General features: G+C 39.4%; 1 protein-coding gene across 1 annotated transcript; it reads right to left on the bottom strand.

Moving 5' to 3' along the window:
* Positions 1-4807: 4807 nt before the first annotated feature.
* On the bottom strand, positions 4808-49038 carry LOC127411735 (muscular LMNA-interacting protein-like). The gene is made up of 7 exons (XM_051647458.1): positions 48937-49038; positions 16862-16987; positions 9472-9600; positions 6402-8117; positions 5515-5588; positions 4947-5027; positions 4808-4874 (listed from the first exon to the last, which is right to left on the bottom strand). The coding sequence occupies exons 1-6, from the start codon at positions 48970-48972 to the stop codon at positions 5021-5023; spliced, it is 2088 nt and encodes a 695-aa protein (XP_051503418.1). The 5' UTR covers positions 48973-49038; the 3' UTR covers positions 4808-4874; positions 4947-5020.
* Positions 49039-72089: the final 23051 nt, after the last annotated feature.

Below are 72089 nucleotides of genomic sequence, written 5' to 3' on the forward strand. Positions count from 1 at the left end.
CCGGGGCCGGGCCGGAGGGGCGGGCTGCGGCGGAGCTGGTGCAGTCAACGCAGGGGGACGCCCTCGGCGATGAGTAGATGGGGGGATCTTGAGCCACGCCGGGGCAGGACAAGCCGGCTAGCATCCATCTACTGCTCTACCATCGAGAACTGCTGGGCAAAGTCCTCGACAGTGTCGCCGAATAGGCCCGCCTGGAAAATGGGGGCAGCAAGGAATCGTGTCCTGTCGGCCTCACCCATCTCGACCAGGTTGAGCCAAAGGTGGCACTCCTGGATCACTAGTGTGGCCATCGTCCGCCCGGGAGACCGTGCCGTGACCTCCGTCGCTCGGAGAGCGAGGTCGGTCGCCGAGCGCAGTTCCTGCATCAACCCCGGGGCGGAACTACCCTCGTGCAGTTCCTTTAGCGCCTTGGCGGACATGCAGGAGAGCCATGGCGTGCAGGGCGGAGGCGGCTTGTCCAGCAGCGCCGTAGGCTTTGACCGTCAGAGACGACGTAAACCTACAGGCCTTGGACGGGGGCTTTGGGCACCCACGCCAGGTGGCGGCGCTCTGCGGGCATAGGTGCACCACGAGCGCCTTTATCCACCGGGGGATTGCCGAATAACCCTTGGCCGCCCCACCATCGAGGGTAGTGAGAGCGGGGAAGCTGAAAAGATCGGGACCGGGCAGTAAAAGGTGCCTCCCGCGATCTTGTCAGCTCTTCATGCACTTCCGGGAAGAAAGGAACGGGGCGGGGCGTGGCTTTGAGCGGCGCCGCGAGCCCAGGAACCAATCAGAGCCGCGAGGGTTCAGGGAAGAGCGGTGAAATCCACTCTAACCGACGCTCGCGGCTGTCCGGGAAAGCATGTCGTCATCTCCGCGTCAGCCTGTGACTGGGCGATCGACCCCGAAGGGAGGAGCCCAGCCGAGGCTTCCGACTGGACGAGCCCGCTCTCCGATGCTGCGCTCGAGAGCTCATCACTTTCGCGGGCTCCGAATAAGAGGTCGAACTCGCCGTGAGACGAGCCGGCGGACTCACCCGGAAGCCCGATCGGGGCAGACGAGCGTGCTGGGGAATGGGAGTTCCGCGGGGGGATACCCGGCGGAGGCGGTCCCATTGGGGTCCCCAAATCGCCCCCAGTGCTAGCCGCGCTGGCCTCAAACCCGTGGGTAAAAGGACCGAGGCGGGAGCCTCTGGGGTGGCTCGCTTCTTTACGAAGGCGAGCCGCGACCGCAACGTTGCCATGGACACATTCTCGCAATGAGAATGTGACCATCCACGAACGCTGTCTCCGCGTGAGCAGTGCCCAGACACGAAAGACAGTGATCGTGACCGTTAGAAGGCGAGAGATAACGAGCACAACCAGGAATAACACACAATCGGAAAAGCATCTTTAAAAAGACGCGTCTTTAAAAAGACGTTCCGTGTGTGCGCTCTTTTAGAGAAATATATACTCTTTTAGAGGGGAAAAATGCTCTTTCAGAAAATATACTCTCTAGTTTTTCTGCCGAAGCGCCCAGGGGCGTTCTCTGCAGTGCACCAGTGCAGAGGAGGGAGAAGCCGCTGAAATGCGCCGTCAGATCCAGCAGGTGAATGAACAGTAGTATTCAGCTCAATGAGCATGACCGTTCGGCTCCGAAGAGAAAATCTGAATGAGTGGTATGCAAATACCACTCGCCAATTTTCATTGGCCTTTTATCAAAGACCAGAGGTGTCTCGGGCTCCCAAGAGTGACCCCTAGTGTCACTACATCGACACCAACGTCGAGTGAGTGACAGATAGGGAACATTTAGTAAAATTTTGGAAGAATTAAAGACGATGAAGAAGAACTTCTATCGGAGCTTTTAGAATTTAGCCAAAAGAATGTCTCTTAGAAGACAATTTGGAACAGCCTATAATGCCTTTAAATACTGCCTAAATAGGGAGCTTATTTCACTACCATGGATGATGTCTATATATGTCTACATGCAAATAGACAAACAAGACCTTTTTTAAGGCACAGGTTAAAAAACTTCACATTCAAAAAAATAATCTGACCTTAACGCCTCTAATTTTAGAGGAGTTATATTGTATATATATATATATATATATATATATATATATATATATATATATATATATATATATATATACACACACGCACATGTTGTATTAAGTTGTGAGATGTTTCATTAAAAATTGAATGCTTACCAGGGTTTTTTCAGAAGGTACACAGGGTTGAAAGTGAAAGTTTTCCTAGAAGAGAAAGGGGTTGCTTTAGCCATGACATCTAAAATAAAGTGTCAGTAATTAAATGCATATATAAATTAACATTTTGTAGAACTAACATTGCATTAAACATAATATAGGTTTTTTGTTAAGGGGGACAAAAGACCACTCAAGACATGAATGAGCAAGCTTTAAAAGACGTGCATGTATAATAGCCTCTTAATCATGAAAGGATTAATCAGGCCTTCAATCCCCCACTTTAATTACATTTACCATTATTTCAGGTGATTCCATATAATTCAGCTATAGACTCCTCTATGTGCAGTCTGAAATATTTTCAGAATGCTGTATTTAAGTGTCTCTGATATTTCATAAAATGTTCCTATTGCCTAAATCACTAGAATAGCGAGAAGAAGCTGCTTCTTCAAATCCTGTGATTTGTGTATGACAAGAAAATATGCTACAATTGCCCAAACGTGAGAAAATATGGGAGAAAATAATTTCAACCAAGCTCTGAGAATGTAAACATGGTCTGAATTACCAGTATTATAAATTGAATTCTTCAGTGAAGGTCAGAAAACCATAATTCAACTGCAACTTCACTCGAGTTATTGAGCCAATCTAAGCAGAAACCTTATCTCTAACCTCACTGTAAAACATTGTAACAAACTGAAAACAGTTGCTTAAAAGTCACTGCAAAAATGGCTGTGAAAAGTGAAGTTAATTTTGAGAAAAGCTCTACCGTCATTTGCAATGCAATAGCATTAAAACATCTGTATGTGTGGATTAATTGTCCAAATATTGTGTAGGGCTTAACCATACTGCATATTCATAGGCATAACAAAGTAGCATTAAATATAGCAGTTTGGATAATGGGACTGGATCTGAAAAATGACATATACTTTTACCCTGAAGATAACTGTTGAGTTTCTTCAGCATTGAGATGGCTCTTCATTAAGATTACTTTGAATATTTTCATAGCAAATGCTCAATGAGATTTGACCATGAATGATCCCTCATATTCACCTTCTCAGTGCAAAAGTCTCAGATTAATATGAACAGAGACAAAAATCAGTGAACATTAGCAAAATTTCACATATTTTGTTTCCCGTTCCAATAGTTTCAAAATGGTGAGGATATCTGTGACTTTAGAAGTTCAGAAAAAAAAGGATTAGAATGAGTTAAGAAATATGAACCCAGCAGCCTTAAAAGTGTAAGAGATTTCAAAGCAACCCACAAAGCTAATGTAATCAAAATGGCTCTTAGATGTAGCGATTGCAGGCAGGGTTTGAACAGCAGGGGCTATATGCCCTGTGGTTCCTGACTTAGATTCATCACTGTTAGCTTGAGTAGATGATTGAATTCTTCAGATCACATATGTACTAACAGAGTATTTATTTATTTTCATTTTTTTTATCAGGAAATTGTAGAGCTGACCAAAAATAAATAAATAAATAAATAAATAAATAAATGTTATTGTAGTATTATTTACAATATACTGTAGTCGTGGCCTTTTATATGATTCAGGCCTTGAAAAGTTTTATTCTTGGGTGGATTGATAACAGACTACACTGATTGGAAAATACATACAAATAATGCATTTTTCATTTCTAGACCAACAATATAATTTATATCTTGATTAAAAATTATGCAGTTGTGAATAATCAGTGTAAACGCAGTTGTTAATTACATACCCTTGGTGACTCTGCTCCCAAAGACTTCACAGTGGCTTTGTGAACATGATGTGAATGATGCTGGGGAAAAAAGAAATATTTGAAAATGTCAACATTTTTATTTTCAATCATCATAACAATTTGTACATAAATGAAAAATAATGCACAGTTGTCCCAAAAAGTATTTGGACACTAAAGCCACTCTTAAAAATGCATTACTGTAAATAAAGTATCAAAGAAGTGGAATCTGCAAACAAATGATGCTAGAACTAACTAGAGCCATTTTATGCAATAACGTTTTGGCAACTGGTGTCATGGTGATTTTTACTGGATGCCAGTAAAGTCATGCTGCTATCGGAATTATCCTACTGCCCACTTCTGAAGTCGTAATTACTAATATGTCACATTAAATATGTTACAATGTTTCCCAATCTTAATAGGAAACACTGAGGACACCAGGTTTTGGTAAATTTTGGTCAAATACATACTGTTTTCTCTGTGTAAAAATGTACAGTATGCATCAAATGGTTACTTATATACTGTACGTAAATGTTTATGACCAAAACAGCAAGTAAAAAAAAGGTAGCTGCATAAACAGAGAGAATGTGGAGTTGGGGTGGAGCAGGGATGCCGGAAGAATTGTCGCAGCAGTGAGGTAAGCAGCAGTTTATACTGCATATGCTTACTCTGGAGTAGTGATTGGTCGGATTAAATGAGCAAGCTCCTCCCAAACTTTGTTTGTAAACTCCATTTTGTGAAATGTTTTGCTTTAAAACTTTTCTTGCACTATCTGTCCTTTAAAAAAGGCCACTTGTTTTGATTTTTTGTTATGTAATGCAATGACAGTTTTAAGTTTGGCTGAAGTATCCTAAAACTTTTAGGGGCCACTGGGGTTCTGCTTTGAGCAGAGCGTTACAGTAGCAGCTCACTCGTTTGATCGGGTCTGCTAGGACTTCATCGATGGTGGCGTACAATTCTGCAGACTGCTGACGAAGCTGCGCCGGTGAGCACATCTGCACAGAGAGACAACCAATTTACATCAAGCATTTTCATTTTAAACATCAGATGCTGTGCTCTTATTCCACCTCTGAATGTGGGTCCTCCCATGCGTAGTTGTCCGTGAGGTGAAGCGATGCTTCTTTCTTGTTGACCTCATCATCTATGGCCTTCAGCAAGAAGAAAAGTACAGATGGAGAATGAAGCTTAAATCTTTTAATGATATACCCAATGAAGGCATGACCGTAACAATTGAATATTAAGGGTTTGTTGGAAAGAGCTGCTAAATCCTGAAAGTGTTAGCCTGTTTGAATCTTAGCCTTATTTTCTCACAATGGAGTGACCCTCTCCAAAATGTTTAACCTCTACTAATGACTAATGAGGCTCACAATGTGGATGACTCATTCTGCTTGCCCTGTTGAGGTTCCTTTTGCAAAGTAACCAGTTATGAACAATTCCATTCTGCTATCAATTATTCAATTTTACCCCATCCATTAGCATCCGTGACCCTCTTTAGTGTCTATAGAATTGCATGAAATCTATAAAATATTAGTGATATAATGGCTGACATTGATCGAGTGAATGAAATCCATTTATTAATTGCATGTTAAATAATCATTAAAATTTTCATTAAAGAACTTAGATAAAGCAGCTTACCTGCTGTTCCTGGAGTAGCGTATATTTGTAGGAATAGCAGCAAGGGCCTTGTAGGTGGATTTTATCTTGTATGTCTATATTAGGAAAGAATGGTTGAAAAGTCAATTAATTATAGTAAAAAAAAAAAAGAAAAGCAGAATTAACTCAGTCTACAGCTGTTCCATGCAGTAGGGGGTGGGTGGTATGAGTAATTGTTAATTACGTTAACAGTATATACTGTATAAAGATATAGTTATTTTTGCTGGATGTTCAACAAAAAATTGTTTATATACTTAAATAGCCATGTGGTAATGTATTTCGTGGATAATCTAGTTAATTAAATACTTTACAAACTAAATATAATCTTATTTGATTATTTTCACTTTTTAATTTAAATTGATCTGCACATACCAAAAAATAAAACTATTTATAACAAATGAATGACAAGTTTGGCATTATAGTGCAAAAAACAGCTTCACATTATGAAGCACTTTAGATATACTTGATTTGGATTTGATTGTAAATTTAGGGTGAGCCGCATTCGAAGACATTGTAAGATAGCCAACATTGAATTCTATATTAATGTGTTAATTTGTGACTGCCCACTGAAAGCCATGCAATTATATCTACTACTCTATAAATAGCATAGCAAAATCTGTATATTGCATGGTATATACGTCATAACGCACAGCACTACCATGCACATATTAACTAAACCAAGATTACAAACCTACATGGAACATGCAAAATGCCAAAATTTCCCTCAAAGATCTACTGCTTTTGCATGAGTATGATGTTTCCCAGTTATGTGGGAGGCCAAGGTAAGGAATGCATGACAATAATAGAATGAAATCCATTTCTCTCATGCAAGTAGTATGCAGAAATTGACGAAAAGGCATGTACTGTACCTTTCTGTTTTTACTGTCCCTGTCTGCACAGTCTGGTGTGCTGCCCCAGAGGGAAAGAGAGGGTGATGAACAGAGGGAGTATGAGGATGATGGGGAGAGCTGACGGCTCGGGGCCGCCGGGGAGGGGGAAAGAGTGCAGCGCTCTGGGGTGGAGGACCGGGAGTTTGGGTAGGCTGAGGGACAAGCAGGAGAGGCTGGAGGTGTGAAGGACAGACAGGTGAGACCCACAGGTTTGGGAGAGGGAGAAAGTGTAAAAGCCGGGGATGACAGGTGCACTCTTTCGACATCGCTTTTGTTGCCATTTTGGAGGAAAGTACCTGATTTTTTCTCTGTGTGGCTTAAAACTGGTGATGTGGAGTTATCACATGATTCTAAAGTGCATTTTAGAGTAGGAAAAGAGGATTTACATGAATTCTGTGCAGGTTTTGGTATCAGTGAGGTTAAATAGTCAGAAGACTTTCCTGTATGTTTCAGAGATTGCTCAGCAGAGAGATCAAATGACTTCTGACCCTGTTTTGGCTCTAAGGAATCAATTTCCGATTTTGGTTCATCATGAAGCTTTAAGATTGCAAAAGACTTGTTTGGATCCATAGAAGCCTTGTGATCACCTGACACTGATGTATTCTCAGGGCTGCAACAGGACATAGAGCTTGATTTAGGAGACAAGGACCTTATGCTGGAGAAGTAGGTACACGAAAGTGGGATAGGAACTGTTGGCAAATGATTGTCCTTGTGACCTGATTTTGACAGGTGAGCAGGGGCAGCTTTGAATGTTGGTAAGCTTGGTGAAGTCAAAGGGCTGTGTTTTGTAGGTAAGACAATACTACTACTGGTGACATGTAGCCAAGAGTCAAGTCTTTTATGTGGTTTCAGCAGGATTTCATCAGGTGCCTTGGCTAATAATGACATTGACAAAGAACTGAGGTCTGGTTTCAGAGGTTGTGGCTTTGAATTCTGGCAAGACTCACTAGAGGGTATATATATGGGGGAACATGACTTTGCTTTGGACACATTCATGGGTGCAATGTCAGAGGCAGCTGAACATGCTAAAAAGGATGACCTGTTAACTGGACTGATGGGCCAGCAGGGGGTGTAGGGTCTCTGTAAAGCAGAAGACAGGACTGGTAGATGGCCATTCCTGAGAATGGCCGTTAACAGGGAAAGCTGGGTTGGTGGAGGCCTGTGTCGAGCAATGGGAGACAGGGGACACGGTGAAGTCGACTGACTGCCACAGCAGGGTGTTCCACAAGCAGACGACATCAAACTGGAGCCCGGAGCTAAGGCGTGCCTCTTGATTCTCACCACTGAGGGCATAAAGGCTCCTGATGTTACGGAAGAACACGGGGAGATTGTGCGACTAAGGGACACAGGAGAACCATCGGTTGACAACATGTGGAGTGCTGGCCAGCTCCTCTCCCTGTCCCAGTCCTCAGAGAGAATAGACTCTTTAGAGGATGCTGGGGAGGTGAGAAAATCCATCGAGCTGGCAGGGCTCAGGACTTCCTCTCTCTGGGATATGCTATTTAAAAACTGACCTGAGCTGACCTCAGAACCAGCTGAAGTGTTGTTTAAGCGTAGATGAGGAATGCTAGGGTGTTTTTTATCAATGGTTTCCATGGTGGCAAGGTTAGGCTTGGGGGTTATGCTACCAAATTCCGTGTGAGGCCCAGGTAGGGTGGTGGGTTGGTCAAGGGCTAAGTTGTCAGTTGGCTGAGTCTAAGAAAGCAAGAAAATGAAAGAACCATAAACATACCTTATTGGATTAACAAATGAGCTACATATACTGAATGGTGGCAAACTTGACAGTAATGATGGGAGAGACAACCTGTAAGACCACCTAGGGTTTGTCTAAAAAAGCCTGTTCACTTTTATAGTCTAACTCAATGCTTGAAGTTGGAAGAAAACCTTGCTGTCTGAGTTTCATGGGAGCAGGACACCATACTGGCACCTTAGAACAGCTATCGGTAAGCAAGAATAACTTCTAGTTCTGTGATGTCATTTGCACATCATTGCCGGTACACTGTTCCAGTATGCACCTGCCCACTTCAAGCACTGGTCTAACTCGTTATTGTAAGAGTACCAACACACTAGAGTTTACACTGTGTCAGAGAACATTATAAATCCATTGATTTCAATAGGGCAGGTGCATGGCACGCATGTAAATGAAAGGCTTCTCAAGAATTTGGTGGGTCAATTTGTATTTTTTAGAAATCCAATTCACTGTTTTAACTTGATTTGTGCACTTGATTTTACGAACCCATTCACTTATTTAGTCCAATTATTTTCTGTAAGGGAACCTACAGACTAGAGGTTAGGTTATGCAATTGATTTAAATTGGAATGGGTGTAGAGGAAAAATGCAAGGGTTTGTGAAAGTGATGCTTCATTATGTGACCAACAGCTAGGAAATTTTTACTTTTGCTGCACCACACTCTGACACAGGCATTCGTTGACCAATGAGAAGTTGGGGAGGTGGGTTCTGTTGTATTTTCAGAAACTGAATTTGCTCTATTCCTGCTTGATTCAAAACTGACCTGGTTCTTTCCACTCCCTCAAAACATATCTTAAAGGTGAAACAAATGGAACTGTTTGATGCTGGCATGAGCTTGGGTCATTGCCTGAGCAATTGCAGATGAGGAAACATTTTTAAACTTGTCTGAAAACAGTCAATATGTTTGCATGTCTGTTTGGAGCTTCGTGTAGTGCAGAAATTATGAACAATAACTATTCCTATCCATCAAATGCTCCATTAGAGCTTCCTCGTATAGTGTGTTAGCACCCTAATATGTTTTATTAATGGAGGACAACAACTACCTTTGAAAGGAAATTGCTGTGGGCAATCAACAAACTCATCATCATGATGTCTGCCTTTAGAGCAAGTTAAAAGATATGAAGAAGTCAACTTGAATAATTAAATGAGAGCTGAGTTATGATTTCTTTAGCTTGTACTCTACAAACAATCATATTATATCTATTTTATGTAATTCTGAAACTTCTGAAGAAAGTTTAGCAACATATTAACAGACAATATTTGGCTAGGAATTTGCGCTTGTACTGACCAAAACACTCACCTCACTTTGACTGGTGTTCTTGAACATTTCTCCAAGCTTGCCCTCCTCGGGATCTTGGATGTAAATAACCTCAGCCTTGTAAACTCCCTCATCGGCCATGATCTCTTCAGAGTCCTCTGGCTCTTGTGTCTAACATTGAAACAGGAAATGTTACTAAGCGACACCAAATCTAAAATGACAGCTGTCATAAAGCGGGCCTCAGCCACAGATGGCTATTTCCAGCTACTGGGCATCTTGAGAATACAATAGAATGAGTTAATTCATTTATATGTGCGTGTGCATCCCGTTCCAGCCTGCACATCTTTTTACCAGAAGACCATGTCCCTCATGTATCACTCACATGCAAGAACACATGACCCACCCAGATTGTGTAAGCCCTTCAGCAAATGCCTTTTGCATGCAAGAAACGTATGTCATTTCCTCTGCCAAGGGACTCTGAAAAGAACAACATCACAATCACTGAAATCTCAATCCCTCTGAATGTTTTGTGTAGTATTTGACATTTAAAGTAATAGTTCACCTGAAAATAACAATTCTGTCACTTTCAACTCACCCTTTAAAAGTTTAAAACCCATTCCCAAAACCAAAAGTTTACAGTGACCACAGCTGTCAAGTTGCAAAAAACATCATGGCAACACCATAAAAGTAGTCCATATGACTCATCTGCTATATTCTGAAGCTATATGACAGCTTTGTGTGATGAACAGACAGAACATTTAAGTTGTTATTTGCTAAAAATAATCTCTGTACCTGCAGCTCTCAAGTCTCATTCTCCATTTTACATATTCGAAGTGGTGTCATGTTCGGTTGCAACACAAGTTAGAACCAATGAAACCAAAATAGAGATATAAAAAAATTAGCTTTTTACTGGTTGTAATTCAGTTGTTTTTTTTTGTTTTTGTTTTTTTTTGTGATTCACATTTTTATTAATTTTTCAAAACAAAGAAAAACAAAACATATATACAATAATTCAACATTAACTCCCACTACTTCCCCTCCCCAATCAAGAACCTCACCCGACCCCAAACGAACATCCCAGTGGTCTTACATAATTACACACATATACAGAGAATAAAATAATAATAATAATATATATATATATATATATATATATATATATATATATATATATATATATGCATACACATAAACCTATAATAAACATACAACTCTAAACTATCCCTCTCTCTCCACAGACCTCAAATATATACCCCATTTCCCAATAAAAGAATCCCATATCCCCAGCCTTCTACATGTTACCTCTTCGAAGGCTGCCACCCTTCCCATCTCTTCGCACCACTCCCGAATTGAGGGTGCTCCCACCGACTTCCAACCCCTTAAAACAATCTGCCTGCCTGTCATCGCACTGGTGAGGACCCAATTGTTTATGTATTTGTCACCTGCGTTGATGACTGCCCCATCACCCAAAACACAGAGTCTGGGGCAAAACGAAATCCGAATGCCCAACATGTCACACAAATTCCTGAATCTCAGCGCATCACCAAAAAACATGGGCCATGTCTCCATCCTCTGATTGGCATCGCCAGCAGGTGGGTGTGTCTTTAAGACCAAGCCTAAACAATTTAGAGGGGGTCCAATAGAACCGATGTAAAATCTTGAATTGTATATGGTGCACCCTTGCATCACTCGATGCAGTTTTTATGTTTTTTTAAATCCTAACCCATTCTCTCTCCTCCAATTCCAGGTTTAAATCTTTCTTCCATAATCTCCTGAGAGTGGTTGAGACTCCGTTCCCCAGACTCTAAATTAATAAGGAGTAATACACTGATGCCTCATGGCCCTTTCCAAAAGCAGAAATCACCTCTCCTAGAGTATCTGCTGCTTTAGGGGGGTGTATGCTATTCCCAAAAATAGTACAGAGCAAATGGCGTAACTGAAGATACCTAAAAAACTGAGATCTGGGGATCCCAAAATATTGAACCAGATTTTCAAAGGATCTCATCACACCGCTCTCGTAAAGATCACCGAGTGAATTAACCCCCCTCGCAATCCACTCTGACCAACAAAAAGGGGACTTATTAATGCATAGTTTGGGGTTTAGCCATAGACTCGAGGCAACATTTAGATAAATATCTGAATTAAACACTCTGGACACTTTTGTCCATACTGAGTGCAAATCGCGAAATAACGGGGTGTGATTTAACTTCTCTATTTAGTTTGATGGAAAGGCTTTGCAATGGCAAAATAGGGGCAAGAAGTTCTTGTTCAGTGCAGAACCAGGGAGGGGCTCTTTCAGGTGGAAGCGACCAATGAGCCAAATGTCTGAGACCGAATGCATAATAATAAAACAAAATCTTTGGTAGGCCTAGCCTACCTTTGTCAATCAGCCTATGTAATTTATTGAAATGTAGTCTGGGGCGCTTACCACTCCAAATGAAAGACTTCGCTATGCTATCAAATTGCTTGAAATAAGAGAGGGGAACATCTACCGGGAGAGACTATAGCAAGTAGTTGAATTTTGGAATACAGTTCATTTTAATAACATTAACCTTCCCAATCATCGATAAATGTAATGAAGCCCACCTGTCTACATCGCTCGAAAACCGTTTTATTAAAGGGTCAAAATTAACTCTGGCTAAATCAGACAAATTTGTTGGGAATAAAATGCCCAAATACTTAATGCCCTGTTTGGGCCACTGGAAGGCGCCTGGCTGGAAGGCCATTACTGGACAGTACGCTGTCAGAGCCAAAGCTTCGAATTTAGACCAGTTGACTTTGTATCCTGAGAACTTGGAAAAGGAATGAATAATTCTGTGGAGGTAAGGCATAGATCTAGTGGGGTCAGACAAATAATAAAACATCATCTGCATAAAGCAGAAGCTTATGCGCCACACCACCCGCCATCACCCCTGGAAAATCATCCTCCTTTCTTATTGCTAATGGTTCCAGGGCAAGACTGAACAATAATGGTAAAAAAATAGGTGCCCCTATCCAGAGTAAAATAATCTGAAATTAATCCATTTGTTTGTACCGCTGCTACAGGGTGTCTATAAAGTAACTTGATCCAACCAATAAACATACTCCTGAAGCCATACATTTCGAAAATCTTAAAAAGATAATCCCATTCTACCATATCAAATGCCTTTTCAGGGTCAAGTGAGATGGCAGCGACCGGAGTCTGATCATTCGCCACTGACCACATGATATTGATGAAATGCCTAATATTATCAGAAGAGCTACGACCCTGAATAAACCCCACCTGATCTATATGTATAAGAGATGTAAATAACTTTACTTAATCAGTTAGCCAAAATTTTAGCCAAAATTTTTACATCTAGCTGGATCAGGGATATTGGACGGTAATTTTTACACTCACTTGGATCTTTGTCCTTTTTAAGAATCAGACTGATCTGGGCTTGTGTCATGGTTGGTGGAAGCTTTCCATTCTTTAATGATTCAGTATAAACTTCTAACAAAAGTGGAGCCAGTTCTGTAGCATAAGATCTAAAAAATTCAGCAGCAAAACCATCTGGCCCTGGAGCCTTGCCTGTAGGTAAGGACTTAATTACCTCGTCAAGCTCCTCCAAGGTTATCTCAGAATCAAGAGAGTTATTTTGCTCATTCATCAGTTTAGGGAGTTCTAATGGTTCCACAAAGTTTCTAATATCTTCATCAGTAGACAAAGACGTGGAACTATAGAGATCAAGATAGAATTCTTTAAAGGCATTATTAATATCAATGGCTGAGGTAAATATTTCACCACCAGCAGATTTCACTGAGGGAATGGTAGAAAAAGACTCTCTCTGCTTTATATATCTAGCCAAAAGCTTCCCTGCTTTGTCCCCTGACTCAAAGTATGACTGTCTTGCCCTAAACAACCAAAACTCCACTTTCCGCAACAAAATAGTATTATATCTGTATTTCAATCGGGTCAATTCTCTGAGACCATCAGACGACATTCGGCGCTTCAGCTCTGCCTCGGCACTTTTAATATATTCTTCCAACTCCACAAGTTCTCGTGCTATGGATTTTTTGATGAATGAGGCATACTGTATGATCCGACCCATAAGTACCGCCTTAAGTGCCTCCCAAGCCACGCCTACAGAAGATACTGAGGACCAGTTGGTCTCCATATAAACATTGATTTCAGTCTTTAACATTTGTTGGAAATCAGGATTTTGCAAAAGGAATACATTAAAGCGCCAACTATATGATTTCTTTTTCTCTGTATGTGGCAACATCTCTAAGTTCACCAGGGTGTGATCTGAGACTAAGATATTTCCAATTGAGCAATCAACAACAGATGAAATGAGGGACTTAGATATAAAAATAAAAAAAATCTATTCTAGAGTAAATCTTTTGAACTGATGAAAAAAATTTATAATCCCTACCAGATGGGTTCAAAAGTCACCAGATTTCTACAAGACCAAGATTTTTACAGATCTTGTGAAGTGTCAGTGTTGCTCTAGGTGGTTTACACACTTTTGCTTCACTATGATCAAGGACTGAGTCCATCAAAAGATTAAAGTCTCCTCCCAATATTATGTCATGAGAGATGCCAGCAGCTTGCAACCTGATCATCAATGTTAGGTGCTAAAATCAACCTTTGCCCCTGAATTTCTCCTAAAACAACAATGACTCTTCCTAATTTATCTTTAGTCTGTTAGAGACATTTGAATTGTAGATGTTTATTTATCAATATAATAACTCCCCTGCTCTTACTTGAGCCAGCACTAAAGAAAACATGTCCACCCCATATCTTACCAAATTTTTCAGCTTCCTGCAGGGAAAGATGCGTTTCTTGAAGATAGACTATATCATATTTCTTACGCTTAAGAAGATAAATAACATTCCTTCATTGTATAGGGTGCCCCAACCCATTCACATTCCATGTGGAGAGAGACAACTTATTCATATTAAAATATGACATATTGATATAATAAAATATAAAAAATGAGTGTGTCAAAAACAAGTATACACAGACCACATTCCCCATTAGTGAAACAATCAAACCCCGAACTTCCCCCCAAACAAAACAAACAGAAAAAAGAAAAACGTGCGCATTAACCCCACGCACAACAGCACCAACCGGCGACAATCCCTCTAACCTCAAAGAGTCTATGTACGTATGTGAGAACCCCCGCGACAATTTTGCCATCGGATTATTCAAGTCCGGTGCTTCTGCACAAATTTTGTGAGGCACAATTACATAACAGAAAATACTTTGTAAAACAAAACCCAGCCAACAGGCAGAATAACAGAAAAAACATGAAGATTCATTCACAGAACTGTCTCGAAGGTGTGTTCCTCCACAAAATAACTCCAGCTGATATAAAGCTGTTCAGTTTCCTTGGACAGACAAATGATTGTTCAGTGAGCCAGCTGTTAAGAGTTCAGCAGATGAGGTAATCATTCTACTAGGAGGCATAAGCACAAAGAACAAACAGATTTAACCACAACTGTCCCAAAGTAGTGTAATTCCACAAAACAAGCTCCAGCCGCTAGGCAGAGCCAGCACGAAAAACAAAACTGGCATCCTGGTTCCTCGGATGATCAAGAGCCAAACTAACTCAGAGGCCGTGAAAAACAAACAAACAAAAAAACACCATAGCTTACTCAGCCCGTCAACTTTATAAAAGATGTCCTTTATGTGAGCATGTAGATATTTTGCAGTCATCCAAAGTGTCCATTCTCGGGCCGGGAACTTCAGTGTAAAAAAAATCTTCCGTCAATGCAAAAGTTTCTTGGAGTCATGCCATAAAACAAACTCCAGCCGCTAGGCGGAGCCAACGCAAAAAGAAACAAAAATGGCACCCAGCTTCCTCGGATAATAGAGTACCTGAACCGCAAGTCAGTCCACTAATATAAGAAACATCAAATGGCTTACTCCAATGTATTTATAAAGGAGAGTGCCTGTTTTGGACAAGTAAATTGAAAAAAAAATTTTTTTTACATTCCTTGAACCGATCACGTTTCTCTCTCATCGAATTCGCAAAGTCCGGGAACAAGAAAATATTATGGTTCTTCCAAGAAAACTTCCCTTTACTCCTTGCCTGGTGCAATATGAGATCTTTATCGGATGTGTTTTTTGCAAATTTGGCCAGAATGGATCGAGGCCTATCTCCCTCAGCAGTTCTGCGAGCTGGGACTCTGTGAGCTCGCTCGATTTCCAGTTTATGGCCTGTTATGTCGAGCAGACTCGGGAAAAGCTCATCCAGGAATTTCACCATATCTCTGCCCTCTTCATGCTCAGGAATGTTATTCGTATTCGTATGTTATTCCTTCAGCTCATATTTTCGAAATATTCCAGTTTTTCCAAAATTAATTCCAAATCTGCTTTGGACGTGGGCGGATTAGCAGATAATTCCCTTTCTGATGACTCAAGATAATCGATTCGTTTTTCAACTTCTGTCACTCTTGTAAACAACAATCGATCGACGTATTACGGCGAGATCCTCCAAGTCAGCAAGAAACTTCGTCAACATCACCAACATGTTGGACAACTGACACTGAATATCTTCTCCTGACACGCCATCCAAATCGAGTCCCCGGCTCACAGTCCCGTCAGAGGCCTTAGCTTGAACACGTAAGTGTCTTTTAATGTCTCCAGAGTCTGAGGATTTTGACATCTTTGCCACGTTTACCTCAAAGAGCAAGTATGTATCTGGGTGTATCGAATCTCACCAGATCACAACATGAAAATAATTAAAAAACTAGCAAAGTGCGCAGAGCTCGTGTCTCACACGTCTGCCTCTTGCATGGCATCACCTGTAATTCAGTTGTTGATATCAGGAATGGCTATTTGCACTTAGTTACAATGTAATTATTGATATAAAAGATTATAGTTATGTGAAACTGGAATTTTACATAGTAAGAAACGAATTATAGATATCTGTAATTGCATTTGAATAGGATTGAATGACAGCCCATTTTGAAATTGTACTTTTGAAAATGCAGTTGCAGACATTAGTAATTACTGTGTGTTTTTTTACTAGTTGAAATTCCATTTTTTATATAAAAAATTAATGTTTTTACTAGTGCAAATGTATTTACTAATATCAAGAAATAGCACATGATTAAATGTCGAAAGGGCTTGCAATAGACGTGGCCTTTTTTAATCTGAATGCAAATGCGAATGAGCTTCGGCAGAAAGGGTTTTTTCACTACATAACAGCTGTTCCTAACACTCAGCTATCATATGGCTTTACAAAACTTGAAATATAGTGCATGAGTCGTATGGACTACTTTTATGGTGCTTTTTTTTTGTCCTTATTGGAGCTCCACAACTATGGCCATAAACATCTATTGTATGGACAACAGCTGTGTAAAATAATTGGTGAGTAAATAATGACAGAATTTGTTATTTAACTTTAATATCTGGTTGCAAGTCCTTTTCCTTCTTACTGTGTGATGTATGGCTAGTCCTCACCTTGTTTAGCGTGCTTGTCTGAAGTGCCTTTTTCAAGGTTGCTGTAACCCTGTACTCTATAGGCAATCTTTTCAGAAGCGGTACAAAGCTGAAAGACTTGAGCTTGGTTGCAAAGACAGTGGTGACCTGTAAAATAGTTATTAAAGTGGTTTCAGTACACACAAAGTAGCAGTGTGGCTCGAGCACATGCATATGAAAACAACAAAGAGCCATCAAGCTGAATCAAAATGAGTGCTGTATCCAAATGATCAGTAATGTGTCATAGAGATGTAGTCTGATTGGACCATTGAATGAAACGAAAATATTATGAAAACGGCAGAGTCTTCAGTCTGAGACACAAATCAAGGGCTGTAATTATAAAATCATGCTACAGCCTTTCATAATACTTCATTTTGCAATCATGCTTTCCTTTTATACAGCAGAAGTGGTTTAGCATATAGTCAACAGAGAACTGCCTCTGGATGAAATATGTGCTCATCTTGATAATAGGCCAAAATTTAAAACTTGTTCTCCATCCTAAAAATGATGACACAAAAGTTTGATGCATCATTTTAGACAACATGTAAAAGAGTAAAGATTGCCTTGTACAGCACATTTGCACATCAGACATCCCCAAACCAGACTACAGTTTTGTACTACAATTTTCTTAGTAAGAAAGACAATTACTGTTTAATACAGAAATAAACTGTAAGCAATCTTATAAATGATGGCAGAATAGAGTGACTTAGAACATTTTACCTTCTGCTGACTTTCGCACTGCCATAGACCAGAAATGAATTGAAAATAATATTGTATGCTTTAAGGCTGTTGTATATTCATTGGAATGCAGTAGAAACAGAGGCTCCATTCATGTGTATAAATGTAGGAGGTGGGACTGCCCTTTCCATCTTTCATTTAAAATCTCACAATTAACGATTGTTGCCTTGCTCTCTTGACAGAGAACTGTAATGTTTCTGATCATGTGTAGGCTGTAGCAGATGTTCAAACTAGTCTATTTAAGCAAATCTTGTATGCAAAAATATACATAACTCTTGACATTTGTTGTAAAAAAGAACATGGTGGTGCTTCATGCAAAACTTGCTGTCACGATGCTAGGTTGTTCTGGTTGGTTGTTGCTTTGCAATTGCTACTAGGGTGCTTTGGGTGTTTCTTTGGCATTGCTCTGCATGTTTGTTTTTTTGTTTTTTGTTTTTTTACTTTGCTGTGTGGTTGCTAAGGTATTGTGAGTGGTTACCAGGGTATTGCTAAGCATTTGTTTTTTTATTTTATTTATTTTTTTATGATTCTTTGTGGTTGTTGGGGTGTTCTGGCTGGTTGGTATGGCATTTTTGTACAGATGCTAAGGTATTCTGAGGGTTTTTTAGTGTGTGGTCATGCATTTGCTAGTTGTGGTTAGTTGGCCTTGTGTTGCTAGGTGGTTGCTGAAGTAAAAAAAGCCTACCATAAAGCCGCTTTGATATTCTAGTCTCTAGATGTGGTTCGGGTCATAGATATACATATACGTAGAGGCTGCATTAGCAGCTGTTCCTATGGACATATTGGAAATGTCGAGAGTCATCCTTAAACACATAAAACTGAATTGACAGATTTTCAATTTAAACAAGATTAAAAATTAAACTGTATTGGTAAAATGCTCTTGATGTTGATCATCAGAGTACTGCCTGATGTTTTAAGCTTCACATAGTGGAACTAGTGATCATAAACACAATGGGATGGACAAGTCATAACCATAAATTAATCTAGCTCCAAAAACATCCATAATACATTTGTTTATCCAAATCATATTTTTGTTATTAAATCATAGAGCACTAACATACACATATTAAGTTCTATCCATATACAGTATATTACATTTATAAACCATAATATTAACAAAACATAACTAAATTATTAAGTTTTTCTCAATCGATTTGACACATTTCTCCAAAGTAATGTAAATGCTCTCAAAACAATTAACAGCCAACTAAACATGCTCTTGCCTTGGCCAAACAATAAAGTTTACTGCATAATGAAGCACTGTATTCTTTTCTGGTAATGCACTTATTAAAAATAAATACTAACATTACAGATAAAGTGTGTTCTCTGTTGAAGAACCCCCCCCCCCCCCCCAAACACACACACACACACACACACACACAAACACACAACAAATGTTTGCTGTTGTACAGTACTGCAATCACTGAACTTTATTGTACAGTACTGCAATCGCTGAACTTTATTGATCATGCGTCTCATTTACATTTGGCCAGAGAATTTAATCTACATCACAGAACATATTCTCATGAGCCATGCATCGTGGGAAAAAACAGCGTAAATGTTGAATCCATGCTTGACAAGCTTCTGCCTCAACATCTCCACAGGCCTCTTCCACTGCTTGAAGAAGACTTACTTAGTTGTAAGAGTTGTGTCATATACTTTCTAGCTCCAAGAGGAGAAGAACTCCTCAACTGGATGTAAGAAAGGGGAATATGGTGGAAGGAACACCATCATGAAAGTGGGTGATGCTCAAACCACTCACGCACCAGCGCCAAATGGTGGAATTGGAAATGTCCAAAACAACTACCAAATTCGCTCCATTTGCTCCTGGTTAACCTGCGGAAAGAAGGTTTCATTGAGGGAGTTTAAACATTTTTGGATCCTTTCTATGTTGTATGGCCCCAGGACAGCATTATGTGCCACAACACACTATGTCCAGTGGAAACTGCGGCACACATGGTGATGTTGCCTCCCCATCGTCCAGGGACATTGACTGTAGCACGATGGCCAATCACATTCCTCCCTCTTCTCCTTTTTATTTGTTAAGATTGAAGCCAGCTTCATCAATATACAGGTACTCATAATGTGTTGCACTGCTATCCAACTCCAAAATCCTCTAGAGTAAAAGAACACAAGGTACAAGAAGTTACTGTTTTTTGCTGTATTGCAGTAAAGGCATTGATTACAAAGTTGCTAACTATTGCGGAACAGTCTGAGTTCCCACTTTGATGTAGCACTAGGCATAGAGAGGCCAAATTATTTTCCACGTACAGTAGAATGGTATATAGATACATAACATCCAGGAAAACAATAACTTAGTATTGTAAAGTACAGTAATTGCGTGGCTTACACTTACTTGAACAAACTGGAATCGCAACACTTTCACTCAGATAGAGTTCCTCTCAAAGGGCACTTTGTATATCTGCTTCATCCGGATGGCATTTCGCCTTACAATATGTTCAATTGTGGCAACTATTATGGAATAGTTGATTGTCCTGTAGTATTCTTTATATAGTATATAGCACTGTAGAAGACCGTCTTAATTGTGAGGACACTTGGAAGGCAGCCTCGTTTCGCAGCCTTCGTTTGCCATATTATGGAGGAAGCGATCCTCATGGCCATCCTTCGTGGCCTTCAGTCACCCATAATCCTTTGCATATGTCCCAAATTCTAAATGAGTCGTGTGACCGCAGAGGAGGAAACCTTTATGACGCAGCTTACTTTTTTCTCTCTGTTCAAGTTTTTATTCGCATTTGCAGCAATGACAACATGTAGAAAAATAAAAATGCAAGCAGTTTAGACAATACAACACATTAGAAGATACAAGCACAAAAAAATAAATAAATAAAATTAATAAAAGGGCAGTTACATGAATTTGAAAAGTTTTAAAAGTTTTATAGTTTTTACAAGTCTATGGTTCCGTTTTTTATTTGAAAGGGTTTAAATATAAATTCTAAGATCAGTGTTGTAAAATGTATATATAAAGGCTTTTTTGAATGACTCTAGCTTTGTGAATAAAATATTTTGCTAAAACAATTAAGGGATTAAGGACATATTTCTTGTTTTCTGAAATATATGGGTTTTCTAAACAAAGTAAAATATCACATGATTCTAAGCTTATGGTTCGCCATGCTGTCTTACTAGACCGTCTCATTCTAGCACTGAATGCTGATGAGGAGTCAAGACTACAGCCTCCGAAGGACTTTTCTGGGAAGGACACAGCCTTACTCAGCTGCAGCCTTCAATTTGAGAAGCATCCTAAGACTGTCCCACAACTACAAATGTGCCTTATAAACAACTATAGTATAGTGCAATACCCATAAATATAGAACTAGAAATGTTTACTGTAGTTACTACCGGTATTTCTTCTGAAATGTTCAGATAACTGATGCCACTGTGGATCTGTTAATGTTGGGCTGAACTCTCTGTCCAGCTTCTCTCAAGAAGAGACCATGATTTATTACAGGGTCAGTTAGGGTTGCTCTCATTTAATTTGAAACCCATCTGTACCCTATCCTTCTACCTCTCCTCCCTCCTCTTCCACCCTGCTGTCCCTGTCCTTTTTGCTCATGTCTTCTTACAATTTATTCTCTTGTTCTTTCCACTATACCAATGCCCTCCACTCTACCCATCTCTTCTCCCTCTCCTCCTCCCCCTTCTACTCTTCATACACCCTCTCCTCTTCTTGCACCCTCAACTCCACTTGCTCCTTCTCCTCTTCCTACACCCTCTCCTCTGTTTACTTTCTCAACTCTGCTTTCTCCTTCTCTTCATACTCCCTCTCCTCTTCTTACACCCTCAAGTCTACTTGCTCCTTCTCCTCCTCCTTCACCTTCTCCTTTTCCTACACCCTCTCCTCTTCCTACACCTTCTCCTCTTCTTCACCCTAAACTCTGCTTGCTCCTCCTCTTCCTACACCCCTTTCCTCCTATAACTTCTCCTCTTCCTACACCTTCTCCTCTTCCTAAACCCTCTCTTCTTCTTACACCCTCAACTCTGATTGCTCTTTCTCCTCTTCCTACACCCTCTCCTCTTCTTACACCCTCAATTCTGCATGCTCCTTCTCTTCCTGTACCCTCTCCTCTTCTTACACCCTCAACTCTGCTTGCTCATTCTCCTCTTCCTACACCCTCTCCTCTTCTTACACCCTCAATTCTGCTTGCTCCTTCTCTTCCTATACCCTCTCCTCTTTCTACACCAGGGGTGTCAAACTCGGTTCCTGGAGGGCCACAGTCCAGCAGAGTTTAGCTCCAACCCTAATTAAACACACCTGAAGCAGCTAATCAAGGTCTTCAGGAGTGCTTGACGATTACAAGGAGGTATTTTGGAGCAGGGCTGGAACTAAACTCTGCAGGGCTGTGGCCCTCCAGGAACTGAGTTTGACACCCCTGTCCTATACACTCTCCTCTTCTTACACCCTCAACTCTACTTGCTCCTTCTCCTCTTCCTACACCCTCTCCTCTTCTTACACCCTCAACTCTGCTTTCTCATTCTCTTCCTCCTACATCCTCTCCTCTTCATACACCTTCTCCTTTTCCTAAACCCTCTCCTCTTCTTACACCTTCAACTCTACTTGCTCCTCCTCCTCCTACACCCTCTCCTCTTCTTACAACTTCTCCTTTTCCTACACCTTCTTCTCTTCTTACACCCTCTCCTCTTCTTAAGCCATCAAATCTGCTTGCTTCTTCTCCTCTTCTTACACCATCAACTCTGCTTGCTCCTTCTCATCCTACACCCTAACCTCCTCTCCCCTCATCTCTTTCTACCTCTTTCACTCTTCCTCTCCCTCTCATTACTATCCTTCCTCTACCCTCTCACCACCTCTCCCTCTTTCATATTTTCCTTTTCCCCTTCTCATCCTTGCTCTTGTTCTTATTCTTTTTCTTGTTTTTTTCCCTTTTATAGTTATTGTAATTGTGAAAAATGTGTAAACAATTAGGAAAATTGCATTTCCTGTGTTGTAAATATTACTATTCCAGCAGATATCAATTTGGGGATAATTGAGAACATACCATGTGCAATTGGGAATATGAAAAATAACAGAGTTTTGTTTGTTGTGTTTGGAAAATGGTACATAAATGTTTTTTTATTTGTGTAAAAACAATAGAAAGAGCTGCAATTGCTTTTTACTCATATATTATCATTTTGATTGGTTGTATTAATTATTGTGAAAACATTGGAGAATTTTGTACACAGTGTTTTGAGAAAATTATGCATGTAATTTGTAATTTGTATGAAATGTATGAAAACTTACAATCTGTTTAGGACAATTAGAAAGTGTTCAGATGGCTATGCTGATTGTTTTGAGAGCATTGACCTGAGTTTGGAGAAATGTTTAAAATAGATCGAGAAAAACTGTAATTAAAATGAGATAATAAATAATTGCAGTGATATTTATAGTCTATAATTTGCATGTACATCTACAGTACATTAAATAACATGAGCTTATATTATACAGATATTAAATAATGACATGAAGTATTCATAATTTACATTAAGTTAGCCAGTCTTTGATTTCTGAGAAATACAACCACAGATATCAAAATTCCTGTCACAGTCTGTCTCCCTCATGTTTCCCTAGGACTCTTATTTTGAAGTTTTCTCCCGGACTACATCTCCCATAGTGCACTGCCCTCACTTCCATCTGTTCCTCATCATCCTGTTTTATATCCTTATCATCTTCTTCATTAAAGCCTGCAAATTGATCCATCGCCTCTCGCCTCTTCATCATCATCTCTACTACCATACAATACGTGACAGAAGAACTGACCTACAAAGATGGATATACCTGCAGTGAGAATCCTCCTCCTCGAACAAGGGGACGGTCCAGTTGAGGATCACGTGCATGAGTTTCTCCTGCTGGCAAATTTGGTGCACTATGGAGACCACTCTCTTGTGGTTTTCTTCAGGGCTGGTCTCATTAGTGCACTAAAGGAGCTAATCCTCACTGGACGCTGCTCGAATTCGTGGAGGTGACTCTGCAACTTAGCGGCTCACCTTACACTGTGGGTGTGGAGGATGAGGATTTTGTATCTCCTCCCACAGTGGATGCCCCCCAGTCTTCCATGGCTCCTCCCTCCAAGCCTTCCACAGTTAATGAGCCAGCACCCACACCTGCCACGGTTAACGAGCCACTGCCCATGCCTGCCACAGTTAACGAGCCAGAGCCTATGCCTGTAGCCTCGACCGTCCCAGAGCCAGTGCCTTTAGCCTTGACTGTCCCAGAGCCAGCTCTCACGGAGCTTATTGTCCTTGAATTGATTCCCGCCCTGATTCCCACCCTGACTACCCTTCATCCTCCGCTGGTTCCATCTAGCCCCTCTACTCTGCTGGTTCTGTCCAGCATCTTGGACTCACTGGTTCCATCCAGCATCCTAGCCCTTCCTCCTCCGCTGGTTCCATCCAGCACCCTAGCCCTTTATCCTCCGCTGGCTCCACCCAGAACATCGGCTCCTCCTCCTTCCTCTGATCAGACAGTTCCCCTCATGACCTTCGCCCTCTATGAAACCACGGTCTAGAGGAACTTCAAAGCCTCTGACTCCGCCTAGACCCTCCGAGCCCTGGACTCCACCTTAGCCCTCCGATCCCTCATCATCACCTCGGCCCTACGTCCCCTCATCTCCACCATGGTCTGTCAGCCTATCAGCGTCACCGAGGTCCCTCGACCCTCGGTCACCTGGCTCCTTCTTCGGCTCTACCAGGGACCTCCTTCCCTCCAGCTCTGCCTTAGTCCTCAGTCCCACCAGCTCTGCCTCAGTCCTCCGATCCCCCAGCTCCGCCTCGGTCCTCCGAACCTTAGGCTCCACTCTGGCCCTTCGAGCCGTCAGCTACTCTCCGGGCACCATGTTCCCTGGCTCTGCCTCTCAAGTCTCTCACGGCTCCGCCTTCCATGGCTCTGCCCCTCGAGCCTCTCATGTCTCCACCTCCCTTGGCTCCGCCTCTCGAGCCTTCCATGACTCCGCCTTCGCTGGCCCACCTCCCTTGTCTCCGCCCATCAAGCCTTCCATGACTCCGCCTTCCCTGGCACTGCGTCCCTTGGCTCCACCCCTCGAGCCCACCACGGCTCCGCCTCCCATGGCTCTGCCCCTCGAGCCTTCCATGGCTCTGCCTCCCATGACTCAGCCTCCCAGGCCTCCTGACCCTGTCCCTGCTCTGTGGCCGCCTCCCAGGCCCCTGGATCCTTTCCTTGCTCTGAGACCACCTCCCAGGCCTCTGGATCCCATCCCAGCCCTGAGGCCGCCTCCCAGGCCTCCGGATCCCATACCTGAGTCTGCCCCCCAGGCCTCCCGATCCAATCCCAGCCCTGAGGCCACCCCCAGACCTCCTGACTCCATCCCTGTCCTATGGTCACCTGTTTCCTCCTGCCCTGCTCTACCCTTAGGTGCCAGGAGTTGCCTTTTAAAGGGGGGGGAGGGGGTAATGTCACAGTCTGTCTCCCTCATGTTTCCCTACGACTTTTCTCCCAGACAACATCTTCCATAGTGCACTGCCCTCTTCACTTCCATCTGTTCCTCATCATCCTCACCTGTCTTCCATTTCCTCATTAGATCCTTTTGTGTATAAATACCCTCCAATTTTGTTCATTCATTTTCAGTTCTTGTCCGTGTAACACTTATGTTAGTGTGTAGTTCAGAGACTATTTGATTTTTTGTTTTCTCTATGTTGTTTGATATCCTCATCATCTTCTTCATTAAAGCCTACAAATTGATCCATCGCCTCTCGTCATCATCATCATCTCTACTACCATACAATACGTGACAATTCCTGTGATTTTTTCTTCTAAAACAGCATTTTTAATGTGTGTGTGTGTGTGTGTATATATAATATATTTAATTAATTATTGCTTAGCAAACTACAAATAATTTTTCTACAAATTAATATATTGTGACAAACATATTGAAGATTAGCACCCAGGCAGTCAAATGATTATATGATGAACTGTTTCCAGACTAAAGCAGAATATGCAGCGCTCTAAAGGCTTCTCCTCTATTGACTTAAAGTACATTCAACTTGTTGATCATTCCAAGATGGTGGCATGGTTGACACGTCCCAACCAGCTTAGTTTGTATATTTATGGTTCAGGTCACTCCTTCAATGTAAGTCTATGGGCTTTTATTTATATTTTATTTTCTGTCGACGAAAATCGCACTTCTGACCGCTTAGAAAAATAATAGCACACCACTCCTCAACAAGCCACACGATCTAAGGTATTATTCATGTTCATAGCACAAATGTACTAAAAAGTTCATATCCCTAACAACAAGTATGAGTAATAATAATGGTGATACATAACTTAGCAAACACCACAAGAAATGCACTGCCTGGTGTTTTCTTTTTCTTTTCACATTCTACACTACCCCACTTGAAAATAATTCTTCTAGAGTTTTTGGTATGGAGTGTAAACATTGTATAGTAGGTATAATCTGCAATTTGAAAATATTTTCTATTTAATGTATGGCTTCAGATGTACTGAATAGATGGCCAAATTATTCAAAATTAAATCATTTAATAAATATAAATATTACGCATTGTATTGCAATAACTATGTAAAACCATAGTAATAATATAGGAAAAACAATTAATATTATGGTTAAAATATGGTTACTGCTGTAAACCATGGTACATTTTGTGGTTATAGTTTTACTACAAATATTATAGTTGAATTACAGTTACCGTGGTAAAACCATGGTAAATGCTGTGGTTTCTATGGTTTTACTACTAATAAAAAATTTCAACTATGGTTACTATAGATTTAATATCATTTTTGTAAGGGATGGATAAAGGTATTTGCGAGGGAACCCAGTATAATTGTGGGGAAATGCAAAACTATTGTGAGGGAATGCAAACTATTCCAAGGGAATGCAAAACTTTTTGTGAGGGAAGGCAAACTGTTGCAAGGGAATGGAAAATGTATCTTGAGGAAACGCAAGCTATTGTGAGGGAATGCAAAATGTTTTCTGAGGAAACAAACTATTGTAAGGAACGCAAAACATGTTCTGAGGGAATGCAAACTATTGCTAAGATATGCAAAGCATATTGTGAGGGAACAAACTACTGTATTTTGAGGGAAAGCAAAACTATTGCGAGGGAACACACATATAACGTGTTTATTTAGTACGATTAATTACATTGAAAAAACTAAATTGACACAACTAATCATGCCTCGGACCCTAATAAGGAATATTCCTACCACTGAAGCAATTCAAGCTTGAAGTACCACCTTCATATTTTTGCTAGTCTCTGTCAGCAAGGGGCAGTAAGCGCAACTCAAGCTGTACAGGCAACAAACCACACTTACTGACAGCAAACAGCACAAGCTAAGAACACGTTCTTGCATTCAAACAAAGCTAGATGTAGCACAGCTCCAAATGCAGGAGTCTTGAAACGTGTTTTTCTACATTTCAAACTACATTTAACTTGACACAGCATCCTAAAAATACGGTGTTAATGACACAATGCAATCAAAGTGGGATTCTTCAAAAGCTTCCAATGCATAACAAAGACGTATCCTTAGCCCTTATAATAAGTCTACCTTGGACAGATTGATAAATTCAATTGCAAAGTGGATGGCTGTAGACTGTTGGCCAATGAGGCTTATGTTCAATGATATGGAAATAGACAAAAGATTGCTTTCTAAAGGCACTTTTTCTATTGTTTAATCAGTGCTCTACTCATCTATCATAATTATGTAATGCATTTCAATTATATGAATTATTATCTTTATTATATACAGTATATTATATTTCTAATTATTTGAATATAATTATTTAGATTAATTTAATCATTATACACTGATGAGCCAAAACATTTTGACCACTCACAGGTGAAGCAAATAACGTTGATCATCTCCTAACAAGGCCCCATGTCAAGGTCTGGGTAGATTAGATGGCAAGCAGACAATCAGTTCTCATAGTCAACATTTTGAAAGCAGGAGAAATGGGCAGGAGTAAAGGTCTGAGCGACTTTGACAAGGGCCAAGTTGTTATGGCTAGATGACTGGGTCAGAGCATCTCTGAAATGGCAAGGCTTGTGAAGTGCTCACGGTCAGCAGTAGTGAGTACCTACTAACAGTGGTCAGAGGAGGGACAAACCACAAACTGGCAACAGGGTGTTTGGCGACCAAGGCTAATTGATGGGCGAGGGCAACAAAGGCTATCCCATCTGATCTGAACAAGCAGAAGGTCTACTGTGTCACAAGTCACAGAAACCCCAGACACCCCTGTCCACTGTCGAAAGTGCCTACAATGGGCACATGAGCGTCGGAACTGGACCTTGGAGCAGTGGAAGAAGGTTGTCTGGTCCGATGAGTTCTGTTTTCTTTTACATCACATGAACGGCCATGTATGTGTGTGCCGTTTACCTGCAGAAGTGATGTTCTGCTGGGAAATCCTGGGTCCAGCCATTCATGTGGACGTCAATTTGACATGTGCCACCTACCTAAACATTGTTGCAGACCAGGTACACCCCTTCATGGCAATGGTATTTCCTGATGGCAGTGGCCCCTTTCAGCAGGATAATGTGCCCTGTCACACTGAACACATTGTTCAGGAATAGTTTGAAGAACATGATGAAGGATTCAAAGTGTTGCCCTGGCCTACAAATTCCCCAGATCTCAATCCGATTGAGCATATGTGGGATGTGCTGGACCAACAAGTCCGATCCACAGCAGCTCCACCTCGTGACTTATAGGACTTGAAGTATCTGCTGATAATGTTTTGGTGCCAGATACCACAGGACACCTTCAGAGGTCTAGTAGAATCCATGCCTTGGCGGGTCTGTGATGTTTTGGTGGCACGCGGAGGACCAACAGCATATTAGGAATGTTAGGTCATAATATCAGATCATAATGTTTTGGCTCATCAGTTTATATTGAATTAATTTTATGCAAATATTGATGTCTGTGATTGGTTGTTATTAATTGAAATAATTGGCAAATAATTTTATTCATTGTAATTACAAATTTGAATCGCTTAACATCCCTATCTAAAACCCTACACCCACAATGTACAAATAAATCTAATATGATTGGCTGATGAATCTGTCAATCTGACACTACATTCTTATTTGTTTGCAATTTTGAGAGATTTACTGGAAATTCTGATCTGAAGGCACTGACGCAGGGTTCACACATCCTCCGTGAGCGTGGTGTTCATGTTGGACGTTCACATTGGCTGCGTCTCTTCTGCGAGAAACAGCAGCGCCTCTGCGCAGGAAATAAAATTATCTATGGGGTCCTATGCCAATTTTCTTTTCTTTAATAAGGTCGTAATAAGCTGAGGTTATTGCTGTTCAAGGACAACAGTGGGCAGTCATGTGCACTTCATCTTTATCAGCACACTTGGTTGTGATTGGTTAATGTTGTGTCTAAACTGTACACCTATATACGCAGAATGGCAAAAGGTCCAGCAGTTTATTAATTCTTTATTTTATGCATGCAGACATATAAATTGTATTGTATTATATGTTCGGTTTGAATAATTTTGATTTGCTTTTGTGTCTTTTCTATAATCTCCTGATTATTTAGAGTTGTACTGCACCCAAAGCCGGTGTGAGCCGCGTGGCAAAATAGGCTAAATGCCGAAACTATCCACTCACTGCCGTGTATGGGACGCTTCTGGGCATGTCACCTTGTGACTCACACTTGCAGTGTAAATGGTGTCATCTGTTAATATGGTCGCCAAAACGAAAATACGCTGCTCATGCCCCGCTCACGGAGGATGTGTGAACCTGGTGTGAGGGGTGTAGCTTAGACTCACACTTTTAAACATCAAGGAAGAAAATCTAACCTTTTGCCACTATTTGATTGTATACTGACGAAGTCTGCAAATGGACAGAATCAGGAGTGGGAAGCAATGAAAAGCACATAAAGAGAAAAAAAATTTGTATTATAAGACCTGTTACACAAGCAAAGAAGACTTTGCAGGCCCTGAGAGTTCACCACTGAAGGCAGACACCTATGTGGTGGACAGGTTTTGGAACAGAGTTTGTGCTCTATTCTTTTCCAAGTTTTTATTTAACCATGACAGCAAGTCCACAGCCATATGTGAGATATTTAACTAAAGTGATTTCACTCAAGGGCCTGTTGCACTTCAGCAAGCATTTGAAGGTCACACATCCCCAGCACTGCCCCATTCTTAATAAACGCCACCACACCGAAGCACATTTTTTATTTTTTTTATCCCCTTTTCTCCCAATTTGGAATGCCTAATTCCCACAACTTAGTAGGTCCTTGTGGTGGCACGGTTACTCACCTCAATCCGGGTGGTGGAGGAAAAGTCTCAGTTGTTCTGAGACCGTCAGTCCACGCATCTTATCGCGTGGCTCTTCATGCATGACACCGCGGAGACTCCCAGCACGTGGAGGCTCATGCTACACTCCACGATCCACACACAACTTACCATGCGCCCCATTGAGAGCGAGAACCATTAATCGCGACCACGAGAATGTTACCCCATGTGATTCAACCCTCCTTAGCAACCGGGCCAATTTGGTTGCTTAGGAGACATGGCTGGAGTCACTCAACACACCCTGGTTTCAAACTTACGACTCTAGGAGTGGTAGTCAGCATCAATACTCGCTGAGCTCACTGAAGCACATTTAATTGGGCAAATACTCTCAATATTTCTGAAGAGTTTGCCAGTTCTGTCACCATTAATTTCTGCATGATTAAATAAAGAATTATTTTCATTTCCCTAATTATCGTTTTTCCTGTGAGTCAGTCACTTGTAAAACAGGTTATCTGGGTTTGTCTAAAACAAGGAAAAGATGCACAGTCACGGAGAAGTCTTCCCATCCCAAACAAGCTATTAATTATCATTTAGAATGCAAGGTGCATCACACACATCGAGCAAATCCGGATAATCAAATTAACTTGAAATTCAATTTAGCATTTAATTTTTGCAATACTGTTGGAAGGAGGGTGTTTGATTACGCAATGATGCACAGATCATTGCCTGTCAGTCTTTCACATATTTTAAGTTAATAGGTGGCTGTATCTTTACAATAAAGGCTCACTAATTAAGCTTAGCAGGAGATTTTCAACCCTCTAGCCATGAATTAGTCAGAGTGGATAAACTGAAAAACAGGAATTAACATGATGTAATAAAGCAGGTAAAAAAAATTGTAGGTCATCTCAAATGCTTGATTGTTAACACAAACAGAAAGGCATCTTTACAAAGTTCCTGTGCCTTATTGATAATAAATGTTGCACCAGGGATGCAATTCTCAAGGTTTGCCATATTATTTGACCATTTTTCTGACATTTTGACTGACATTTGCCCATAGTAGTGGTGATTCGGAGGAAATTAGACAACTATCCATTTAAAAGGCCTCTTTTCTTCTGAATGTTACATCAATACACGTTCAGCCTCACGTGGGGTTCGTATTTTAGCTTTGACATTCAAGTGTTCCCTTTGTCACGACACGAATGCAGGATAAAAATAGACTTTAAAGATCACCCGTGACCTTCTTGTCAAAGGGTTTTGTGGCCCAAAATTTGAAAGAAACTACCACCAAAAGTATGATAGACTGAGTGTAGAGCATAGTTTGTCTTGTTTGAAATTTGTGTTGCGAATTCACTGAATGTCACTCTAATAGGATGTGACTGACAGACTAGCATAGCAATAAAGCAGAGGGCAATATAAACAACATCTTTTGATGATTGATATATGTCATTTTAAATATAACCGGTCATCTGCGGTTTATTATAGATGTTATAGGGCATTGTGGTTTATCCAGGATAAAGTGCTAAATCGCCAGGCATGAAGAGTTTGAAAAGAAAATACAAGGTCGAAATGTGATGTCTGTAGATCCATTACAGTAAATTATTTACAGAACTGTATTATATGGAAATTATGTTGAAGATTACACTAAATGGTAGGTGATATAATAATCTGAGAAGTGTATCAAATGTTATTATAGTATTCATTCAGGGTATTCAGAATATGGGTAAGGGCCGGCCGCATTTGGCGCATGACCAATAAAAATGGAAACCCCATGAACAGAAAATCCATCAAGAAAATAAATGAGAAAAAATAAAGCAAAGCAAAGAAATATGCAGAGCCTGAATTTTATTGTAAGATTGCAGACAAATTTATATTTAGGGAATTTGTACACTAATTTAAGAGCTATAACATGTAGGTGACAATTAATTTTGTAAATTAATCCACACAGAAGAATAAATCCAATCATAATTTTGTCTTTGAAAATCAGTGCTTTCATATTCTTCTCACTTTCTATTATGTGCAGCATCAGCAGCTCATTGGACGTCTCTTGATTTCAGTGTGAACATGCAGTGCACGTAGACAACTTCCGCTTCAAGCATGATGTACACTGTCACGTTATTTAAACAATCAGATCAGAGGAAACTAGCCAATGAAAACCTCATTTGATTGGTTACAAGAAGCAGGTAGACCCGCTTTCCCCTCGCACTCTTGTGAGTGAAAAAGTCATGCTGAAACTGTGAGCGCAACAAAAGGAAGATGGAACATTGTGTATCAGATTATTTCTGGAAAATATTTTCACCACAAACACAGTCATTTACCCTTTTGCAAAAGTAAATTTTTACACAGACAGACTGATTCTACGTGGTAGATTTTTTGTTAAAGAAAGAAAAAGCACAGGTCACGTGATGCCATGCGAGAAGCAGACGTGTGAGCGAATAGTTCTGTGCACTTTGCTTGATCTTGAAAATAGAAATCGAAGGAACAATATAAGAATTGTTGGAATTCCTGAGCATGAAGAGGGCAGAGATATGGTGAAATTCCTGGACGAGCTCTTCCTGAGTCTGCTCGACATAACAGGCCATAAACTGGAAATTGAGCGAGCTCACAGAGTCCCAGCTAGCAGATCTGCTGAGGGAGACAGGCCCTGATCAATCCTGGCCAAATTTCTGAGATCATCCGATAAAGATCTTGTGTTGCACCAGGCGAGGAGTAAAGGAAAGCTTTCTTGGAAGAATCACAATATTTTCTTGTTCCCGGACTTTGCGAATTCGACAAGAGAGAAACGCGATCAGTTCAAGGAATGTAAGAAACACTTACATCAACGGAAGATCGCTTTTGCACTGATGTTTCCAGGCAAACTGAGAACAGACACCAAAGACGGCCACAAAGTATTTTTATGCCCCCAAAAAGCACTGTCCTTTATAGAAACTATGGGTGAGTAAACCATTGCATGTTACCTATGCGAGTGGACTGACTCGCTGTACATAACTCGACTGTTTAAGGAAGCTGGGCGCCATTTTTGTTTCTTCTGCGTTGGCTCCGCCTAGCGGCTGGAGTTTGTATTGTGAAATGACTGGAACTTTTGCATTGACAGAAGATCGCTTTTACACTGAAGTTCCAGGCCAGATTGAGAATGAACACTACAGATGACCACAAAATATCCACATGCCCACACAAAGGATGTCTTTTATAAAGCTGACGGACTGAGTAAGTCATGATGTATTTTTTTTTTTATGCGGCCTCCGAGTGAATTTGACTCTTGATCATCCGAGGAACCGGGATGTCTATTTTGTTTCTTTTTGTGCTGGTTCCGCCTAGTGGCTGGAGCTTGTTTTGTGGAATAACACTACTTTGGGAAAGTTATGGATGAATCTGTTCATTCTTTGTACTTATGCCTCCTGTTGGCTGGAGTTTGTTTTTTGTGGAGTATTTTCGTGGGACATTGGAATGATAACATCATCTGCTGCACTCATAACAGCCGGCTCACTGAACAATTGTTTGTCTGTCCGAGGAAACTGAACAGCTTTATATCAGCTGGAGTTTGTTTTGTGGAGGAACACACCTTCAAAACAGTTCTGTGAATTAATCTACTTTGTTTTTTCTTTGTTCTGAAAACTTTCTCTTTGTTCTGCATGTTGGCTGGGGTCTGTTTTACAAAGTATTTTCTGTTATGTACTTTTGCCTCACAAAATCTGTATAGAAGCACTGGACTTGAGCAATCCGTTGGCAAAGTTGTCGCGGGGGTTCTCGTATGCGTACATGGACCTTTTGAGTTTAGAGGGATTAACCAGGCGCAATCGTGCGTGGGGTTAATGCGCACGTTTTTCTTGTTTCTGTTTTTATTGTTCTGGGGAAAGTTCGGGGTTTGACTGTTGCATTGATGTTGAAATGTGGTCTTTGTAATCTTGTTTTGGACACACAATTTATTTTTTCTATTACAGTTGTGCTCAAAAGTTTGCATACCCTGGCAGAAATTGTGAAATTTTGTCACTGATTTTGAAAATATGACTGATCATGCAAAAAAAACTTTTATTTTAAATAAAAGTCTTTTATTTAAGTATAGTGACCATATGAAGCCATTTATTATCACATAGTTGTTTGGCTCCTTTTTATATCATAATGATAACAGAAATCACCCAAATGGCCCTGATCAAAAGTTTGCATACCCTTGAATGTTTGGCCTTGTTACAGACACACAAGGTGACACACACAGGTTTAAATGGCAATTAAAGATTAATTTCCCACACCTGTGGCTTTTTAAATTGCAGTTAGTGTCTGTGTATAAATAGTCAATGTTTGTTAGCTCTCATGTGGATGCACTTAGCAGGCTAGACACTGAGCCATTGGGAGCAGAAAAGAAATGTCAAAAGACCTGCGTAACAAGGTAATGGAATTTTATAAAGATGGAAAAGGATATAAAAAGATATCCAAAGCCTTGAAAATGCCAGTCAGTACTGTTCAATCACTTATTAAGAAGTGGAAAATTCGGGGATCTCTTGATACCAAGCCAAGGTCAGGTAGACCAAGAAAGATTTCAGCCACAACTGCCAGAAGAATTATTCGGGATACAAAGAAAAACCCACAAGTAACCTCAGGAGAAATACAGGCTGTTCTGGAAAAAGACGGTGTGGTTGTTTCAAGGAGCACAATACAACAATACTTGAACAAAAATGAGCTACATAGTCGAGTTGCCAGAAAGAAGTCTTTACTGTGCCAATGCCACAAAATAGCCCAACAACACCTTGACACGCCTCACAGCTTCTGGCACACTGTAATTTGGAGTGACAAGACCAAAATAGAGCTTTATGGTCACAACCATAAGCACTATGTTTGGAGAGGGGTCAACAAGTCCTATAGTGAAAAGAATACCATCCCCACTGTGAAGCATGGTGGTGGCTCACTGATGTTTTGGGGGTGTGTGAGCTCTAAAGGCACGGGGAATCTTGTGAAAATTGATGGCAAGATGAATGCAGCATGTTATCAGAAAATACTGGCAGACAATTTGCATTCTTCTGCACAAAAGCTGCGCATGGGACGTTCTTGGACTTTCCAGCACGACAATGACCCTAAGCACAAGGCCAAGTTGACCCTCCAGTGGTTACAGCAGAAAAAGGTGAAGGTTCTGGAGTGGCCATCACAGTCTCCTGACCTTAATATCATTGAGCCACTCTGGGGAGATCTCAAATGTGCGGTTCATGCAAGACGACCAAAGCCTTTGCATGATCTGGAGGCATTTTGCCAAGACGAATGGGCAGCTATACCACCTGCAAGAATTTGGGGCCTCATAGACAACTATTACAAAAGACTGCACGCTGTCATTGATGCTAAAAAGGGCAATACACAGTATTAAGAACTAAGGGTATACAGACTTTTGAACAGGGGTCATTTCATTTTTTTCTTTGTTGCCATGTTTTGTTTTATGATTGTGCCATTCTGTTATAACCTACAGTTGAATATGAATCCCATAAGAAATAAAAGAAATGTGTTTTGCCTGCTCACTCATGTTTTCTTTAAAAATGGTATATATATTACCAATTCTCCAAGGGTATACAAACTTTTGAGCACAACTGTATATCAGATGTCAATTGTTAATATGAGTGGGATATCTTTCTCCATGTGGAATGTGAATGGGTTGGGGGACCCCATAAAAGGAAGGAGGGTTATTTATTTTCTTAAACATAAGAAATATGATATAGTGTTTCTTCAAGAAACACATATTTCCCCACAGGAAGCTGAAAAATTTGGAAAGATATGGGGTGGGCATGTTTTCTTTAGTGCTGGCTCAAGTAAGAGTAGGGGGGTCATTATATTGATAAATAAACATCTGCAATTTAAATGCCTCAAACAGATTAAAGATAAATCAGGAAGGGTCATTGTTGTTCTAGCAGAAATTCAGGGGCAAAGGTTGATTTTGGCTAATATTTATGCTAATAATATTGGGAGGAGACTTTAATCTATTGATGGACTCAGTCCTTAATCATAGTGAAGCAAAAGTGTGTAAGCCCCCTAGAGCAACGGTGACACTTCACAGGATGTGTAAAAATCTTGATCTTGCAGATGTTTGATGACTTTTGAACCCATCTGGTAGAGACTATACATTTTTTTCATCAGTCCATAAGATTTATTCTAGATTACATTTTTCTAGAAGTCCCTCATTTCATCTGTTGTCAACTGCTCAATTGGAAACTTTTTAGTCTCAGATCACACCCTGGTGAGTTTAGAGGTGTTGCCACATACGGAGGAAAATAAATCATACAGCTGGCGCTTTAATGTATCCCTTTTGCAAAATCCTGATTTCCAACAAATGTTAAAGACTGAAATCAATGTCTATATGGATACCAACTGGTCCTCAGTATCCTCTGTGGGCGTGGCTTGGGAGGCACTTAAGGCGGTTCTTAGGGGTCGGCTCATACAGTATGCCTCATTCACCAAAAAATCCAAAGCACGAGAACTAGTGGAGATGGAAAGGAATATTAAAAGTGTTGAGGCAGAGCTGAAATGCAGAATGTCGTCTAATAGCCTCGGAGAATTGACCCATTTGAAATACAGATATAATACTATTTTGTCACAGAAAGTGGAGTTTTGGTTATTCAGGGCAAGACAGACATATTTTTTAGTCAGGAGACAAAGCAGGGAAGCTTTTGGCTAGATATATAAAGCAGTTAGAGTTTTTTCTACCTTTCTTTCGGGTGCAGGTGAAATTTTTACCTCAGCCATTGATATTAATAATGCCTTTAAAGAATTCTATTTCTATAGTTACATGTCTTCGTCTACTGATAATGATATTAGGAATTTTGTGGAACCATTAGAACTCCCTAAATTGACGACTGAGCAAAAAAACTCTCTTGATTCTGAGATAACCTTGGAGGAACTTGATGTGGTAATTAAGGCCTTACCTACAGGCAAGGCTTCGGGGTCAGATGGCTTTGCTGCTGAAGTTTTTAGATCTTATGCTACAGAATTGGCTCCACTTTTGTTAGAAGTTTATTTGGAATCATTAAGAATGGAAAGCTTCCACCAACCATGATGCAAGCCCGGATCAGTCTGGTTCTTAAAAAGGACAAAGATCCATGCGAGTGTAAGAGTTACCGTCCAATTTCCCTGATCCAGCTAGATGTAAAAAGTTGGCTAACCGATTATGTAAATTTATGACATCTCTTATACATATAGATCAGGTGGGGTTTATTCGGGGGTCGTAGCTCTTCTGATAACATTAGACGTTTCATCAATATCATGTAGTCAGTGGTGAATGATCAGACTCTGGTCGCTGCCATCTCACTTGATGCCGAGTCAAAAGGCATTTGATATGGTAGAATGGGATTATCTTTTTAAGATTTTGGAATTAATGTGTTCAGAAGTACGTTTATTGGTTGGATCAAGTTACTTTATAGACACCCGGTAGCGGCGGTACAAACAAATTGATTAATTTCAGATTATTTTACTCTGAATAGGGGCACACGGCAACGTTGCCCTCTTTCCCCATTATTGTTCTGTCTTGCCCTGGAACCATTAGCAGCCGCGATAAGAAAGGAGGATCATTTTCCAGGGGTGATGGCGGGAGGCATGGCGCATAAGCTTCTGCTTTATGCAGATGATATTTTATTATTTGTCTCTGACCCTACTAAATCTATGCCTTGCCTCCACAGAATTATTAATTCCTTTTCCAAATTCTCAGGATACAAAGTCAACTGGTCTAAATCCGAAGCTTTGACTCTAACAGCGTAATGTCCAGTAACGGGCATTAAGTATTTGGGTATTTTATTCCCAACAAATTTGTCTGATTTAGTTAGTTAATTTTGACCCTTTAATAAAAAGGATTTCGAGCGACGTAGACAGGTGGGCTTCATTACTTTTATCGATGATTGGGAAGGTTAATGTTATTAAAATGAACTGTATTCCAAAATTTAACTACCTGCTACAGTCTTTCCTGGTAGATGTCCCCCTCTCTTATTTCAAGCAATTTGAGAGCATAGCGAAGTCTTTTATTTGGAGTGGCAAACGCCCCAGATTACATTTTAGTAAGCTACATAGGCCGATTGACAAAGGAGGGCTAGGCCTACACAAGATTTTGTTTTATTATTATGCATTCATTACATTACATTACATTTATGCATTTGGCAGACGCTTTTATCCAAAGCGACTTACAGTGCACTTATTACAGGGACAATCCCCCTAGAGCAACCTGGAGTTAAGTGCCTTGCTCAAGGACACAATGGTGGTACCAGTTATGTGCTTTAGCCTACTACGCCACCACCTCTCGGTCTCAGACATTTGGCTCATTGGTCGCTTCCACCTGAAAGAGCCCCTCCCTGGTTCTGCACTGAACAAGAAGTTATTGCCCCTATTTTGCCATTGCAAAGCCTTTCTGCCAATCTAACCAGAGAAGTTAAATCACACCCCGTTAGTTGATATTTGCACTCAATATGGACAAAAGTGTCCAGAGTGTTTAATTCAGATATTTATCTAAATGTTTCCTCAAGCCAATGGCTAAACCCCAAACTATGCATTAAGTCCCTTTTTTGTTGGTCAGAGTGGATTGTGATGGGGGTTAATACACTCGGTGATCTTTATGAGAGTGGTGTGATGAGATCCTTTGAAAATTTGGTTCAATATTTTGGGATCCCCAGATCTCAGTTTTTTTAGGTATCTTCAGCTATGCCACTTGCTCTGTACTATTTTTGGGAATAGCATACACCCCCCTAAAGCAGCAGATACTCTGGGAGAGGTGATTTCTGCTTTTGGAAAAGGTCATGAGGCATCACTGTATTACTCCCTGCTAATTCAGAGTCTGGGGGACGGAGTCTCAACCACTCTCAAGAGATTATGGGAGAAAGGTTTAAACTTAGAATTGGAGGAGGGAGAATTGGCTAGGATTTTAAAAAACATAAAAACTGCATCTAGAGATGCAAGGGTGCGCCTTATTCAATTCAAGATTTTACATCGGTTCTATTGGACCCCCTCTAAATTGTATAGGCTTGGTCTTAAAGACACACCCACCTGCTGGCGATGCCAATCAGCGGACGGAGATATAACCCATGTCTTTTGGGGGTGTGTTGAAATTCAAAAGTTTTGGTTAAAGGTGCAGAGTCTCGTGTGCGATGTGTTAGGCATTCAGGTATCATTCTGCCCCAGACTCTGTATCTTGGGTGATGGGGCGGTCATTGACATTGAAAATAGACACATAAAGAGTTGGGTCTTAACTAGTGTCATGATCACCAGGCAGATCATTTTGAGGGGCTGGAGATCGGCTGGAGCGCCCTCTTTTCAGGAGTGGTGCTCAGAGATGGGAAGGGTGGCGGCCTTTGAGGAAGTAACATTCAGAGGAACGGGGAGGTATAAAGTGTTCATGGAGAAATGGGGCGGGTATTTGTCATTTGTGGATATGTGATTATTGTTGTTGTGTTTATCTGTTTATTTATTTATTTTTTGTGCATGTGTGTGTCTATGTGATTTGGGACCACTGTTATGTTGTTGGGATTAGGGTGAGATTGGGATGGGTAATAATTGGGGTTAAGTTTGATTCTATGTATATATGTTTTGTCTTATGAGTTACATATATGTGAATCAATAAAAATTGTTGATCGGAAAACAAGATATATTTGATAAATAAAAAAATCTAAGAGACTGTAAAAAAGAAAATTAAAAAAAAACACTGCGTGAATCCTCTCTAGGTACCTCGTGTCACTATTACAAACCCAGTAACAGTGTTTTTATTGTTATTTTTTGGATCATTTCAATAAAATTCCACGTAAAACACACATTAATCCCATAGACTCTCATTGTAAAAAAGCAAACGCTTGGCAGAGAAATGGTGGCGGGGCAACAATTGCTAAGACAGGATTGGTCAGAAACACTTTTAAGGTGGGGCTTTTTAAGGCACGGACAACTTTTATAATTCTTTTGTCTTAAAAGTCAGTCACTATCAACTGCCATTTTGTGAATGGGGCATCCTTTAAAATTTGTATTATTCCACCTTTTGTGTTCATCAAAGAAAGTCATTTGTTTTTTGTTTTGTTTTGGGGTGGGGGGGGTTGTCAGTGACATGAGGGTAAGTAAATAAATGATGACAAAGTTTTCATTTTTGGGTTAACTCTTCCTTAAAAGTAAATTTCATTAGAAAGTATCTGCGAAGAAGAACATCTAAATGTGACTGAAAAGAAGGGCTAAATATATATATTTTTTTACATATATATTTTATTTATAGTTTTACATGAGGAATATGTGCACGCAGATTTTTACACATCCACTGCCACTTGTGTTTTTCTTATTTAAATTATTTGGCTAATTTGATGAGATATGAGTACAGCACTCTCAGCTCCACGTAAAAGAATATTTCACCAAAAAATGAGAAATCTCTCATCACTTACTATATGCCATTTTATATTTTTATTTATTTATTTATTTATTTTTATTACGCAGAGCTCAAAAAAAAGACATTTTGAAGGAGATATGTGGTTTTGTCCATACAATGCAAGTCAATTGGATCTAAAATTTTCATGTTTCAAAAAGGACATAAAGGCAGCATAAAAGTAATCCATACAACTCCGGTGGTCTTTTGAAGCGATACAATCAGATTTGGGAGAGAAACAGACCAAAATGTAGGCAGCAAATGAAGGAGAATATAGTTCAATTGGGAGGGAATCCCAATAAATATTCATGACTCATCTTGCACACTACAAATTTATATACAATTAAATGCTCTCTAGAATGAGAATGACCCTCCCGCTAAAACAACCTGCCACCAAGGAGGTATATAATTACCGTTATCCATTAGTATTCCCATTCTTCTCAATGGCAGTTACCCACATGGCAAGTACATCCTTGGAAATTTCCAAAACAAGCTTACAACTGTTTCTGAATGACTTGATACAGAAGCTGTTTTATCAGTAAGTGAAGACAGTGCCTAAACAGTCAGTGTCATATTGGCCCTTTTAGAAGCATGAAAAATTAAGCTTTAATTCATATTTTAAATAAATTATACACAGAAGCGAGCAATGGACTTGGATCTGAGCAATGGTTTAAACTCTCAACTGCTGCAAAAACACATGTTATATAGAAAATTATATCAAAAATCTTGACACAACATGAGTAGAACTACTGTACATGGACTACATGCTATAATTGACACTTTTCAGAATTAGCTAGTTGGAGCAGCTGTAACTGTAATTTCGACTATTGTGCAGCCCTACTTTTAACAGCCCTCCAAAAAATTGGACACTGGTAAAGACATCTACTATAATGCAATGATGTTTTGGCCACTTTTACATAGGCTGTAAATAGATAATCATGCTTTGTGCTGCATAATGATGCTGTATCTACCGGTAGGGGCTAATTTAAAAGCTAACCAGCCAAACTGTGACCTCCTGGACAGAACCAGACTGGGGCCCAGACTCAAATCTCACAGACACACCTCAAAAGAGCTTTTTGCACCCTTGTAGTGTATCCACAGTGACAGAGAAACCCACAAACAAACAGAAGCAGTCAAAGGCCACAGCAGGCATTTCCTACTCTCTCTAGCCTGCAGTATAATGTGGATCATACCATTCCTTGCAGCTCATATTTCCAGCTCCACAGCCAAGCAAGGGGTGTGTTTGTCCCAGGCTGTTCCTGGCATAATCTTTAATCTAGAACACAAGACTTGGATCCTCCTTGATTTGTAATTTAACAAAGGTTGCAGACCCATGATCCAATGAACATTGAGCAGCTTTCAATGGTTCAAGGAATAGTTAACCTCAAAATGAAAATTCTGTCATTTTTAATTGCCCTCAAATTGTTCCAAACCTGTATGATTTAAAGTTTTCCGTTGACCAAAAAAAGCTGAATTTTTAAAGACTATCCTGGCCACTTTTTCCCATATAATGAATGAAAACTGAGGCTATCAAGCTCCAAAATGATGAAAAAAGCCTTATGAAAGTCTCATAAAAGTAGTCCATATGACTTCTGAAGCCATATGTTAGCTTTGTGCGAGGAACTCACTGAAATTTAAAGGAGCTGTAAGTGATTTTAACTGTTTTAGAATTTCCACATGCTGAGCCATTGGATTAGCAATGCCCCCTCTTTCCAAAACCCGCACTCCAAAGATACCATATGAGCTTTATTGAGACCAACATCAAACAGAAACAGTTGTCAAAAACAACAGCAGCAAAATAGTGCCCTCAACTGACAATTGGAATGAGCAACATGGCATAAAAATGGCATTAAAAGAATATTCCAGGTTCAATACAAGTTAAGCTCAATCGACAGCATTTGTGGCATAATATTGATTACCACAAAAATTTTGTTTTTACTTGCCTCTCCTTTTCCTTAAAAAAAGAAAAAATCGAGGCTACAGTGAAACAGTTATAATGGAAGTGAATGGGGCCAAAATATTAAAATACTCAAAAGTATAGCCACAAGCCATAAACAATATGCATGTTAACATATATTTAGTGTTATAAAATCGCATACTAAGCTTTTCTGTGTAAAATTATAGCCAATTTTACAACTTCATTACCATGATGTAATGTCAACAAACCCTAAAACGACTGTAAAAATGACGATTTAAACAACTTTACAGCTCAAATAATACAGTACATGTGTTTTAACAGAAGTATTAATGTAAGTGTTTTATAAAATTATAAGCTTCACATTTCTGACTTTAAATCTTTCAAAAATTGGTTCCATTCACTTCCATTGAAAGTGCCTCACTGTAACTTCGATTTTTGCTTCTTTTTTTTTTAAAGAAAAGGACAGAGTTGAAATTCTTTTTTGTGATAATCAACATTATGACACAAATGCTGTGGATTGAGCCTAACTTGTATTGAACCTGGAATATTCCTTTAAGCCTCAATAATTTGCTGCAACCTCAATACCGTGAGAAGGTGCAAAATGATTGACAGGCAGAAAGCGTCAGAGACCGAGGCTCACGGACACATTTTGGTTTGCTGTTTACAGAGTCTATTGCTGTCACAGAGACATGTGAGATATGACTCACAACACTTATTTTATTAATATCTTTCAGAGAATAGTAGGACCATTTTTTGCATACCTTTCCATTAAAAATTGCTTACAGCACTAAGGCATTTTTTTTTTTTTTTTTTTTTACTGAAAATCATCTTGCCTCATTTATGAGAGAAGTCTCAATGTCTAATTCATGAAAAAATTGCTCTTTTGAGTTGGATCTTCACAAAAGTGATGTCAAAAGAATGGTGCTTCTCAGAGTGGTGTCCCAACTTAACTAGTCCTAGTCACTCTAAAGTCCTCTGCAAAACCCTATACTCATTCCAAGCATATAGCAAATAATTAAGCCTGATGACCATTAAACCAAACTGAACTTTATGTGCATAGGTTTCTAATGTTGGCAAATCCTTAAACAATGCTTCACATATGTCCACTGTACATTAAAGTAAATTTTTATAGGTTACTAATGTTGAATAAGTGTTATTAAGCATTTATATGTGAGATAAAATGTAATCCTTTTTATGCTTGTTGTTATAACCACATATCAATTATTTATAGTGCATTTTTAAATGAATTATTAGTGATTAATGAACCCCTTTATAAACCCTTAACAAAGGGAATATTCATATGAGGTGTTACTGGATATAGTGAGTTTGGAGCCCCAGTCCTCATTTACTTAAATTAAATGGAAAAGAGCAGCCAGGATGTTCTTCAAAAATTGAACTTTTGTGTTTCACGGAGTCATATGGGTCATAACATGAAAGTGAGTAAATATATTTTCATTCACTCTTCATTTCAACTATTTTCTTTTAATTTGCACAGGTTTCTTTTGATAAATAAATAAATAAATGATTAATTAGTTAAAAATAGTTCATATTCTCAGCTCAGAAATCTCACTTTTTCTTGTTTTCATAGAATAATTGCCAAAGGGAAGAAAACATGCTGTGCGCTTAGTGGTCCTCTTGACGCAGAGGCTTTCAAAACTGATTTACTTCATAAAGCTTAGATTTGGCTGCACCTACAATATGGCTTTTGGTTATATTTTGATAGTAAACACTTACTTATGCACAGTGCAGTTTCCAAAACAAACTCATTTGGCAGCTGAGTTTGAAACACAGCTGACGCCTCAGTCAAAGTTGTTTGTAGCTAAACTGACAGACAGCTGTACGCTATGATGATTACAGTTTGTCTTGGATAGAACGATAACCTAATGTATTAACAAGAAATCCTGAAGGCTTAAAAAAAATAAACATCTAAGTGTCCTGCTGGGGGACAAAAAAAACACACACACACAGCTTAAACCAGCCTAAGCTATTAATTGCCTGAATACTCCACACCAATAGGCACATATTAAACCTCCAACAGATAAAATTTCCCCATCTCAGGTATCAAAGTCCTTTTATTATTTCCTTTTTCTTTTCTTTTTTTTTTTTTTTCCTGATTCAGACACCTTTTGTTCTAAATATGGTTATAGAATATTACATAATGCCTACCTCAGTGCCCCCCAAAAATTAAATTTTGACTGATGAGACATAAATAAATAGAGGATTATGAAACTATTTGGTGTGTCTATATTTTATTAGCAGATTTTGGTTGACAGTTTTGGAGCTGTCACTGCAGTAGAGCTGCACAGCTGTCATCTGCTTTACGCTGTATATCATATAAAGGGCGAATTCCGAACAGCATTTTCGGGCTCTTCAAGGGCATTTCAGGAAGGGGATGCCACTCGAAAGGGTCCTTCAAAACTAACTTGAGAAAATCAATCTTTTTACAAAGGGCCCTTTTAAAGACTGGTAGGGAAGGGTACATTGATCTATAGTAATTCCATGTTCCCTTCAGAGTACCCACATCAAGGGTTCTGTCACTCAGAGTGAGTAGGGCATAGGGATGATCATTTTTGATTGGAATATGCCCAAATAATCTGCTTTCTGCCTCATTCTATGAATGGAATTCATGTGATATCAGTATAAGCAGCTGTAAGGTTTATGCAGTAGAAAATGTTTCATTTGTAATGTTCATTATGCATTTATGGTGCTAATGCTAATGGCTAATGCTAAACATGGCCAGAATCACATGACAAGGTCTTGGAAAATGTTTCATAATACTAAAAGTTATAAAGTGACATTGAACTTTAGCAGACTTCTAGCTTTAGCTCCATTGTGTTTCAATGTATCAACAAGGTCAATGTCATGTATTATTTTATATAAAAATGTTATGGAAATAAACTGCCGATCAATTGACCAAAAATGTGTCTTTTACTAACTTTTTTTTTTTCATAACCTTTATTAATTCTGAATTTTGGACAACAAACTTCCAAGTGTCCACTTTCAAAAGAGACCACAATTGCATGTAATAAAAGAAGTGATGAACTCCAGCCATTTTAAGCCATTGAACAAATTTGAATGTGTCTAATATGCAGTTTAACACTGTCCTGGGGAAATGTAAGTGTCTGACCAGCAATTATGATGCTATTATGTTTTGATTAAGGTGTGGTTGACAAGGTGAACAAATATACCAGGTTTTACCAGGTCATTTTATTCACTGACCCCTGGTCACCCTTTCCATAAGTGGCCCGCGAGCAAGGTAATTTGAGTATCCCTGCACTATAGTAAAAGTGTTTTGTTGTCATAAGATAGGACTAAGGATCAGAGCGAAAAGTGTTTATACTGTAAACTGATGTGAATCTGCAGTGTAACTCGGGAAGTCTCTGTTGTTGTAGTGCCTCTAGTGTTCATTTCGCAAGGAAACTGCTGTGATACGTACAAGGAGCAATGTAAGAATAACTTTATAGGTATAGTAATATGATTCTATGGGACCAGGTTGCTGTCGCCACATGATTGAAGTTCATTATAAAATGTATAGTTCTGACTAAAGTCTGTGAATGAACTGTAATCGCAACATTCTATGTAATGTTAAAATACATAAAATACAATGCACATATTGTGTAACTATGTTGTTCTGCAAAATTCTTACAATATTCACATTTGCTGCAACTGAGGTTGAGGTACAGGTAGTGTTAGGGTTTAGATAAGGGTTTAGGGTAAAGGTAAAGGTTGGGGTAGTGTAAGGGGTTAAGATTAACTTTGTAACTACAGATGAAATTAAATGCAGATACTTTAAATGTAAGTACAATGCAACAACATATAATAAGTACATTATAACAAATGATTAAGTACATAGTAGTTCAAAACACCTAATGAAAAGTGGGTACTCTAGTATAATGGAATGGAAATGTGTGTGCATGCAATATAATGTCTAACTATTAGCTGTTCTTCTAATTTAACTTGTTTTGTTTTCCAGAATTGTTTCTCTGTTCTTTCAAAGAAAGATAACTTGTTTTGTTTTCAGCCTCTCCCAGTTTGCATCTGCAGATAACCATCAATTTATCTCAATCTATCCTGTCTGAATTCCTCCTTGGAATAATCCAAATCAGCAGCAGAGTCCTTCTCTAATGTCAGATTTAAAATGTTATTGTCTTGCAAACTCCCCACCTTGTAACATTTTCATGTTTTCTCTAGAGACTTTGCTCTGTGATTCAATGGTTCTGCAATTTTGAGGAACTTGCTAAGAAAATAACAAAATGCTTATGGCACCAGAATGAAGCCACATGTTTTGAACACTATTTAATTAAGTTTGCATAAATACTGGCATGTCAACAGCGGTTTTGAATCTCCACATGTGGGTGTGTCACTGCTTTTTTGGATAATTATACCCCAGCCTACATCAGCACCCTCTCACTGCAGCTCAGCTCGCCTCTGCCCACATCTCAAACAGCCCAAAGGCTGTCAAGGGCCTGTGGGTTTTGCCATATGATAAGAGAGCGCATCAAAGCCGGGAAACACTAGCAGGGAGCTTAGACAGGCAGATGTGTACTTCCCCTACAATTCTGCTGCCTTAACCTTTTTATCTGCACAAGATGGTGAACCACTTTGCCTTGAGAAATTACATACGCCAATGGTTCTGAACTGATATGGTTGTGGACAGCAGGAAAAAACAGCCTGATCTCATAAAAATTAGGTGACTGTGGTGACAATATTGCAAAATGTCATTACGTGGTTCATTTTTCCGATAGCCGCAGTCCAAGGTGTAATGTCCATTTAGGGGTGTTAAAAGCGAGTTAAATTTTCTCCTAAACAGATGAGGTTTTTAGGTTAATACTCTGTTGAGTTTTAAATCAACAAAACCCATGTCCCTACTCTAAACCTTAAACTTAAAATCGACAAACCTCCCTACCCTAAACCTTGAACCTAAACCTAACGGATAGTGTTATAAAAGCAAATGTGAGGTGAAAAACAGATGAGATTTTAAAGATGAATGCACTGTCCAGTTTAAAATCAATAAAGTCGACCTCCCTACACTAAACCTTAAACCTAACCGATAGTGTCATAAAAGCAAATGTGAGATGAAAAACACAATTTCTGAAGCAACAGTTTCATTTTGTGGTGCTTCTACAGTTTGTCACTTTTGGCTCACATGTCGACTTGTGTGTTCTTCAGTACTCGACCCCATCCTAGAACAAGCTTGTAAATATAGCTGGTTATCTAATGTATCCAATATCATATGTATCACCTCACAATCATGCACTATAGTTTAAGTGTTTAGATGTTATAATAGAGCAATTAAGTGTTTATGAACTGATAATCTGCCATTTTACTCGTGATTTGTGTGAAAGTGAATAAAAGCCAATGTTGCTGTAGCACCTTTCATTTCACCAGGAAACTGCTGTGATACATACAACGAGGTACGTAAAAATAATTTTGCAAACATTATAGTAACATGATTCTGTGAGACCTGGTTGGAAGAAAAAAAACAAAACAATGCCAAATACAAATAATAAAATACAACTAGCCACATATTAAGATCAAGTACAGTATGTAACCAAGTATTACAATTTGAGATGGAAAATGTAAATGTTTAAAGAATCAGGCATTGAAAAATCCATATTGATTGACAACTGTTCTCAATACTGGGAGATATAAATATAAATGTCAGTGGTGGTTACGGCCTTGGTTAGGACAGCAAAATACATGGGCGTGTCGACTTTTAAAAGGGAGAGGAAAACTATATTCCATATTTCTGTATTCCCATATCTTTTGTTGTTGATATCAAAGGCTGTACGTCTAATCAAACTCTTAAGGATTTTGGCACAAATTCATCTGTCACTTGATAGAAGACACTTGATGTCCAATGTAAAATATTAACTGAAGCAGTTATCTGATAAAACTGAAAAGTTGCTAAATCAACAATGAAAAGTAAAGCATCTTGAACAATGCTCCATAAATAAAGTTTAGCTAATGAAACCATAAGGCACAGCCAACACGAGGTGTTGGGTAGATAACACTTACTTAACACTCTTGGTCTTGGGAGCCATGTTAATAAGACTGGATCAGATATTAATGATTTAAACAGTCAAACAATATTGTGTTAAATCGCTTTATTTAAAATAAATGCCACATTGTTTGATATTTTATCAAATGGATTGACACGTATACATTTTTTAATTGTGGTTTTACTGTCCAAATACTTTTAAGGGGCACTCCATATTGAGCTCCAATATTTATCTGTGGCATAATTTTGATATTTTTAAATATTTTCTGCATACATGCACATATCTGTGACATACTGTATTTTATACAGTATCACTAAAAACCATACATAATGCAAATTTAATATATGCCATATATCAAAATCATAATAATCATAAATCCTAAAATCATATTGGTGGGTTATTTGATTTGATTTATTAGTGTGTTAGTAATGAGAAATGAGTTATGACTTATGAAGTGATTTGCTAGAAATTAATTTCACATATTCACATATAGTTCAGTGACTCATGATTGTCGTGCCATATTTTAATTCCTGCCAAACACCTGTTGCCTTTCTAATCATGAACTATCATGCAGCAAATTATTGTAAGTTATTAGCAATGACCTGTTGCTACCCCAAACATCTTAACTCTATGCTGGAATTGGAAGTAAAAGGTTAATTCAACATTTTATCTTTAAATATATAAGATACATTTAAGTCAAGTTAGGCACTGTCAATCCTGAAGGACACTGAGAAAAAAGCCACTCAATAATTAACTGCTGCTACATCCACTTGCTTTTTACTTTTAGAGCACAAAACACAGGCCTTTTTGCTCATGTGGCCACTTACCTTTCCAAAGGTCCTGTGTGGTTGTTCCAAGGCCATATGTGTGTTTGTTTGTACAGAGGCTTCTGTGCTGGTATTCCTTTCCCCTCTGTGTTTAACTTCACATGGTTGAGAGTGTAGTTATGATAACTCTAGAGTGCTGTACGCTTCCAGTTATAGAGCTGAAAAAGCCACAAATAGACTGCAGACAGCAGGGAGCCCCTACAGGCTTTAATGGCAACAATCACCACTAGATCGTCATCCAACTTCTGGAATTATCACAGACTGGATCACTGAAAATGTTGAAAAAGCAAAAGTGTGAATGTGTAATTGGAGTAACTGTATTGTTTTGTCACAGAGTTTTTATTGTTTGCATTCTGCAGTTTGTATCCAAACATTTACACAACATTTGCATATGGCATTTTTTTTTTATTTATTTATTTTTTTTATTTATTTTATACTTTTTGGATTAACACTAATTACACTATGTAACACAATTTTTGTTCCTGGGTAGTAAGTGTTATTTCCTAATTGCTTATGCCTCAGAAGTATAGAAAATGGCTATTATTCCCCACAAACTTTGCTTTTGTAACCAGGACAGTGATATTTTGAAATGTACCTATTTCCAATGAGAAAACGGGCAAATTTGTGTCTTTTCGTTCACATAAAGTCAGAAAAAAACCAACATATGAATCCAAATTAACATGTATTTATACTAAAGTAATACAAAAATGTCTACAAAAGATTTAGAAGTGAGTAGTTTTTCGAGATTTATGATTATACTGTAAATCACTTTCACGAATCAGCCCCCAAATGTAGTCTCCCATCATGTTCTCGTTATACTGGCCTTGGTAGCGGCGTTCAAAGTCCAGTATATTCTGATGGAAGCGCTCGCCTTGCTCCTCCAAGTACACTCCCATGTTCTCCTTGAATTTATCAAGATGAGCATCAAGGATATGGACTTTGAGGGACATCCTACAGCTCATTGTGCCGTAGTTCTTCACCAGAGTCTCAACCAGCTCCACGTAGTTTTTGGCCTTGTGATTGCCCAGGAAGCCCTGAACCACTGCTCCAAGCCACATACTAGTGAGCTTCTTGGGGAATTCATTGCACTCCAGGATCTTCTTTATCTGTGGTCCTACGAAGACACTGGCTTTGACCTTTGCCTCAGACAGCTTAGGGAAGAAGTCTTGAAGGTACTTGAAGGCTGCCGACTCCTTATCTAGAGCTCTGACATATTGTTTCATAAGGCCCAATTTGATGTGCAGTGGTGGCATCAGCACCTTCTGGAGGTCCACCAGTGGCTCCCACTTGATGTTGTTCCTCCCCACAGAGAACTCGGTCCGCTGTGGCCAGTCCCACATGTGGTAGTGCGCATTGGTGTCCCTGCTGTCCCAAAGGCAAAGATAGCAAGGAAACTTGGTAAAACCACCTTGGAGACCCATCAGGAATGCCACCATTTTGAAGTCTCCTATGACCTCCCAGCCATACTCATCATACTTCAAGGTGTCCAGCATGGTCTTGATGCTGTTGTAATCCTCTTTGAGGTGCACCGAGTGAGCCAGGGGAAGAGACGGGTACTTGTTGGCTTTGAGGCTCCTGGATGAGCCTTTTGGACTCAAGATGGCACTGAGTATGGCTGCTGTGTTGCGAGCTCCGAAACAACATTGTAGTTTTTTGTTTGTTTTGTTTACAATTCTTATGTTTTTTGTCTTGGATGTTGTCTGCCTTATTGACTATGACAGACAAACACTTTTGGACATTGGTTCTGCAATTACACACCATAAACCGGACTTCAAATTCCTCAATGCCGACCCGCTGTTTACAAATACACCAGCGGAGCCCTTTGTCTGGGCTGCCCGGCCGCGAAAACGCAGAAGAAAAAAGGGAAATCTCATCGGCGTTCTCATCAGAGTAAGACGTTGCACAAATCAACCCTGCTACCCAGTATTCTACTGGCAAATGTTCAGTCTCTGGACAAGAAGCTCTGTGAGCTGAAAGCGTGGATCTCTTTCCAACGAGAGACGAGGGACTGCTGCATTATCTGCCTTACAGAAACTTGGATGTCTTTTGAGATTCCAGACTCTTCCAGGAATTTACATTCTATCAAGTTTTTCTGCTTTCCTGATCTGGAATTTCTCATGCTTCTGTGTCGACCATTCTGGCTACCGAGGGAATTCACAGCGGTCATTATCACAGCTGTGTACATCCCCCCACAAGCCGACACAGACCGGGCACTCAAGGAACTGTATGAGATTATAAGCAAGCAGGAAACCGCGCCCTGAGGCCGCATTCATTGTGACCGGGGACTTTAACAAAGCCAATTTTAAATCAATTGCACCAAAATAACACCAACACATCAGTTTTAACACATGAGGGGACCAGGTTTTGGACCATTGCTACTCTCCCTTCCTGGATGGCTACAAATCCCCCCCCTGCCCAACATTTGGCAAATCGGACCACTCTTCCAGTCTGCTTCTGCCCGCTTACAGGTAGAAACTGAAACAGGAAGCACCCACCCTCAGAATGATCCAGTGTTGGTCAGACCAATCAGACTCTATGCTACAAGACTGTTTTGATCACGCGGACTGAGAGATGTTCCGGTCCGCCTCTGATGACAACACTGAGGTTTACGCTGATAGCATAACGTGTTTCATCAGAAAGTGCGTAGAGGATGTTGTTCCGTCCAAAACAATACGGATCTACCCGAACCAGAAACCTTGGATTAATAGTGATGTTCGCACGGCACTTAATGCGCAGACCTCCGCTTTTAATTCTGGGAACACGGAGGAGCATAAACAAGCCAGTTATGCCCTCCGAAAAAAATCAGAGCAGCAAAACACCAGTAAAGGAACAAGATTGAAGGACAGTTTAACACCACCAACTCTAGAAGCATGTGGCAGGGAATTAATATCATCACAGACTTTAAAGGGAATGAACACCGCTGCCTCTCTCCCGGATGAACTAAATACTTTTTATGCACAGTTGGAGGGAAATAACACAGCCCTCGCAGAGAGAGCTCTCGTGGCCGAACCTACAGAGGTTAGTTCACTCTCTGTCTCTGTAGCGGATGTAACCCGATCCTTCCAATGGGTGAATATCCGTAAAGCCGCGGGTCCAGACGGCATTCCGGGCCACTTCATCAGAGCATGCGCGAACCAACTGGCTGGTGTTTTTACGGACATTTTCAACCTTTCCTTCTCTTTGTCCGCAGTCCCCACATGCTTTAAAATGTCCAAGATTGTGCCTGTACCAAAGCAATCCAAAATCACTTGCTGAAATGATTGGCGTCCTGTTGCTCTGACCCCCATCATCAGCAAATGCTTTGAGAGACTAATCAGAGATTACATCTGCTCTGTGCTGCCTCCATCACTGGACCCATTGCAGTTTGCTTACCACAACAACCGCTCCACTGATGATGCCATTGCATCTACAATACACACTGCTCTCTCCCACCTGGAAAAAAGGAACACTTATGTGAGAATGCTGTTTGTAGACTACAGCTCATCATTCAGCACCATAGTGCCCTCCAAGCTTGATAAGAAACTCCGGGCTCTGGGCTTAAACAGCTCGCTGTGCAGCTGGATCCTGGACTTCCTGTCAAGCAGACGCCAGGTGGTTAGAATGGGCAGTAACATCTCCTCATCACTGACCCTCAACACTGGAGCCCAGCAGGGCTGTGTTCTTAGCCCACTCCCGTATCCCCTGTACACACATGACTGTGTGGCAACACATAGCTCCAATGCCATCATTAAGTTTGCTGATGATACGACGGTGGTAGGTCTGATCACTGACAATGATGAAACAGCCTACAGAGAGGAGGTGCACACTCTGACACGCTGGTGTCAGGAGCACAACCTCTCTCTCAACGTCAGTAAGACAAAGGAGCTTGTGGTGGACTTCAGGAGAAGAGAAAGAGAACACAGCCCCATCACCATCAATGGAGCACCAGTGGAGAGAGTCAGCAGCTTCAAGTTCCTGGGTGTCCACATCACTGAGGAACTCACATGGTCCGTCCACACTGAGGCCGTTGTGAAGAAGGCTCATCAGCGCCTCTTCTTCCTGAGACAGCTGAGGAAGTTTGGAATGAACCACCACATCCTCACACGGTTCTATACCAGCACTGTAGAGAGCATCCTGACTGGCTGCATCTCCACCTGGTACGGCAATAGCACCGCCCACAACCACAAAGCCCTGCAAACGGTGGTGCGAACTGCCAGACACATCATTGGAGGTGAGCTTCCCTCCCTCCAGGACATATACACCAGGCGGTGCGTGAAAAAAGCTCAGAGGATCATCAGAGACTCCAGCCACCCGAACCATGGGCTGCTCTCACTGCTACCATCAGGCAGGCGGTATCGCAGCATCAGGACCTGCACCAGCCGACTTCATGACAGCTTCTTCCCCCAGGCAATCAGACTTTTGAACTGTTGATCTCTCACGATCAATATTCATCAGCACTGCACTTTATTAATCTTATTATCACACACTGGACTGTCATAAATTATATTCTCTTAACAACACACTGGCAACTGACTATCAACCGACAGCCTGAATGTCAATACAGTACAATACAACCTACTGTACATTTTATATATACTATATATACTATTTTTTTATTGTATAATGTGTATTCTATATTGTGTGTATTGTATAATGTACATTGTATGTTATTATTTGTATATTGTGTTGTGTGTAATTATGTGTATATTAGATTTTAAATTGTGTTGTGTAAATTTGATGTTTATTGTAGATTGGTATATGTCTCATCACTGTCACGACTGCTATGTTGCTCAGAACTGCACCCAAGAATTTCACACACTATTGCACTTTTGTATATGGTTGTGTGACAATAAAAGTGATTTGATTTGATTTGATTTTATTTTATTTGAGCTGTCAATGAAGAGGCGCCACTCATTCTGGTTACAGGCGATTCCGATTGCCTCGAACAGACTAGTCACATTGTTTCAGAAGCAGAGCCCATCTTGATGGGTGAAGAAGCTAGAAAAAGGTTGGTGACGCTTCCTCTGATCTGCGACTTGCACACTTTCATCCAACAAGTTCCACTGCTTGAGCTTAGATGTCAAAAGCTTGGCATTGGACTTGGTGAGACCAAGATCTCTAATCAAGTCATTGAGGTCTTTTTGGTTGGAGTAGTATGGGTTTCTCTCCTCAGCTCCACCTCTGAAATCCCTCAAAGTCCATATCCTTGATGCTCATCTTGATAAATTCAAGGAGAACATGGGAGCATACTTGGAGGAGCAAGGCAAGCACTTCCATCAGGATATACTGGACTTCGAACACCGTTACCAAGGACAGTATAACGAGAACATGATGGGAGACTACATTTGGGGGCTGATTCGTGAAAGTGATTTACAGTATAATTGTAAATCTCAAAAAACTACTCACTTCTAAATCTTTTGTAGTCATTTTTGTATTACTTTAGTATAAATACATGTTAATTTGGATTCATATGTTGTTTTTTTCTGACTTTATGTGAACGAAAAGACACAATTTCACACGTTTTCTCATTGGAAATAGGTAAATTTCAAAATATCACTGTCCTGGTCACAAAAGCAAAGTCTGTGGGGAATAATAGCCATTTTCTATACTTCTGAGGCATAAGCAATTAGGAAATAACACTTACTACCCAGGAACCAAAATAATAATAATAATAATAATAATAATAATAATTTGTTACACAGTGTTATTTTGTGATAACAACCCACTAACTATATGTTGCCTTCTTACTTACCAAATAAATAAATAAATGGACATGGAACATGGATTTTAGTAGAAATTATTGTAACACTTTACATTCATGTTCTCTTTGTTAAAGGATTATAAAATGATTGATAATTCATTTAAAAATTCACTATAAATCATAAATATGTGGTTATAGCAACATGCATAATAAGGGCAACTTTCATCCAATACTTGGCAAATAGTGAGCTATTTTACCTCACATATTATAAATGTTTAATAACACTTTTTCAACATTATTAATCTATGAAAATGTACCTTAATGTAAAGGGGACACATATGAAGCATTTATTAAGGAGTTACCAACACTGAAACCTGTACATAAGTTCAGTATGTTTTAATTAGTGGAAATCTGTATTTATTATATAAAATATTCTGTATGAAGATCTGAAAAGTGTTTTTTCAGAGGACTTTATGTAACTTGGACTACTTAATTTGGGACAGCACGTGGAGTAGCACCATTCTTTTGACATCAACATGACAAGGAAAGTGACATCACAAGTGAGTCAAGACATTACAGTATAATGAATATAAACACAAAGCGTACTGTAACAAAATGACATAAACCCTCTTTTTAATCTCACTTTAATAGTCTATTGTTGCTGCACTGTGATATAAATCATGAATTATCTCATGTTTCTGATTAATACAAATATGAATTACCGTATTATTAAGCATTTATAACATGTAAATTAAAATGCACAGTATTTTGCTAGTATTGGATGAATGTTGCTCTTTTTACGCATGTTTCTATAACTGCATATAAATTATTTATAATTAGTTTGGGTATAATATAATTACAAAGTTAGTTACTGTAATATTATTACTTTTTCATTCAAAAGGTAGTGTAAAATATTACATTTTCAATTATTGTAATCAGATTACAGTTACTGTCTTTCAATTAAGATAATTAATTTTAGTTAAGATTATTTTAGAAATGTGTTACCCAAGTATTTATTTATAATACATTTAAAATATGAATTCATATGTTCATATGTTTGCGTTTCTGTGAGAACATTTCTGTGACAATTGTTTTAGGAAGTAACGAAGTCATTATTGATGTGATTTTATGAGGTAATCAGTAAAGTAATCTGATTACAGTTTTAGTAGTTTGTCATTTGTAGTGGATTACTTCTGAGGAAGTTACCCAACACTGTTTATAATGCATTTGTAAATGAAGTATCAGTGAACAATGATAAATCCCTTTATTTAAGCAATAAGGCACTCGAGGCTGTGCTATATTGTGAATATAGTCACGACTGAAGGGCATTGTTAGGCATGACCTGAAGCGGAGTGCCTGCAACCCCTTCTGTTTTTACTATATTCACTATATTTTTATATTTTTATTTTTTATTTTTATTGAATAATGTGTATCTATATAGTGCGTATTGTATACTGTACAGTGTATGTTATTATTTGTATATTGTTGAGTGTAATTATGTGTATAACAGATGTTTAATTGTGCTGTGTTAATTTGATGTTATTGTAAATTGGTATATGTCTCACCTATGTGTCATCACTGTCACGACTGCTATGTTGATCGGAACTGCACCCAAGAATTTCACACACCATTGCACTTGTGTATATGGCTGTGTGACAATAAAGTGATTTGATTTTGATTTGATTTGATTATATGGCATAGCCTCGAGTGCCTTATTGCTTTTATTAAACGGTCACCACATAATCAAAATATTAAGGACACAAATGTAAATTAAAATTTTATATTTTGCAAGTTATATCATTAAATGCCAATCTTCTGCCAGAAAATATAGTCCCTGGCAGTAAACAGTAAACAGACCTGCCTGTATGGGTGCTGCAGAGTGATACAAATAGAAGTTCCGTGAAGGGGTCAGAGCTGTGCTTTATCATGAATAAAGCACGACTGTTGACCAATCAGCATCCAGGACCGGAATTATCCATTCCGGATAATTATCCGTTAAAACTGTTAACCAAAACTGTCATAATAGTAGTCGATGCAACTCATCCAGGTCTTCTGAGGACAAAAAACCTGAAACCCAAGTTATTTGTGCACATTCATAAGTGTATTAGAGAAGCTTGATCATGCTTAAATCGCATGAAAGCAAAAACAGTGCAGTTTCTCACTTGAATGTGTGGATTTAACTGTCCAAATACTTTTTGGGGTCACAACATATCTTATTTGGTAAGTCTTTGAGATGTTCAAAGACATCAATTCGAAGAATTATTGGGAGAATTTGCCACATTCAGACACAAAGAAAAATACGCACCTTCAATTTTCTGTTGCTGATCCTTCTGTTTTAACTTCTATATTCATAATAGATTTCTTTTTAATCCTCCGGTGGTCCATGACAAGCACTTTAAGCACCGCTCTGATTTACAGACAAATGCTGTTTGTTGTTGGCTTTGGGGCACAAATTAATTTGAGGTAGGCCTAATTTATCATGAAACTTCAACCCTCAAAGTTTCAAACTGAATTTCATATTTTCCTAATCTTTCTGAAAAAGTTAAAATGATATGAAGTGCTACTGGAGGAGAACAGTGACACATTTGTTCACATTTCATCTGCATACCAAAACAACCACTGCTCTGATCACCACATTCACCAGCATATGCCCATTAATATCTTGTCGACTGTTTATCTTTTTGGATTTTTTATATTGTGTGTGTGTGTGTGTGTGCATTGATGCTTTGCCAATCTTTTAAACTATCATGCAAAAAAGTAGCCTACTTTAAAATTTATATATATATAAAGTACTATGCAAAAGTTTGAGGCTCTTGTGAAAAATGATGTGCAGTTAATGTTTTCAAAAATAATAAGGCCAGCCTTTGCCTGTAAATCAGCACCAATTCTCCTAGGTACACTTTTATTCAAGGTTGTTGGCAGATAGGTTGTTTCAAGCAAGTTGGAGAACTTGCCAGAGGTCTTCTATAGATTCAACATGATCACACGGAAAGTCTCCATGTTGCCTCCAAATGTTCCAGTACCCTGGCATTGGGCCCATCATGCCAATCTACTAACAAGCAGCATCTTCCATTAGATATTTTTTCAGTTCAAAATGTGTTTTGATGTGTTTAACTTCTCCTGTGATGCAACTAGAAGCATGTTGCATCCGCAGCATAAGAGATCCAGTTTGCGTTCCACATTAAAACCAGGAAATAATCCTGTTTGCATAATCTGCAATCAAGGCTGCCCAACTGGACCTTTTGTCCCGGGCCCGGGCTTGAGGGGGGCCCAGAGGGGGGTGGGCCCTCAGAAGGGCTGTTCTGTATTGAAGAGCGTTCAGCGGGATCTAAACACGTTCAGCTGGAGACATGGATATAAACACAAATACAGTGCCCAACAGCAAAAGCTGTGGGAGTAGTGCACGTTGATGGAATAACTGTCCACTATTTTTTGACAAGATTTGCTTTGGCTTTGTTGACTCTGGTATAACTCAGGATTAATGAAACAAACTTACTACAGTTTTATTGAACAAACTCTTTAAAATGGGCCAAAACAGCACATTCAGTCTTAGAACTGGGGTCATTCTAGTTGATCAATGAACCCTGACTAAAAAAGTAAATTGGGACATTACTCTTCCATTGCTGATACTGCCTCGAAATCAGTTTTTCTCTATAAAACTTTGCTCTAGTGATTTTTGAATGAGTTTAGATGTACTTCACACTCGGATGTCAGGAGAATGTACTTACTGAAGTGAACTCTTGAGGTGGACATCAACAACAAAACATCAGTCAATAAGTGGACCATCATCTTTCTGTTCTGCTCGGTTAATTGGAAATGTACCGAAGCTGTGCAGGGACGTGAGTCTACAAATGAAACGAAAAGATGGAAAAAAAGGCTGACCACCCCGTCTAATCAGTAAACATAGGTACCGCTTCAATTGCCCAGCGTATTCAGGGCACAACTTTAAAATAATGAGTCATCAAGTGTTTCAAAACAAATCTATTTACCATTTTGTGGGATGTATACCTGCTGTGACCACCCCTGCAATTATTCTTAACCATGACAGTAAACAAAGACCAAAAGAATGCCCATCAATCTTCGTGTTGTGCATCCTAGTCACAGCTGGTACTGTCCATCTCTCTGCATGTTTCCATAAGCCTCTTAATGCCAGAATAATCACTCACGGGGGGGCGACTGTCTAACCTCCAAGTCATGAAACTCTGCCAACACATCAAATACTCTCGCAGTGACACGTATCACCTCTGTGGCACAATGTGATGACATGTTTTCATTTTTCCTTCAAATTTTGGAGGACTGGATTTTGTCATGGCAACCAAATGGGTCATTATATTTTCCTTCCAAGCTATTTGATAGACTCAGATATGAAGTTGCGACAGAGCTTTTCTCTTTATCACGCAGGCAGGTGTAGTATAGGAAAACGCAGCAGTACAACACCTGTCAGATTATAGCCAGGCATGCTCACAGTACATTAGTGTTGGAGAAGCTACTTTAGCTTTCAAAGCTACAATTTACTTATAATAAAACAAATAAATATACTCAAATAAAAAAATAGTGAAACTACAGTACAGTCAAGCTACCCTTTAAAAAAAGTATCTAAGAAGCTACACCCAAATAGTATCTACTACAGCCTCAAAATCAAGTGGCCCAATAAAAACCACACTGAAATCATTATGATTTTCACAATGTTAGATCCAACCCAATCTCATAAGAAGTCGTTCGAATTCATTCGTATGAATTTGTACGAATTCTAGATGTGCAGATACCTGGATGTGTAATGCAGAAGTAAGCGAAATATCCGCGTGTCAGACGTTGTGTACATGCTTATTAATTTTATGCCCTAACCCAAGCCTCATATCTAAACCTAACCATAGAGTAGAGTCTGCCAGGATGATTTCAAGTGTAGGGAGACTCACCAGATTGGCTGTTGCAAAAGTCGTATGAATTCGTAGGACCCAACTTGTACGATTTCATACGATATAGCCAACTTGTACAAATCTGTAAGATTTCTCTGGGGGAGTGTGTTGCAGAGATTTGTTAGAAATTTAGTATGCACAGTCAGCCATGATTACTTTAATCAATGAGTGAAAGTGTCAAATAACAGGACGGTTACTGAGATTAATTGAGTAGTATTCGGCTGGTCATGTGATTCTAACATGGCAGCCCCCATGTGCGGACCCTCTCCATGTAGGTTAAAAACAGCTTTTATAAGGTTACTGATATGACTGGAGTCTTCATTTTAATGTGCGTGGACATGATTTCCTACATATATTGCAAAATTACAATTCATGTCTTGAGTGCACCTTTAACTTGTGAAGACAATACAGCACACAACATGAGTTTAAAAAGAAATAGTAATGCATAGCAAGAGACAATATAAAAATAATAAGTAAAATGTAATATATAAAATCAATATAAAGAAATTAGTAAATATAAAAGAAAATCATGTGGAAGAAATAAAGAAACAAATGTTGTACAACACAGAAGTATGTTTGTTTTCTTGAAGCTGCACACATACTCAGGTTGCTTTTAAAATCTAAAATTCCCATATCCTATCCCTATACAACATTAAGTGCTTGTTCTTTGCAGGTGACTTATGATCGCTTTGTTTTAGAAAGAAACCGCACTTCACCCCTCCTTCACCTCACACACTGCTTACTGCCTGCTTGAGGAGCGAGTGAGACACAGAGGCATGTTATGGTATATCTCGCTCGCTCTGAAGGTTTTAAACATTACCATAGAAGTGGAAAAGTATATAAGATAGTATCTTAATTTATGTTACTTGACATGCTCAGATTTCTGAGACATGAACAATAAACAATTTTGAATGATTTGTACTTTATAAATGAAATTAAAGTTAACACACTTTAGTCATATTGGCATCACAGACGCAACATTACATATTGCTCTATTCCTGTGCTCATTGGATAGTCAGTCTAACAAATTATTTATTTTTTCTATTATTCCGTAGAATTCATTATTCATTTTGAGTCCTTATTCGTGCCTTTCCAAATAAGGTATTCGGCTTCGGGCACATCCCTAAGCAAGCAGGTTTGAGCAAGTTCACTCAACTCTTAAGGATGACTGTGCAATACAATGTGATATCAGCGATATAGTGTTTTGTCTACACCGCTACTTGTTGGGAAAATTAGTTTGTTACTGAAAATAGTTAAGTACACGTTACTGAAAAAAGTTAGTTACACCCCAATGCTGCAGTACAGACCTTAATCAGGATAGACGCAATATTTAATTTGTATATATATATAAACACAGCAAAAAAAGGAACGTCCTCTTACTTTCAATTGCTTTTATTTTCAGCAAACTTAACATGTGTAAATATTTGTATGAACATAAAAAGATTCAACATCTAAGACATAAACTGAACAAGTTTCACAGCCATGTGACTAACAGAAATGGAATAATGTGTCTCTGAACAAAGGGGGAGGGGGAGGGGGAGGGTCAAAATTCAAAGTAACAGTCAGTATCTGGTGTGGCCACCAGCTGCATTAAGTACTGCAGTGCATCTCCTCCTCATAGACTGCACCAGATGTGCCAGTTCTTGCTGTGAGATGTTACCCCACTCTTCCACCAAGGCACTTGCAAGTTCCTGGACATTTCTCAGGGGAATGGCCCTAGCCCTCACCATCCGATCCAACAGGTCCCAGACATGCTCAATTGGATTGAGATCCGGGCTCTTCGCTGACCATGGCAGAACACTGACATTCCTGTCTTGCAGGAAATCACGCACAGAATGAGCAGTATGGCTGGTGGCATTGTCATGCTGGAGGGTCATGTCAGGATGAACCTGCAGGAAGGGTACCACATGAGGGAGGAGGATATCTTCCCTGTAACGCACAGTGTTGGGATTGCCTGCAATGACAACAAGCTCATTCTGATGATGCAGTGACACACCGCCCCAGACCATGACGGACCCTCCACCTCCAAATCGATCCTGCTCCAGAGTACAGGCCTCAGTATAACACTCATTCCTTCGACGATAAACACGAGTCTGACCATCACCCCTGGTGAGACAAAACCACGACTCATCAGTGAAGGGCACTTTTTGCCAGTCCTGTCTGGTCCAGCGAAGGTGAGTTTGTGCCCATAGGCAATGTTGTTGCCGGTGATGTCTGGTAAGGACCTGCCTTACAACAGGCCTACAAGCCCTCAGTCCAGCCTCTCTCAGCCTATTGTGGACAGTCTGAGCACTAATGGAGGGACTGTGCGTTACTGGTGTAACTCGGGCAGTTGTTGTTGCCATCCTGTATCTGTCCCACATATTCAGAGATACCGATCCTGTGCAGGTGTTTGCCACTGCGAGGACTATCAGCTGTCCTTCCTGTCTCCCTGTAGCACTGTCTTAGGTGTCTCACAGTACAGACACTGCAATTTATTGCCCTGGCCACATCTGCGGTCCTCATGCCTCCATGCAGCATGACTGAGGCATGTTCACGCAGATGAGCAGGGACCCTGGGCATCTTTCTTTTAGTGTTTTTCAGTCAGTAGAAAGGTCTCTTTAGTGTCCTAAGTTTTTATAACTGTGACCTTAATTGCCTACCGTCTGTAAGCTGTTAGTGTCTTAACGACCGTTCCACAGGTTCATGTTCATTAATTGTTTATGGTTCATTGAACAAGCATGGAAAACATTGTTTAAACCTTTTACAATAAAGATCTGTAAAGTTATTTGGATTTTTACACAATTATCTTTAAAATACAGTGTCCTGAAAAAGGGACGTTTCTTTTTCTGCTGAGTTTATTGTGGCAGCGGGGGCGTGGTCAAGCATCTCTCCGGAGAGAGAGAGGAAGCGGTAAGGGCACTTACACCTGAGCTAAATTATGTCTAACACCTGTCTCTAATTTCAGTGAACACGGGAGAGCGGCTTAAAAGAGCCACACCGCTAGCAGTCGGGGAGAGAGATTGGTGCAAGGAAGGCCACGGTGTTATATGTTGTTATGATGATGATGTAATGAAGTGGGACTCTTTAAGTAACTATTTGCTTGTGAAACTGTTGAGTGTGTGTGGAACTGTAAGCGACAGGGTGCACAATTAAACGCCTACCTGAACCAGGAAATCTTGCTTCTCGCCTCCTCCTTTCCACTGAGAAGTGTTACATTTATATATATATATATATATATATATATATATATATATATATATATATATATATATATATATATACAGTTGTGCTCAAAAGTTTGCGTACCCTGGCAGAAATTGTGAAATTTTGGCATTGATTTTGAAAATATGACTGATCATGACTGTCTTTTATTTAAGGATAGTGATCATATGAAGCCATTTATTATCACATAGTTGTTTGGCTCCTTTTTAAATAATAATGGTAACAGAAATCACCCAAATGGCCCTGATCAAAAGTTTACATACCCTTGAATGTTTGACCTTGTTACAGACACAGGGTGACACACACAGTTTTAAATGGCAATTAAAGGTTAATTACCCACACCTGTGGGTTTTTAAATTGCAGTTAGTGTCTGTGTATAAATAGTCAGTGAGTTTATTAGCTCTCACGTGGATGCACTGAGCAGGCTAGATACTGAGCCATGGGGAGCAGAAAAGAACTGTCAAAAGACCTGCGTAACAAGGTAATGGAACTTTATAAAGATGGAAAAGGATATGAAAAGATATCCAAAGCCTTGAAAATGCCAGTCAGTACTGTTCAATCACTTATTAAGAAGTGGAAAATTTGGGGATCTCTTGATACCAAGCCAATGTCAGGTAGACCAAGAAAGATTTCAGCCACAACTTCCAGAAGAATTGTTCAGGATACAAAGAAAAACCCTCAGGTAACCTCAGGAGAAATACAGGCTGCTCTGGAAAAAGACAGTGTGATTGTTTCAAAGAGCAATCCATGCATCTTATCTCGTGGCTTGTTGAGCGCGTTACCGTAGAGACATAGCGTGTGCAGAGGCTTCATGCTATTCTCTGCGGCATCCACGCACAACTCACCATGCACCCCACTGAGAGTGAGAACAACATTATAGCGACCATGAGGAGTTTACCCCATGTGACTCTACCCTCCCTAGCAACCGGGCTAATTTGGTCGCTTAGGAGACCTGGCTCGAGTCACTCAGCATGCCCTGGATTCGAACTCGTGACTCCAGGGGTGGCAGTTTGCGTATTTACTCACTGACCTACCCAGGCCCTCAACAAACAATAATTGTAAGATTTTTCTTAAGTGGAACCCTTTAGACAAACCCTAAACCTAACCATTATTTGAATAGGAAAATCACTGTTGTGTACCACGGAAGAAAGAGAAACATCAGGGTTTGGAACAAGATATCAGAAGCGTATTTCAGGTTATTGACATACATCAGTCATTTGTAATGCATAAGTAAAGATATAGTGAGTAACCAAATTTATTCACAGTCGTTTCCTTTCATAACCCTCTGGAGTCGACGGACACGCAGGTGCGTCCTGCTGGATTTTTTCCTCATAACAGCGGAAACAACTTAAAATACTCCGTCATTTTTGGGCATACAGATAAGTGTAACTATTAGAAATTCATTAGAAACTATAAAGGGTCTACTTTTATTTGTGTACACTCACAATAACAACAAAACCTTGTGCTTTTGTAAAATAAAGAAAATAAACAGGGTGCGCTTTCAGCCGTCTCTGTCTCTGCGAGCATCTTTCTGAAATACGTCACTAAAATGAACTGAAACTCCGCGAATACTTATCAGACAAACATAAAAAATGTGTCTAAAGAAAGCTTAAAATGTCTACTTTTAAATGAAACAATTCAAATTTAAAACAAATTTTCTCCTGCAAGGTAATCTGTATGAAACTAAAGAGATGTACAGTTTCTCCTACATGTTGCTCACATATTATTGTAGCCCAGTTTGTGCTGAATACAGGGTTATCAGATTTTAGCCATTAATGTGTTTTTAAGCAACAGAAAAAAGCACAAATGTCAAGGCATGTCAAAACTTCTCCAGGGCCCAAAACACCCTCAGACCCCAGATGGTTAAAATAAATTTTTGGATCGGAGGCTAGATAAAATTTGATGCCTGTATTGTATTGATTTAAAATTCTGTTTGTTGATTGATTGGTCTCTATGGGTATACAAGTTGTACCTTTTCATGCGAGCCAGGTCGTACAATATCTAAAGGCTTCGCCATCTCGTACTAATCATTACGAGTTATTATGGGACTGTGTTGGGTTTTAGAAAATTAATTAAATTTGATTATTCTAATATAACTTAACTTTGCACCGGCCCCCTGGTTGAGAACCACTGGGTTGAATTACTGTATCTACATTTTCTAGATTACGTCTAATTATCACAACTCATGTTTTCTGGAGTTTTTAGTCAACTGGATTTATTTTTGCAAGATACATTTGTAATGTTTTGTCAGTTGAACAATCGACACAAAGGTATTAAACAGTACAACCCACTGAACAGACTCTACGTCTATCCCTCATAGCCCTATTAAACATCATGAAAATGTTTATTTGGCATCTACCCTGACTAAGATCCATATACAAAAATACTCCAGAGGATGAGCACAGGGACTTGTTTTTTTTATTCAAGCAAGGCCACAGGTTGTATTTTATTCAGGCAGAGGCCTTGGCTCAAGCTATTTCCCAAGCTATAATAGTGTTGAGAGCTTGCATACATCACCTCAAGCATATAAGATTTCATTACAAGTTTTGCTTTTAGCAACACTGAAAGTATTCCCTTTAAAATTAGCCTTTATTCACATAGCTAATTTGGAAACAAGCATGATTTGTGCTAAAGGAGTGTTTCTAAATTCTAAGAACATGGTAGATTATATCTCAAATATCAGGTTTAAGTTGTACATTTAAAAAACAGCTACAACACAGTGTTATTTGTCTATAATTTGCTTTGGGGAAAAGATTGGATTAATGGCCATTTTGTTCAACTTGAAAATGCTTGCGGGAAACCAAAGATGAAGATTGTACATCCTTGTGTCTTTTTTATATAGTTTTAGTTGCTGAAATTAGTCCATTTTTATCTTGGCAAAATTTTCAGTCCTTACACAATCCTGCAAATAGACATGGGGACAGAAAATATCCTAGGTTTAAATCAGGTTAAGATTGTAGTGAATGCAAAACGTGTGCAGTGGTCGAGAGGTAGAGCTGTGGGGGAGAAATAGGAGTTTGTGCTGTTCTTGTTGCTCAACTGATAGAGAATAGGGCTAGCAACACCAAAGTCATGAGATAAATTCCCAATGAACACAGATCACAAGTGGACAGCGAAAACTGCAGGATAAATGGGGTCTAACATTTTGTTTTTGATGGGATCACTGAAATCATATTCAGAAATACATGTCACCACATCACATTTGTTGTGTGAACACTAATCTGTCCTGATGTTCCCTTGACAACTGTGAAGCAAATCAGAGGTTTTGTAACATTTACATTACATTTACATTTATTCACTTAGCAGATGCTTTTATCCAAAGTGGCAAAATGAGGAAGGATACAACATAAGATGAATCACTTAAGGAGACAATAGCAATGAAAAGTGCTGCATTACAAAGTTTCAATATATCAGAAAAGTGCGAGCCAAGACAGAGAATTAAAGCGCATACATTATTTAATTATTTATATATATATATATATTAAGTGTTGGGTTAAGTGCTCACTGAAATGTTGTGTCTTTAGCCATTTTTTGAAAACAGAGAGGGAGTCTGCTTCATGAATGGAGTTGGGAAGGTCATTCCACCATCAAGTTACTGTGAAGCCGAAAGTCCGGGGAAAGTGATTTGGTGCCTCTGTGTTGATACCACTTGCCCTCATTTACAGACTGCAGCCTTCTGGCTGGAACATAGCTCTGCAGGAATGACTGTAGGTTTAATGCAGCTGCTGGACTAAAATAACTACTGTATGTGCATTCCGCTTCAATATCTGAAGTGAGATTCAAATTTGGAAATATATTTGGGAGCAACAGACTATCAAATAATGCAAACATTTATTCATGTTATCAACACAGCAGAGGAGAACTTGGCTTGTACATTTAGTAATTGCAAGGTCTCTGGTGTCTCTCCTGAAATTATGCCATCTCTAAATTAATAACACAAATTAGAAGTGTTTATTCTGTAATAATGGTCTCTTGTAACTTAAAACATTTAAAAAGGACAACAGATTACACTGCTAGGCAGCTGTGGCATTGAATGTTACCCTACTCTTACAAACCTGACTTGAACTAAACTGGGCCTCGTGGTTAAGAGCATGGTTAAGAACATTTTCTATGAATGATTTTACGAATGTTCTTTATTTTTTACATGCATTTTCCAAAGCTGCACTTATCATGAACATGTGAGGACGTGCTTTATGTGCTACTTAAGAGAGTATCTGTCCGTATATGTTAAAGGGGTCATGAAATGCTTTTTTTAATATAGTTTTATTATCTTCCCTGAGGTCCACTGATAATGTTAGTAACGTTTTTTGCATTAAAACATTCATAATTTAGTAATATATGATCATTTTCCACACTGTCTCTGGCCCTCTGTCTGAAATGCTTCGTTTTGGTATAAGCGCCTCCTTAAAACTTCAACGTAAACGCCCACTGTTCTGATTGGTTAACAGTGTGCTCAAATTCATCTATTTTTGAAACTCAATCTGAAGAGAATGAACAAGCTCTACAACATTATAAAACTAACTTTCAGGGGTTACACATAACGCACATACAACACATTGCATCTGAATATAAACTGTTGTTCTCAAGCACAGCTGTAACACTCACATTTTGTCTACACCAGAGAGTCACATCGCATCAAAAGCAATACAACATATTATAATCAATGATGCTGTCTACAATGGAAGCCTCTGTTGCAGCTCGTCGCGTTGCACTGACAGTAAACAGATGTCCGTTCAATTTTGCGCTGCACACGGTGGCACTACTACTGCCAACAATACAAATAAATGGTTTAGAAAGTTTGTGGCGACGTGCCCAGTGTAGACAGCCTCAAGCCATTGTGTTGTGTCAATGGACACGCCTGGTGTAAACAGGATGTCAGCACCATAAAGTATCAAACAGTCATGACATTTAAAATATTCATGAATGGAACATTCCGTTTTGCATCAGGTCCAAGTTTTTTTAACTGCCCCATCCTTCAATAACAATTCCTTTACACTACCACCCCTGGAGTCACGAGTTCGAGTCCAGGGTGTGCCGAGTGACTCTTTTAACTTCCTCGTGGTCACGATTATGGGTTTTCGCTTTCAATGGGGTGCGTGGTATGTTGTGTGTTGATCGCAGAGAATAGCATGAGCCTCCCGTGCTGTGAGTCTCCGCGGTGTCATGCACAGTGAGCCACGTGATAAAATGTGCAGATTGACTATCTCAGAAGTGGAGGCAACTGAGACTTGTCCTCCGCCACCCAGATTAAGGCAAGTAATCTTGCCACCACGAGGACCTGGGAATTGTGAAGTAGTGGGAATTGGGCATTCCAAATTGGGAGAAAAGAGGATAAAAAAACAGTTTCTTTGCAAATGGAAGTATTATGACTGGTTCACAAGCAATCCACATTGATATTAGCTGAAAAAACATGCAATCCACACTGAAATATGCTGAAGACATATCACATACAATTTTCTAGAATCATCCTGCACTGAAATTCACATTGCTGGAAACACATGTTTTCATACAACAACAATAAAAATAGTGCAGATGGGCGAAAGAACGCGTCCATTATGCGTTTGTGCTCAAAAGAGCAAGAGGCAGCAGCTGAATGACAGAGAATAGCTTTTCCTCTTCAGAGTTGTAACTTGACACTGTGTCTTTTAAAAGCACCTGAGATATGTATCAAGCAGTCAAAGATGTCTGTCTGTGCATGTTTAAATACAAAAAAAGTTTAAAAATTCCACATGGGTCCCTTTTGATGTTCAGGAATAGTATGGCCACAGTAGGCCTATGTCCTGCTGTCTCTCACTCCTAGTACAAACTGAGGCATTAATGTTTTTGAGCTGTAGAGGCGGTCATGAATTAATGTACCCCAAGTGACATAGAGTAGTTGCAGAAGTAGAGAACGAGGCGTTTTTGCAGCTTGGTTTCAATAAATGCTTTTATTGCATTGGGGATTAAGTTTTGAGTTCTGAAATGTAAAGTATGTTTTTGTAGTAGAATGACCTCTTATATGTCAAAATATCATGGAAAATTTGATTCCTCATGACATGACCCCTTTAAGTTCTGAACATTTACAATTATTTTCAATGTTTACATTTTAAATGTTCTAAATACTCAACCTAATTAACTACTTAGGCTAATTAAATGTAGTTTTGTGATAATTTTGTGCATTTTAGACAATCAATGCTTCATTCATTAGATGTGCATTTACAATGTTTAGTTTTCACAAATTCTGTGGGTCGAGGTGCAATTGCTTCCAGGGTCAATGAAGACATGCTGTATGTTAATAGACTGCGGTTAGCCACTGATGCCCTGTGAATCATCCTGACAATGAGCCAATTACATGCACACAAATACGCTGATTACTCTCTAAAATCAGCTTATTTAAAAAAAAAATCTGACGAGGCCAGAAATCCGCGTTTACATAACATTTGAAATAATCGCGTTATTCTTTACTTTTGACATCAAACCGTGAAGATGCATGCGCTCAACACGTGCGCACATTGGATGAGCCGGTAAGAACAGCAGGTAAGGTGTTTACATGACACACGAAATCGGCGTAAAAGAACAAGGTTTATTGTGTCTACATGAGCGCATGCGTTGTCGGCTTATTAAGCATAATCGGTGTAAGAACGTGCATGTAAACACACTCAAAGATATTGAATAATTACTGAATATAACGAGGTTCACTATGTTGTCAGAGGAGTGCAAATAAAAGGCTGGAATCTACGCTTTCAGAACATTCACCAATCAAGCGTCAAAGACCAATCACAGGTCTGTTCTTTGCTCCCCAAAGTTATAAGTGTCAATTTTGCACAACATTGGTGTGGGTGAGAGTGCCTTTGGGTGTCAGAGAGGAAGATGAGACAAGGATGACGAGTCAAGATGTGCAATATAGCCTATGGCCAGTTTGTTATTACCTTTTTGTTACCAACAACATGGCCGACAACACAATTCAGTGTAATTTATTAATTTAATATTTCATTTTATCTAGGCATTCATTCATTTATTTATTTTATGCATCTATTTATAATTATTTTTAATTGTTTTAATTTTTCATTTAAATTTTTAATAGACAAATAAATAAACCTTAAAATTAGCTGATATTAAATTCAAACTGTATGCGGCATAAAGTGTAATCATCATTAAATTAACTGTAAGTGTAATTTCGCTATTGTCCTGCATTTGACTGTATTAGTCTGTCTCCTTATAATACTCTTAGTGCTCTATGATTACTCCAGAGCACTCGTAAATCTACTTTCATTTTCAAGTACTACTTAAGTTACGATGGTTTTGGGAAACTGGCTGCAAAACTAAGATGAATCATAAAATGAGTTCAACAGTCTACTTAGACTTATGATGCTTTTTGGAAACGAGAACCTGAACCATCAAACCTGCCTGAAATTTCATTCTGTGTCCCAGCACAATTGTCTGGCATGTGTTTTGACAGAAGAAAATGATGGCTAAATAAAAAAAATTAAAAATTCTCTCTGTGTGTCTCCACTATGGTTTACAGTTTATAAAATGGCTTTTTCTCTAAATGTGTCACTGCGTTGGCAACTCTACTTTACTCAACCATTCTACTTACTAAAGTGGGGGAGACCTGATGATGTGGCAGTAGTGCAGTGAGAGAGAATCAGCATAACTCAGGTTTGTTACTAGAGAATTCAGAGCTATCTACGCCCCTGGTTGTTTCCCTAAGACAATGATTAGGTGCGCATTTTGATACATTTTCAGTCCAGCTTACAGTGGTGGACAGTTCTTTAGTACACAATTTATATAGTGTCTACACTACAGTGAGTGAAGTGTCACGACAAAACACATTGTATTAAGCAGAGCTGTCGACAACCACACAACTGCAGTTTGTGACGGGGTGCGTAGCCTTAAATTTTGTTAGAAATGCAAACAAATGCACCTATAAATGTAATATATGTTTTCACACTTCCACATTCGCACAACAGCAGGCTTCAGTTTTTGGATAAAGACACTCCCGTTTTATCTTTTATCATTAGTCATGTTTCCAGTCAAGTGAATTCATTGTAAAGTTATGAATTTAATATATGCACAAAATGGGAATATTGCAACAATTTGCGAACAGCTTATCTAGCCCATATGTTTAAGAGAGCAAAATCGTCACTTCTGGGAAATCGCCGCAAAATAGAATTGAAAATGGAAGTTGAAGCCATTGCGGGTCTTTTTATTAAATGTAATGAATTATTTGTGGTTTAGAAAGTGCAGACAAAATGCTCTGACAAACTTCATGTTTGCTAGCATTCATGTCTAGAAGTGAAAGTGTGTCAGACAGGTCTGGGAGGTAAAAATAGACAATAATTTTGATAGTAGTCTTTGTGTCCGGCATTTCAGAACCAGCTCAACATATCAGATGATATTGATGATATTCTCTGAGCAAATTATGTATTCACATGGCCTGTAGAGGCAAAGTCACATAACTTTTTTGATGCGCATCTATATTCTTATATACATTCTAGGAATATGTATTGGTCGTTGATTTGCTGTCAGCGTATGTTGTATCTTGGCATGGTAACATCTCCATACTAGCTCAACTAAAGAGGAGATGAGCACCGATAGCCGTATAAGCCAGCTGAAACACTAATGAATGACACAAATGTAGAGAGTTTGCAATATATAGGAGGAGTTGAGTCTGTAAGGACTAATCCTAGATTCGGGGCTACTGGTAATCTTTTGGCAGATGCAGAGTCCCCCAGGGCAGACGCTGGAATAACAATGACTAGGGAAGAAGAAAACAACCACAAGTGTGACAAGATAAAACAAGACCACATAATTATTAAAAGAAGACAATCATTAAATATTGGAACGTGGAATGTAAGATCATTGAATAGAAATGGTAAAGTCAAACTACTTAATAAAGCAGAGGAATTATACAAATATGATATAATTGGCCTATGTGAAATGAGATGGAAAGGCTATGGTCAAAGAGACAATATAATCTTCTCTGGAAATTAAAGGATGCACAAAAATGGAGTTAGACTCTTGTTAAGCAACATCACAAAAGCAGCATTAATTGCTTACAACCTGATTAATAATCGCATCATTGCAGCAAGATTTCAGGGAAAACTCTTTAAGCTTACAATCATCCAACCATATGCACCTGCAACCAACCCAAACAACAAAAGCAAAGGGCAAGATCGTGACATTACATTTTACACCCAACTGCAAAGGGCTATGGAATAATAATTATAATTTTCTTTATTTATCACATTATACATTTGCACATATACAGTGAAATTCTTCTTTTTCACATATCCCAGCTAGGCTGGGGTCAGAGTGCAGGGTCAGCCATGATACGGCGCCCCTGGAGCAGATAGGGTCAAGGGCCTTGCTCA

The sequence above is a fragment of the Myxocyprinus asiaticus genome, chromosome 21 (assembly GCF_019703515.2).
Source record: "Myxocyprinus asiaticus isolate MX2 ecotype Aquarium Trade chromosome 21, UBuf_Myxa_2, whole genome shotgun sequence".
Taxonomy (NCBI): Eukaryota; Metazoa; Chordata; class Actinopteri; order Cypriniformes; family Catostomidae; genus Myxocyprinus; species Myxocyprinus asiaticus.

Coding starts and splice junctions, on each gene's coding strand:
- LOC127411735 (XM_051647458.1), bottom strand. CDS start 48,972: ATGGCCTTGGAACAACCACACAGGACCTTTGGAAAG. Junction 16,988..48,936: donor CACACAGGACCTTTGGAAAG/GTAAGTGGCCAC, acceptor ACTATTTTACAG/GTCACCACTGTCTTTGCAAC. Junction 9,601..16,861: donor AGACAAGCACGCTAAACAAG/GTGAGGACTAGC, acceptor TTTCAATGTTAG/ACACAAGAGCCAGAGGACTC.